A 60889-nucleotide genomic window follows, 5' to 3' on the forward strand; every position below is an offset into this window, starting at 1 on the left:
CTGTGTAGGGGTCACCAATTGTACAGGGAACGAACCAGTGGCCAACTCCTGACCCTTGGAGTTGACTCCACACCGCTTAAACCTCTGCGCTGGTTCCCCGGGGTCCTACAGCGAGGTCTGTAACTCAGGGAGAGACGCTGGAGCCGGGTGTGGGAGAACGGTGTGCAGGACGGGCCCCATGCACTCTTGAAATGATAAACTGCCTTATGAGACAGGGGTACGGTGTAGATGCATTTTCCTGGGAAAGTCCATAGCTTTTACTGCATTCTGTAAAGCAACGCTGTGCGGTAGAAATATTATGCCATACACAATATGTATGTACAGTTTTAGTTGTCACTTAAAGAAACTGAAAAAAGATCTTGATGAACATGGATGGCATAGATGTGAGAAAAGCACCATTATTAAAGAATATGCATTTATGTAATGCATTAAAAGGTAACAAAATGGATAAGCAGGTAGCAAAATATCAAAGACCTAGAGTGAACTGCAGTCATCCACTGTGGAACTGAGAAGTGAGGGTTTCTCTTTACAAAACTCCCTGATGGAAGACTATTATTTATCAACTATTTATTGTCTTCCCACTAAATAAAAAGTGATCGTCACCTTTTTAGATGAGCACCACAGGCTTTGCAAAAGATAATTGCCGATTAACCTTTGTGCCTGGATTTTCTCATTCCTAAAAATAGATAGTACTACACGACTCCAAAGTGTGTTGTGAAGTCAATTGGGGTCATGTACACTAAAGTAACAAAAATGTTGACCACATAGGAGGGGGTGGTTAGTGTAAGACTCCCTTTCTGTCAACATGTATATATTAAAAGTGTAGTTTAGGTTTACATAAAGACAAAGTATCATAAAAAGGGGTCTTGCAATTGGTAGTATGAACAAAATTTTTAAACTCCAAGATCTTCAATTTTAATGTAGAAACATAATAAAGCATACTGATAAATAACAAAAGCCCTATAGTCAGACAGCATAGGTTCAAGTTTGGCCTTGATCTCAACCAGCATTTCAATGTTGAAAACAATGCCATGTGGCCTTTCCAACACCATATCCTTATCTAACATTGAAGATAATAAATTCACCGTTATTAAGAGTTAAATGGAATAGTTCTTGGGAAGGTGTTAGAATGGTTCTAACATACATGGGTATTATAAGCTAATATCTGCAGTACCATTGTAGCATAAGGAAATACCATCCACTGAGAGAGGCACAATAATTATTATCTTCATGATAAAAGTTTAAGAGCTACCAGATAGAGAACGAAGGGGCCATAAAATGATAATGTTATGAATGATTTTGATGCTCACACCAGAATCCTTTCTAGGATAGCTCCTGCCTGAAAAGAACTGGGACTCATTTCTTTGGAATCACAGGACACTGAGTGTGGCAAAAAGAAAACAAAAGAGAAATATGGAAATCACATATGTGATTTTAAAAGTAGAAAGAAACAGGAGAGGCTGGGCCTGGTGGCTCATGCCTGTAATCCCAGCACTTTGGGAGGCAGAGGCAGGCGGATCATCTGAGGTCAGGAGTTTGAGACCAGCCTGGCCAACGTGGTGAAACCCTGTCTCTACTAAAAATACAATAATTAGCCGGGCGTGGTGGCAGGCGCCTGTAATCTCAGCTACATGGGAGGCTGAGGCAGGAGAATTACTCGAACCCCAGAGGCAGAGGTTGCAGTGAGCCAAGATCGTGCCACTGCACTCCAGCCTGGGTGACAGAGCAAGACTCAGTCAAAAAAAAAAAAAGAAAAAAGAGAGAGAGAGAAGAAATTAGTGATATATTTCATTTACTGCAATGTATCCAAAATATGGTCATTTTATCATGGAATCAATATAGATTTTAATGAGATAGTCTATGTTCTCTTTTCCTACTGAGTCTTTGGAATTCAGTGTGTATGTACACTGACAGCACATCTCCATTTAGACTAGCCACATTTCCAGTGCTGAGTGGCTGCATGTACCTGGTGGCTACCGTACTGCACAGCACAGGTCTAAGGATTTCATTCCTGGCTCAAGTCCAGACTCCCAGCCTTGGTTTTGGGTGTTTTTCACAAACTGGCCTGTCTTTATCATTCTTTTTCCTGGTTCTTCCTCAAGAATGACTGTGTCCCCACCACTTAAGACCACTTGCCGTTTCACTACATACCTCTGTTGGAGCTGTTCCTTTTACCTGGGATGCTCTCTCGGTTTGTGCTTTTTGAGACAGGGTCTCACTCTGTTGCCCAGGCTGGAGTACAGTGACATGATCATGGCTCATTGCAGCCTCCACTGACCTCCTGGGGCTCAGATGATCCTCCCCCCTCAGCTCTCCCTAGTAGCTGGGACTACAGACCTGCACCACCACGCCCAGCTAATTTAAAATATATATATATATTTTTTGGTGGCGACTGGAGTCTATGTTGACCAGGCTGGTCTTGATTCTCCCATCTTGTCCTCCCAAACTCCCCACTGCTCCCCACCTGGAATGCTGTCTCTGCACCTTCTCCCTGGGCTTGGTAGAGAGGCACACATTCTGCTAAGAGGCTTTTCCTGACTTCCCTAACCCCAGAAGGGATCTGTCCCTCCTCAGCATTGTACTCATGGCTGGATTAGAGTTTAACTGTTTTTGAGGCTGTTTCCCTGGCTGTTGCATAGTATCTTATTCATCTTTATTGTGATCATGGTCTGCACTGAATAGATGATCAGTAGATGTTTGCAGACAGAATGAATTAACCACCAATCAGTCTCTTACTGCCTGAATGGACTTGCTACTTCCTTGCTTAGATTCGTGTCTGTACAATCTTTTCACATGGGTAGTACAGTAAACACACACAGACACCCTCAGATGTGGTAACTAACAAGGAATTCATCTTAAAATATGTACAGAAAAAGTATGTTACATCTTTATCCTCCTCCTCATCTTACAGGAGGAGATCTTACAGGTGGGAGAGCTGGGGTGCAGGACTGAGTTAAGATGGCCAGCAAATTTGCATCAGTATAAATACAAAGAAGGGGAGGGGAGGAACATTCTTGAAAGGGGTAGGTGGTCTCACACGGTTGGGTTCCGCGGATGGTGAAGGATCAGTTGGCCGTGCCTTGGTTATCTGAGAGGAGGGAAGAGAAGTGGGAGGTGAGGAGTAGCTCCTGGGCCCTCATGAGTATTTGAGGCAGGTTCAGGTCTGAGAAGCAGAGAATATCCTTCCTGGAAGCCTGAGTTAGGAGGAGGAACTCACTGCTGGAGAAAAAGTTGAAGAGGAAGGAGGACAAGACATCTCATATCATGGAAAGTGCTGGCCTGATGAGGCTAGGAGAGAACCATCAGGGTAGAAAAAGGGGCTGAGGAAGTCGGCAGGGGGAGCAGAGGAGTAGGCGCCAGTGTGGTGAAGAGGTGCAGTGCATTATGCATGATACACACATTTTTCTTATTGTGAATAACCATGTGTCAGACTGCAGTTCTCACCCTGGAGAACAGAAAATGGAAAAGACCAGAAATTCAGAGAAGGCAACTTACCCAAGGTCTCCCAGCCCTTTAAGGCCAAGTAGAGCCTCCTAGGCATTTCCTGCCACACTCACCCAGGCCCACCCACACCTCTGTTGCAATGGAGGCCCCACTATAGTGCCCAGGAGAGCAGGTCTGGGGCACAGTGCCAGGCCTGATGAATGTCCTTCATACCCTTTTCAAACAACAGGCTATGATTAGGCCTAATTACAGGGCCTGGTGCCTTAATATTCTGCCGGGCATGTCTCTTGTCAATCAAATCAGTGCCATCTGCAGTGTGATTCCTGCTTTAGTGGCATTTAATTCAACCCAATGTAAAGAGATTCTGCCCTCACCTTGCAATTCGAGGATTTGTCCCTCCTGTCCTGCACCCCCACATGCACCTCCTTCCTTCTGGCTCCCTAAGCTCTAGCCTGGGTGAGCAGCACCTGGACACTCCTGTACCTAGAGTCACTAGCCCCTGCCCAGTCTGTCTTGAACACAGGCCTCAACTTCCTCAGGGTCAAAGTAGGAGGAACAAATGTGTGCACATTTGCTTTTCCAACCTGGGCACCTTTTGGCAGGTGATTCGGGTAATTCTCTCACCACCACCACCCTGCCCATGTATCCCTGTGTCCAGCCTGTTTTCCTCTGCAGCCAGGGCTCCTGTCTTGTGTTTCCAAGTTGGAGAGCTGAACTGAGATCACGTATGGACAGGGTGCCTGGCAGGTACCAAGCACCTTAGTACCAATTCCCCAATCCCTGGTCTGGCCATCTCCCTACCTCATTCATTTAGCAGGCATCAGTGGAATCCTATCTCCTATGAGCTCCTGGCCTCCCATCAAATGCTCTGTTGCCACCCACACCCAACTGATTAGAGGGCCACCCCTGTACCGGGCAGTCCTCTCTCCAGTCCCTGCAACACAACCTCTGGGAGCAGCCCCTTTGGGGATTCCTGGTCCTGGAGGACCCGGCCGGCTTCCCTGGGTGGAAGGGGACAAGGGGAGAGCCCAGCTTGGAAGCTTTGGCTCCTGACAGCCGGAGAGCTCACTCCCCTCCGCCCCACCTAGCCTCCTGATTTCCGGTCTCCCAACTCACGCTCCTCCTCCCACGAGGGTGGGGGGGTGTGAGGGTGCTGGTGGGGAGGGGCTAGTCCTTCACTCTTTCCTGCAGTCAGAAAATAGGTACCCAACAGTACCTGTGTGCAAGGCACTGTGCAATCACTATAGATGCAGTGATGAACAAGGCAGCATCCCTGTCCAACTGGTGTATACCCTCTAGCAGGAGAGACAGACCTAAATAACCAATTAATGATCAGTTATGTAATTAGAGTTGTGATAAGGCCTATTTATAGTATTCTGCAATCACTAATCTTCATTTATCACGGAACGTGCTCCACCATTGATCTGACTGCATTAACTCATTTAACCCTTGCCACATTTTATGAGCAGGCACTGCTGTTACCCATTTTATAGATGAGGAAACTGAGGTATAGAGAGAGATCTGGCCAAGTGGCAGAGCCAGGGTTCAAAGCCAGGGATCTTGGCCCTGGATTCTGTGGGTTATTACCGCCTCTGTGGAGGGGAGATGAGGTGCGGCGAGGCTTGTCACGGGGAGCCTGGCTTGGTCTCAGGGGTCAGGGAAGGCGGACGTAAGGAAATAGCATTTGTGGTAAAATCTGAGGGTGAGTGGGTAGGTCAGGAAGAACATTCCAGAAAGAAGGAAGCCCATGAGCTACAGCCCTGAGGTGGAGGACCTGAAAGGAGGCCAGTGTGGCTGGAGCGCAGAGAGGCCGTTGAGGGAGCCGAGCGGGAGGGCTGCAGCCTGTTGTATCAGCAGCACTGACCCCGCACAGTCCTTGGGCTCCAGTGACTTTTCAGTGTTTACCTAACTCAGATGAGTGAATGGTGTTTGCTGTTTCCTGCAAAGGTCCCAGGGGTTGTCAGGTACACAGGTCCCGTGTTTGGCCATAAGCAACCTAAAGCGAGGCTTGGTCTCTTTCCCTGGAGCCCAGGCTGTGCCTCACACGGGGTACCCCAGCGTGAAGTATGACTGCCTGACTCAGGTCCCTCTCCTGGTCCAAGTCACCCCCACCCAGCCCCATCCCTCACTGTTGGAAGACCTGGAGTCCCTGCTGCTTCACTGTGCAGGCTCCTCTTCTGTCACCAACTGTTGTCAGGAGGTGACAGGGATGAGGCTGCAGTCAGGGGACTTGCAGAGAGGGTTGGGTGAGACAAAATGACAGGACATGGTGACTGGGAACGAGAACGAAGGAAAGGGAGGAGTCAGTGATGACTGGAGTACGGTGGGAGCACTGACACCGCTCCTCCTCCACTTGCCTCCATCCTGCGGTCATGGACAAGCTTGTAGGCTTTTCATTTTCTGTGGGGATGTGACCGACTTAGAACCTCCCCCCTTAGACGTGCTCCTGTTTGGAAACCGCCTGCACCGAAAAGACAGGTGGACAGACCTTCCTCCTTGCCCCTTGTCCTCATTTCTTCCATCCTTCTCTCCCATCCTCTCTGATTGGCATCTGGTGGCCCCCAAGGTTACACAGCACTGGATGGGCTGCCTGCGTAATTAGCAAATCATTCTTAATTGCCCCAGAGTGGAGGGAATAAAGGTGAAGGCAAGAGCCCAGGTTCAGGATCTGCTTCTTTGGGTTTATGGCAGAGGCGAGGGAAGCAGCAGTGAATCTGGGTCAGGAGTGGGTTCTCCCTGCTCCCTCCTCCCCAGTAGCTTGTAGGCCAGCTGCTGGTCTGACTCCGAAATCCACCACCCCTCAGCCACCAGGCCCTCTCAGGAGAAGCTGAAGTCCTTTCCTGTGTGTGAGCACCAAGCTGGAGCCTGAGGATGACGTGGAGGAGGGGCTCGGGGGGTCTCCCCAGGTCTCCACGCTGCTTGTCAACACCACAGAGATCCTGTATGGCAGAAAACGGAGTCGCGGGGTGTGGGTGCAAGACCCAGCCTGACTTAATGGGGTCCCAGGGCATCACACTCAGGTGCAGTACAGAGGCGGGAGCCAGAAGGTGAGCGGGGTGGCTTGGCTTGGTGGCCCGGGACCCCTGACTGCACAGTGTCCCTGATGACGTGGGAGAGGTAGGTCAGGAACATGGTCTCGGGACAGCAGATGCCGGCTTGCCTGGCCTCCACGTCACCCCTGGAGACACAAGAAGTCTGGCTTCCTGGACCGACTGGCTGGTGCTGTAACAAAGACCCATGTGATGCTGGGGGCAGAGATGGAGGAGAAACCGTTCAGTGTCCCTTGTCCATCAGTAAGAGCAGCTGGAGCAGCAGGTGGAGAGGGAGGGGGCGGGGATGGAGGCAGGTGCAGGAGCTGGAAGGCCTGCCAGACTGTTCTCCAGGAGAGGCTCTACTGAACCCCTTATGCCACCACAGCTGTGCAGGGTACACCTGAGGCCTCTCTGGCTGCTCCTATAGGTCCTTGTCATCTCTCACATGTCCCCACCTAATCCTGCAGGTCCTGTCCCAGAGAACTACTACTGCATGCCAGACCTGGGCCAAGTGCCCAGGTCGATGTGCCATCCTACCTACCTGACCTGCCTGGCGGACAACCTCATGTATGGTGCCAGCCTGGGCCTTGGCATCACCCACTCTGCCCCTGGCAACAGGCTCAAGCCTCTCAAGCTAAGTGAGCTGGGTGCTAGGACGGGAGCCAGGCTCCCTGCTCAGTCACCTCCTTCCTTAGGCACCCCACACTTTCTCCCATTTCCATTTCCGACCTTTAAGATGGCACGCTAACAGCACCCCAACCTCCCCCACCTGCTGTGGTGCTGGTCCGTGCACCCTCATCCCTGCCCCAGGCCCTGGCCACCGCAGTCCAAGGTGCCGGGCAGAATGACAGCAGCAGCATCCTCTTCAGGCGGGAGCAGCTTTCGGAGGCAACCTGTCTCATTTCTGGACCCCTGGTGGATTTTCTGTGGCGCTGTTGTCAAAAATCCCTTATTTTTTTTTTTAATAGTTCTCATTTCGTGTTCTACTTGGCTCATAAAATAGCAGAGCCCTGGAATGCTCAGCTCTATGGTAGAGGGAGCCTGGACAAGTGTGGCCCCAGGGCCCCCATTCTTAAACCAAGGAGAAAAGAGGGTCTAATAACAAAAACACTACAGGGGCAGGAACACGGAGCTGGGGGTTGAATGTGACTGAACCCCACATCCCCCTCTGTGACTTTCCTGTTGCAGTGACAGCCATAAGCCAAGGCAGAGAGCTGATGTGGGATCTCAACAAGCTGGTTCTGATGCAAGGGTGGGAGGTAGGGCTGCTGCCTGCCGTGGGCTGGGGCATCGTTAATCCTCTCTTGCCTTTTTCTTCCTGTGTTTAAGTCTCCGGGGCATGGGGGAACCACTGCTCCCCACAGACCTCTCTCACTCAGCCTTTGCCCTCCAGCCTTTTCACCTCTGGGGCTGATGAGGGGCTGGGAGGAGAGAGACCCTATGTCAGACCACAAACCGTCTCTGCCAACCCCCAGCAGCCAGACAGAGGAAGAAGAGAACCGGAAATCCAAGGGGGCTGTGCCATGCCTTCCTCCCCTAAACCCAGACTCCGGCCGTGGCCTGGACGTGGACACAGTCAGAATGGGCTCCTCGGCCCTGCTGCCCTGGAAGGGGCGGAGAAGGAACTGTCCCAGGTCTGCGTGGGGACCACCTTCAAGGAGTGGGAGGCTGGCTTGAGGCCACGCGGCTGGGGCGGGGGCTTCTGTCTGCCTGTGCTTCATTGGGGGATGGCTCCACCCAGCCCCTGTACCAGTGCGCTCTTCGATTCCCTAAAGAGGCTTCCAGAGAAAAAGGCAGCACAAATCAATAAAAAACTCAAAGAAACCAACAGTATACTTTTAATGAAGGACCTGTAGCTGTGCAGGATGCAAACATCTGGGCAGCAGTGACTTTCCTCTTGCCCCCGTTGGTCCCTAATGGCGGCAGAAGATCCCAGCTGACCACAGCCCCTTTCTCTGGGGTCAGAGGGAGAAGACAGGTGCAGTCAGCAGGGGCAGCTGTTGCAGGTGGGAGGGATATTTTCCCACAGGAAAAAAGGTCTCTGTGATGACACGGGGTCTCTGTGGTCATGTTGAGAGCCTCATGGCCCTACCTTGATGGTGTGGGGTAGAAGGTGTCTTGGAGTTTGTTTAAGTGGTTGAGAGGGAAGGAGGTGCCACGGACTTGGAGGAACTGGTGCAAAGCCAGGGAGACACAAATCCAGGCAGGGCTGTGGGACGGGTCAGGGAGCAGGGCTGCAGAAGGTGTGACTCAGGAAGAAGGGGCAGGTGACAAGCCCCTGGGCAGGAGTCCCGTGGCCATGGGATCATTTTAAATTGAGACCAGAGGAGGGGAAGGTGACAAGCCCTGGGCAGGAGCCCTGTGGCCATAGGATCATTTTAATTTGAGACCACAGGGTGAGCAGTCCAGGGTAGCTAACCTTGGCTAGAAAGGGCAGAGGCAGACGGGCCTGCTCTATCTCACCTCTTACGAAGGTGGGCAGGATGGAGATGCCACAGTGGATGCCACAGTTATCACAGCCTCTTGCGGAGAACAGGCAGGAAGCCTGGCTCTCAGCCATGCAGGATGGAAAGAAAGATTCTATTCCAGGAGGGGAGCTGCCCCAGAATGCCCCAAGGACAGCCAGGACCCAGTGTTTCTTCAGGATTCCCCCATTTTCTCCTACGGGACCTAACGCCTGTGCCTGGGTCCTGGCAGCGCTCTGGACTCCACACTCTCCTCCGGGGTTTCACCTTTGTAATAGGATCCCTGTAGACCAGGCCCACGACAAATACTGTCTCCAGCGGGCAGGGCAAAGGAAGGGCACGGTGCCAGGCAGTGGTGTGGCTGCCCATCAGGAAGAGGCCGACTTCTCCCGGTGAAACTGGGCAGACAGAAGGCAGTGAGAAATGAGATCTCGGGGTGGGGAGACTCTCAGAAAGAAAATGGTGGAACTGACCTTCTGCACAGCAGCAATGGCAGGGCCAAAGGTAGCTTTAACCTCCACACGGGCTCGGATCCAGGCCGGCAGCTTGGCCAGGACAGGGGGCCGGGCGTATCGCTGGTCCAGGAGCACTATGCTGGCAAAATCCTTCTGGTGCCTGATGGCCCTGCCTGCATAGGAAAAGAGGCTGGAGCTCCGAGTAACACCTGCCTCCCCTACAGCACATTCCCATGGCGTCCCCCTCTTCCTCAGACTTATTTAGGAGACAGAGCAGGCAACCCCCCTTTCCTGTTCTCCCCTTCTCCAGCTCCCATCTGTCCACCCAGCCGGAGGCAGCCAGGCTCACCTATGGACTGGTTGACGGCCTTCATGCACAGGTTCTCCACCAGATTCTTCCCTGGGGGCGCCTGGCCGGGGGCTCTGGGCTGGGGGTGGAGGGGATGACGCATCAGGACTGTTTCCTGCCTGCAGCCCTCCCTGGGAAAAGACCCTGCCAGGCTTTGGAGCCAGACCAGGAGGCTTCATGGCCAACGCCAGCGGCACGGGCCCAGGTGACATCACAGGGAAGATGAAGAGGGTGTGGAGAGGCATCCAAGCCTCCGGAGGGAGCAGGGGACGCCAGCACAGTGGGGAAGGCCCCGCTGTACCAGCCCTAAGGGCGACACCACTCCCACCCACCGCCCACTCTCCTCTCACCCTCTGCGACACGGGGGTCACTCACGAGGGTTTGATCCAAGTAGGCCATCTTCTCCTGCAGCTCTGGAGACCTGATGTTGGGGAAGGGCATGCCCACCATCACCACACACCTGGGGGGAGGCAGGAGCCCAGGGCGGGTGGACGTCAGGACCTCCCGGGTCATCACCCACATCTCACCAGCTGCTCCGTTCTACCCCTTCCTCAGCCCTCTCCGACAGTGATCAAAGCTTCGACCCTCCCTGCTCTGTACCTACCACCTGGAGAGGGCTTGTTCAGCTGAGAGATCCCATCTAGGCCAACGGATTGGGTACTGATACCGCAATGGCCAGCCTGATTTTCCACCTGCTCTCCCAGGGCCAAACCCAGAGCTGCTGAGCCCCTCCCTCCAGCTGGCTGGTCTGAGCAGTCACAGCCCAGTTGTGGGCTCTAATGGCAGCAGACGCAGGCAGGGGCCCAGCTGTTGGGAGTGAGGGCCAGCCACGTATCATAGCCCAGGACAGGAGCAGAACCACTACTTACCGGCCTAGGTTGTCAGAGAAGTTGATCCCTTCACTCATCTTTCCTCCAACAACAGAGAGGAGAAGGGCCCCCGTCACCCCGCCTCTCTCCTGGCCACAGGCCTGCGGGAGACACCCAGATGCTGACTTGCCGAGCCAAAGCTTGGATGTCACCCACATTTCCAGCTGCCACCCCCGCACAGTCTCAGACCCCAGCTCAGCATTAACGCCCGCACCTGAATGCACCTGGAATACGCCAGCAGCACCTGCTCCACCTGGTGTGTGCTCTTAGGTTCCTGGAATATCTGAGAAAGACAGAGGACATCTCCCAGAGACAGGTTCAGGGTGCCAGGTCTCAGGCCTGTTCGTGACCTTGTGTTTTCTGGCCAGGGGACTGAGAACCTCACAGCCAGGGGCTTTGGGGAAATCCTCTGCAATCAGGGACTGGGAGCAGTGGGGATGAGGAGCCAGAAGCCTGTCCTGACTCGACAAGCACAAGAGCTCCCAGGAGGACTCAGCGGCACCGTCCTCAGGAGTGGGAAGGCCGGCTGACAGGCCACTCACCTTCTTCCTGGCAGCCAGGCGGCCCAGCAGGCCACCCTTCTCCCAGTGGCCATGGACCTGGCGCAGGTACTCGTAGGAGGGGAAGAAACAGACCACGCCTCCAGGAACCACACTGCACAGGTTACAGAGGATGCGACCCGCCTCGTCCATCTAACAAAGACAAGAAGCCCCCATGGGGCCACGTCTCAGTCACCCACAAACCATCTTAACCTGAGACTCAAAACTGAGCAGAGACCCACGGCAGGACTACAGCCAAGAAGGAGGACTTGGCTCCCCTGGGTGGGAACCACAGGGTGGTAGGTGCCGCCTCCCACCAAACACACCCAGCCGCTGCTGCTGACTGTGCCTTTCTGACACACGTCACAGCACTAGTGTCCATGGGGGCCTTCCTACTGCCCTGGCACTGAGTCCTCCCGTCTTCACTCCAGGGTCCTGATGGGCACCGCAATGACAATCAGGGCCTGCAGCCCCAGGCACGCCCCAGGAGATGCCCCCCAAGCCCGGCATCCCTGCCACCGGCAGGAGCAGATATAACCAAAGGGCAAGAGAGCCAAAGGGAACCAGCAGCTGTCCTCTGCGTGAGGCATCCTCAGGGCATGCCTGGAGGTTTTAAGAATATGTACTTCGCAGCCTAAGGGGTGAGGGGTGGGGAACTCAGACCTTCCTCCATAAGCATCTAGATCGATGCCGCTCATTCTGTGAGGCTCTATAGCGGGTGGCCCCTCCCCTGCCCCCCAAACCCATGCAATTTCCCCAACACCTGAAAACACTCAGGGTGGGCCAGAGTGCCCCTGCCCCGGAAAACCCTTTGCTGCCTGAGCCCAGGCTGTGGCACGGCGAGCTGGCTGGGACTGACCATCTGAGGCAGCTCTCTTTTCTGGAACGTGAATTCCAGCGGCTGGTTGGAGATCCCGCTGCAGATGACAAGGGGCAGGATATTGTCTGGAGGGATCACGTGACCTGGTAAGAGCCAGGGAGGGGCCGAAAACTGGAGATGCAGGGGTGCTGTGAGACACAGTGCAGAAAGGGCATTTCCCCGCCCCATCTTCCAGCACAGGAGCGGCGACTGACAGCGCTCACCCGCCCACCATCGCCAGTCACCCTGGGCAGCAGGCAGCAGGGAGCAGAGCAGGAGAGCCTGGGCGAGCCCACGAAGGGCGAGGCTCCCATCCCGGGGTCTCCCCCGCCCCTGTGCCTTGTTGCAGTAAGAGGTTACACGCAGAAAACAGGGGCCAGAACCTGACCTCTAGCCTGCCCCACCCTGGGCACAGCTCCTCACCACAGGAAAACTCCACCACGCGTTCAGCTTCCACCCCAGCACAGGCCAGCAGCTGCTGCCGAAAGTCAGACACCTGCAGACCAAGGCCACAGCGTCACGGCCCCATAGCCCCTCAGAGGCCTGGCAGAAAGGAAGCGAGAAGTCTGGGCTAAGAGACAGCAAGTACACACAAACTGAAAGAAGAGGTCAAAGAAAAGGCTGACGGCAAACTAACAAAAAGAAAAATGGTGACTGATACCCAGTGCTGACAGTCTCGTTTAAACTACGTGCAGGAACAGCAAAGGAAATCCAGCAAATCTGGCACAGTCACTCTCAACCCTGGCCATGCAGCAAAATTACAGTGAAAATTTTCAAAAATACACGTGGCCAGGTCCCAGCTCAGACTACTGAATAAGAATCTCCAGGCTTTTACCTGTTAAGATAGGCAAAAATCCAAAAGTAACCACTCTGTGGAGAAACAGGCATTGCTAGACATTACTGGTGGGATACAGAATGTCCAATTCTTATGAAGGGGAATTTCACAGTAGTTAACAAATTAAATATATTCATACTTTTTAACCCAGGATCCCATATTTAGGAGTTTACTGAAAATACACAGCCACAAATACCAAACAGCATGTGCCCCGGGCCTTTCCCTGTAACTGTGTGCACCTGCCTATCCAGGGAGTACTGGTTGAATGAGCTCCCTACATCTGCTGGACGGAGAACCACGCAGCCCACTAGAGGAGCAATGGCCGGGACAAATGACTAAGACGCCTTCTATGTAAATAAAACAGGAAAGGGAAAAATGAAGACATATTTTTGCTTATTTGGGGGAAAAAGAAAGACCGCAAGGACAGGCTAGTAAAACTGACTCCCTATGGGAGTGGGGAATGGGCTGGAGAAGGATGAGAGAGACGCTTTCCTGAATAGATCTTTTTATATTAGCTTTGACTTCTGAACCATACAAATATTTACATATTTAAAAACTACAAGTCAGAAAAGAAAAAAGCATATTCTAAAATGGAAAAGAAAATGAAACAAAAACAGCCTAGCTCTCTATCAAACGGACAATAGAAGCACACGGGGAGAAGCCTGGTTCCACACGACTTTAGAGCCTAGTGACCAGACATCCTTAGTGGGTCAGACGCTTAAGCGCAAAGAGGAAAGGTAATTTCAATCAGAGAAATAATATCGGTATTATGATTTCAAAACTTTTAAGTATATTTTAGGATAGAGCAGATAAGTATGTTAATGTACCACAAATGTTCAGGCTTAAGAGAAAAAGAGGTACAATATAAGCTCAAGTAAACAAATGCTTTGATTTTTACTTAGAAATACCAATATGAGCCAGGCATGGTGGCTCATGCCTGTAATCCCAGCTCTTTGGGATGCCCAAGGCTGGCGGGTCACCTTAGTTCGAGACCAGCCTGGCCAACGTGGTAACACCCCATCTCTACTAAAATACAAAAATTAGCCGGGTGTGGTGGCCCACGCCTGTAATCCCAGCTACTCAGGAGGTTGAGACACGAGAATCGCTTGAACCCAGGAGGAAGAGGTTGCAGACAGCTGTGATCAGGCCACTGCACTCCAGCCTGGGAGACAGAGCAAGACTCTTGTCTCAAAAAAAAAGAGAAATACCAGCATAGATTCATTCTGAAAACATTTCCTAGATCTGTCTACTGAAATGCCCCAGGAGCATGACAAACCCCTAGCACCCACAGCTTGATTTCTAAACATCATTCCCCATTACAAGAAACCAGGGTGGCTTGGAGAAATGAATCCAGTGTGGGGGCAAGGACACCCATGGTGAACCCAGGACATTCTGTTGTGCTGGAGGCAAGACTGACCGGGCCACGGTGAGGACCTGACCTGGCAGGAAGGGGCTGTCACATCAGCTGAGACAACGTGAATGTCAGAAACAATAATGACTATAAACTACTTTAGTATGCTGAATGAAGAGAACTATGAATCTATACATACAAAAATATAAAAATCAAAAGCTAAGGCAGCTGGGGCTGGGAAGCACTGCTTCAGGATTCCCAGCAGCTTTTCGTCCAGGAGGCCCTTTCCTAGGTGGGAGTCGCCACTGTGCAGAGATGCTGTTATATTCATCCCAGTCATGCTCAAAACAGAAAACTGCAAATAACCTGCACACCTAGTGAAACAGGAGCAGCTACATGAAATGCTATATATCTGTGTACCTGGAATCCCACATAGCTGGGAAACTGAAATACACGCATGCTTGCTGACAAGGAGACAGGTTTATGACCCTCTGCTGCTGAGTGAAAAGAGAGAGTTCCAGTGACAGCACGTGGAGGGAACCGCACTTTTGTTTTTAAAATAGGTAGACACATAAGTAAATACTATGCCTACAAAGACTATTATATTCATATACATCAAAATGAACCTTTTAAAAGTGGAATCCTAATTTTTTTCCTTGAGTTTCAAACCACAGAACAGCTTTCTCTGGGAGACATGTGATCCTGGGGCTACACAATGGAGCAGCAGAGGAGTCCCCGCTGCCCCTCCAGTCTAAAAGGCACAGCAGTGAGACAGAATAGCCGTGTCACCCAGTGGACAGCACTGGGTCTGCTCGAGCTGACCCTTTCTGGCTTGGGGCCCCAGGAGAGAATAGGACTGAAAATGCATCTCTCCAAAGCCCCCATCTCATCCCAACACATGGGGCACAAGGGGCTGGGAAAGGTGTCCTTACCGGCTGCATGGTCCCCCCTGCAATGACCACTGCCCGGCACTCCTTCACCACTTGGGCAAAGTGCACAGCTGGATTCAGGAGCAAAAACTTAAGGGTGCTCTGACTGAGGCTGCCTGGAAAAACAGATCGGTGGGGAGGTGAGTGCAAGCAGACAGACACTTCTATTGTCCCAGCAAAGGGCGTCCCCAGGTGAGGTCTGAGGCACAAGTATTAGTGCTTTCTCTTTAAATTAAACACCATTTAATCTCTAGGACAACCAGCCCACAGAGGTGGACCATACTATCCTCTCCATTTTCTTTTTTTTTCTTTTTTGAGATGGGGTCTCAATCTGTTGTCCAGGCTGAAGTGCAGTGGTGCAATCTCGGCTCCCTACAACCTCCGCCTCCTGGGTTCAAGTGATTTTCCTGCCTCTGCCTCCCAAGTAGCTGGGACTACAGGTGTCTGGCTAATTTTTTGTATTTTTAGTAGAGACGGGGTTTCGCTGTGTTAGCCAGGATGGTCTCAATCTCCTAACCTCGTGATCCACCCGCCTTGGCCCCCCAAAGTGCTGGGATTACAGGCGTGAGCCACCACGCCCGGCCTATCCTCTCCATTTTCATACAAGGGAACTGAAGTTGAGAAAGAAAACAGTCCAAATCACAAAGCTCATAGATGACAAAACCATGTCCCAAACTAAAGCCCATCTGCCCCACAATGCAAGCTTCCCTAGGACCTTTGCCCAAGAGGACTCCCATCCCAGCCCCTCGATCTCCTCCTGTCCACCTCCACTGCTTGCCCAGGTCACAGCAGGCCAGTGCCCACTGCACTGCTTCCTCCTAACCCGGAAGTTCCCAGGATGGAAGGAAAGAATCCTTTCACACTGCAGCTCCCTGGCTCAGCTTGGCTCCTTCCTGGGAACTGAACCTGGCCAAGAAGCACCTGATTACCTTGGCGGCTCAGGATGACCCTGCCGTCCTGGTTGGCTGTAGTGAGAGCTGCCAGGAAGCCTTCGATGTGCATCAGTGGGGAAGCTGGTCGCGGGGCGCTAGCCTGACTCTCATCTGCGGGGTCTGCAGGAGCTGCACAGAGCAGAACTGGGAGGAGGCCTCCTTGCGGTCAGGTCCACACGCAAGGAACGGATGTCCTTGCCCAGGCTTGCAGCTGGCTCTGCTTGCCCACCCCACTGCCTTACCTTCAGTCGTCCTGGGCTGCAGGCTCTGCAGGAATTGCTGAAACCCAGCCAGTTTGGGCTGCTCCCGGGATGAGAGCACTGCTCCATACCGTTCCGTGAATCCAAAGAGCTGGGTGGAATGAGAGAGAGCAGTGGAGAGGAACGAGGAACAGCTATGAAAGAGAGGCTGGGTGGATCGGAGGCTCTGCCAGGCCCAAGGCGCCTGCAGCACACATCCCACCACCCCAGCAAGGCCCACTGTACCAAGGAGGGTGGAGATGAAGGGGACTCCGGAGTTCCCTGAGGGCAGGGTAGGAAAGCATGGCAAGGGCAGGGGGTCGGGGCACAGTTGGGTCATGTTCAGGACCGTAAGACGTGAGCAGTTACCTTTCTGCTGATCATGCTCTTCTCACAGTATCGCTGCACCTGCAAAAACCAAGCCCAGCTGTAGGCATGTGTGCAAACTGAGCAAGCTATAATCTTCAAAACAAAACAAAACAAAAAACACACATCACTTTTACCACCCAGGCAGCACAACACAGTGCTACCTTCTGAGGCACCCAGAGCCTCCCTGCCAGCAACCCTGTCACCCCCTCTCCGAGGCCACCCCCTCCTCTACTGCTCCTGCCCACAATGCAGTGTCCTCCTCAGCGGGGAGACCCTCTTTCCAAAAGTGTTTCTCAAGTCTAAGAGTGCTCAGTACAATCTAGGTCCCCTTGGCTTTCCTTCCAGGTGACAGAGTTAAAAAAAGGAACTTCTATGAGCAAAGCCACAGAGGAGGTGATGGCTGGGGCAGTGCCACGAAGTCGGTGCATCCAGTGTGTGGTTTGGTGCCAGATCTCAGCTGGGGATGCAGAGATGGGGAATTTGGAGCCTTTAAACTGGTTTCTAAAAAGAGCAACATCCTTCGATGAGGATTCCCTTGATGGTGGGTGATGAGACCCATGGGAAGAAGAGGGGAGAAGGAAAGCAAGAGGGGCAGAGGGATGGCGAGGAAGGAGCGCCTGCATCCACGTCCCAGCTGTGGGAGAAGCGCGGGGATGGCAGGACTGTCTGAGGGCTGTCGGGCCTGGTGGCTATCGCAGGCATGTGGGAGACAAGGGAAGAAAGGCATCAAGGATGACCTGGATCCAGCCTGTCTGGCAGGGATGGTGGCAGTGACAGTGACCCAAATGTGTAATTCAGGGGAAAAGCTGGTTTTAAGAAAAAAAAGGCAGGCAGGATGGGATGAATGTGGGGCCCCGACTCAATGCAGCCAGGTTTGGACGCTGTCTCTGCCGTGTGCTATTGGCTCAGTTGGGGGAAGGCTGTGCTCGCCACCCTCTTGAAGTCACCTCCCTGGGCCTGTTTGCTTTCCTTGCTGGGGCAAAAGGATATCCTAGCTCAGAACCACAGCACACAGCATGCCGCCGAGAACACAGGCAGAACCCTGAACCCGGGGGCAGTCACTGTTGCTGATTTGCGTGACAAAGTTGGGGTTCAGGCGGCAGTGGCCATGTTCCATGTGGGGAGTGCCGGGTATGCAGACCTGGAGTGAGCAGAGGTCTGAGGCTGCAACCAGACCCAAGGCCCAAGTGGGAAGACTTGATGAGTTGCACAGAACAAATCAATGTCCTGCTCCCGTCCGTAAGCCTGAGAGACTGTGCCAGAAGACGGAGCGAGGTGGCAAGGACCTGGAGTCTCTATCTGTTCTATGAGGCACCAAGAAGTCTCTTTCTCACCCATCCCTGTCTCCTTCACCCTAAAGGAAGATGACTTTTGTCTCGCAAGCATGCTGCGGGTTAAGGGTTATTACATGTCTATGTTTTGCTTTTTCTTCCTTCTATAGTCTTAACATAGTACTCTACCCACAGTGGTGATAGGAAGGAAACTGGATGTGGAATGTGGAAAGGTGGAAACCTCTACCTTGAACAGGTTGATGTTGTCAATCTGGCTCTGGAAGAGAAAATCGTTGATGGTCTTCAGCTCTGTCCCTGAGAGCAAACACATGAAGGGCCTTGGGAGCTTCACCCTGAGCCTCAGGTTTCAGTCCCAGGGTTAAGCTCGGAAGTGGCTCAGATCAGCTCTGGGACATTCTGAGGGCAACTCTCTTACCTGTCTGTGAGAGGCTCTGTGTATTGGGATTTTGCTTAATGTTCCCTAAAAAAGAGAATGGAAATAGGTCACAATGGTGGTTCTCTGGCCCCTCGACCCTTCCCTATCTTCTCTTCCTCGGTACTGCACATCAAGTGAGAAGAGCATCCCAACTTGAAGGGCTTTGTTCTGTTTTTCGCTATTTATAGCATGCAAAGGACCCACCAAGAGGGCAGGTGGGTCCAGGAGCCTCCCACCTCTGACTCACGTGCTTCCACGTGCAACCCAAAGCCCTGTAAGTTCATGTTTTTCACCCCTTCTCCAGGAGGCCAGGACACAGTGGCCAGACCAATGCATGCAGGGCATGGGACCACACAGGAGCTGCCCAGGACACGTGAGGAGCCTGAGGCAAAGCAGAGCTGGCGGCTCAGAGCAGCAGCACGAGACCAGCTCCCGCTAGAAGCTCCCACAGGCTTTCTGCAGCTTCCACTTCCACAGACGCCTTCCAAGGGGGTGCCCCATCATGAAACAAGGGGACACGACAGGGTCATGCAAAGAGGCATGGGAGCCGGAGTCAGAAGATCCCAGGCTGGGCTTGGGAACCGTAAGCAGCCCTTGCTCTGAGGTCTAATTTATGCGTCATCAACAAGGATTCAAATGCCAGCAGTGCTTTCTCACAGGGCACACAAAACCGCATATGCAAGTGCTTCGAACACCCCACAGCACTATGCCTATCACGGAAACACTGTGTGTTCACATGATGCTGTATCCTTACTATCCCCTCAGAGCAGGGCCTGAAATAGAAAGTCCTCAGAACATGGGCAGAGAACCCAAGGGTCTAAAAAAAGCTCAAGTCAGACAACTCAACCAAGCTACAAAGAACAAGAATTTTCTAAATCAATGGCCAAGACCCTTCTTTTTTTTTTTTTGAGATGGATTCTCACTCTGTTGCCCAGACTGGAGTGCAATGACACGATCTCGGCTCACTGCAACCTCCGCCTCCCGGGTTTGAGCAAGCAATTCTCTTGTCTCAGCCTCTGGAACAGCTGGGACTACAGGCCACACCAACACTCTCAGCTAGTTTTTTTTGTATTTTTAGTAGAGATGGGGTTTCACCACGTTGGCCAGGTTGGTCTCAAACTCAGGTGAATCACCTGCCTCGGCCTCCCAAGTGCTAGGATTACAAGCGTGAGCCACCGTGCCTGGGGGACCCTTCTTAAAAACACAGAGAATTGAAGCGTCCTGATGGGCAACGAAGGAAAAAGCAGCCCGGCAGGCTGTGCAGACCGGGGGTCAGCAGGGGGATGGGGCTCTCACCCCCCAGCACGGCCACGAATTTCTCCAGCAAATACAGGATCTGCTTCAGGTACATCAGGTTCTTGGCCTTCAAACGCTTCCTGAGAAGAAGCCAATGGACATTAAGCAGTGGTGCCCTGACAGTGACTCGCCCCGCCCGCCCCAGTGGAAGCCTTGTGCCCGGTGCCTCTCAAATTGGGTCACAAGCTACAAATCCTTTCCCAGAGAGCAGGCTGGCCATGGCGCCAGGCCTCAGAGCCAGTGGTCAGTCCCCAGCCTTCCAGGTCTGTGTGCAGCACATACCATGACGTGCCCAGGACATGAATGGCACGCAGCTCCACCCCACCACAGCCCAGGCCAGAGGCGGGAACCAAAGTGCTGCCTCTCCGAGGCCGATGCAGGGGGCCGCCAAGGGACTGTCCCACTACCTCAGAGGGTCACATCTCACCCGTATCGCTCCATGTACTGCAGCAGCTGGGAATGGGCCTGGCAGAGCTGGGGACAGAACACAAACCAGGCTCTGGGCAAGCAGCCGAGGGCTGAGCTGCTGACATCTTAGATTCGCCTAGAAGATGCTGGCCCTGGACACATAGGAAGCCACCAAAGGGAGGAGAGGGGACTGGGTGCAGACAAAAGGTATAGGTTTCCACAGCCCTTAGGCTGGTGGGAGCTGAGAGAGAGGGGAAGGAAGGGAAGTTTTCCTCCAGCATCCACTGTGGGTTAGTGAAAAGCAAGAGGCTGAATCCCTCAAGTACGGAATCCCCTGCTAGTTTCCACTGGGTTGGGAAAAGACCTGGAGTCTACAAAGAGTGATGGTTCAAGGTCACCATCACATCCCGGCCTCAATTCAACCCAGGCACAGGTCAGCAGAGCTGGTGGGATGTCGTGGGGGGTTTCACAGTCAGAAACAAGTGGGCACACCCCAGCTCCACACTCATGAGCTGCATGAGCTTAGGACACAGCTTGACCATGTCTGAATCTCCAAGTTCTCAATGTAAAACAGGAACACAACCCCCACGGCAGAGTTAGCATGAAGACCAGAGACACCTGGTGCCATGCATGGCGCACGACAGGTCGGCAGGAGGAGCCTGCACTGAGCTTGAGCATTCCTCAATTCAGTTCCCTCCAGGCAACTGCAGTAACGACAAAATCCAACCCTGAGGGGACTTCTGCCTCACTCATGCCATCTCCTTGCCTTACAGAACTGGCTGCTGGCATCCAGGGTTGGAGGGACTCAGGAGCATGGGGGCAGGTAAGGTGCAGGGAAACGAGCCACTCTGCCATAGCGGGGTCCCCAGGATGCAGTGGCAAGTCATGGTCAGCCTCCGATGAGGTCACTGCCTTGACTTATGCACCCGCTAGCAAGCCCCACCTCCGAAGGAATTCTTGGCCCAGGTGTCTGGAGGAACCATGCAAGTCCCTTTAGCTGACGGCGGCCCTGGCCCGGGGAGGGGAGGCCCACACACCTGGGAGCCGCTGACCTCCACGCTGTGCATGCCCGTGATGGTGTCTATCAGGTTGTGCGCTTCGTCGATGATCACCACCTGTTCCTGCAGCCGGATGCCCGCAGCCTGCCGAGTGGCGGCATGCAGCAGCATCTGATAGGGCAGCACCACCAGCTGGGAGGGGAGATGAGGCCACCTGAGCAGGGCGGGGCTCCCCTGCAGGAGCCTTGCCTGCCTGACACTGAGCTTCTGATGTGAGTACTTCTATTTCCTGCCTGGACTGTGTAGCGACATTGGAAAAATAGAGTGTAGCAACGGGCAAGCTTGCCTTGAGCTTTAAATGAAAAGCCAATATATGAAACACAGGAAACTGGGGCTGGTCTGAATCCTGAGTAAACCAAGGGCAGGGCTGGGTGAGGGGAACCCCTGCTTAGCCTTGTCCATGTCCTCAAGGTCGCCCCGGAGGCCCCCGAGTTTCTGCGAAACACCGGAAAACCACTGGTGCACCAGGAAGTGGCCCCAGCTTCTGCTCCTGGAGCTGCTACTTCCCAGCTGTGTGACTCTGGAAGAGCTGTCTAACCTCTCTGACACTTGCAAAATAGGGTTGATATATCCTATCTCAAGTGAGGGTTGAGTGGAGCTGGGGTAACAAAAATAAAAGCAACTCTGCAGATCTTTAGGTGTTTGTTGTTAGGAAAGTTTCCAGTTAAAGGAATACTCATATAAAAAATGAAATACCAGAAAACTGAATAGCTCCATCACTCACAGTTGGTGAGAAAATAAGTCACTTAACTTTTCTGGGCTCCAGTGTCCCCATGCATAGAATTTCACTGGAATACTATTAATATAAAAGCAAAATATGGTCAAAGTGCTCTAAAAATTAAAAAATTGTAAAGATTTTAGGCCATACTATGATATTTGTGTATAAATGCCTACAGCACTAATCTTGCTCTAAAGGCAAACAGACCGGAGGGAAGGCCTGGGACATCATGGGGCCTGGCAGCTTCCCTCCGTTTCTCTGCCAGCGCCCATGCAGCTCAGCAGGTATGCTGGTGAGCATTTAGCTGCTGTGCAAAATGGTTACTTAGTTCCCCGAATCTTTTAAAATCTTAAATTTTTTCTGGATTATACAGCATTTTCCACCAGTGATATCCTGTTTCCAAAGTCACTCAAATTAAAGTAGCAAGAAAATAGTGGAATTGCACCCACCAAATAACCGTGAGATACTATTTTTGATCTGCTACATTAGCAGTTCTTCCTTCTGTTTAAAAATCAAGAGAAGTTGAGGCAGAGAAGACAGTATTCTCACGTGCTGCAGGTAGGTGTATGTTACGCAAGCTTTCCAGTTACAAAAAATGAAAAACAGGAAAACTGAATGGTTCCATTGCTGACATGTGTCATCACATGATAGGCATGAAAGTTGGGAGCATCACTTGGAAAGCCATTTGTAAACAGATTTAAGTACCACACTCAGCTCCTGGCATCCCCTCCCTGTGGTTTCACTAGGAATGCACATGCCTCCTGGCTCCTAAATACTATCCCCGGTAATGCCAATTGGCCCTGCTACCTGGAGCCCCCAAGGGATCCCACGCGCCACCTCCAACTCACGCATCAGGAAAGAATGGGTTAGGTACCGTCAGTCTGAACACGGTAGGTGGCATCCCCCAAAATACAGTGTGATGAAGACTCCCCTCATGTCCTAGACCACAGTGAGAGCAAGCGCGGCTTTCCGGCCCTGCAGGGCCCTCACCTGGGCTGCAGGGATGGCAAGGCGGCTCCCGTAATAGGGACAGGCCCGGGCCTCCTTCCCAAGGGCCAGCAGCTGCTCAATGTCCTTCACCTCTGCCAGGGCCTCATCCCGGAGGAGGCCCATCTGCTCGTGGTTGTAGAAGGGGCAGGCCGCCTGCTTCTCCTGCCTCCTTCTCTTTGGCCTCTCCTCCTCAGCTCCTTTCTTCTTCTCTGAGGGTGGCACAGGCACAAGGAGAGAAAAGAGAGAGGACAGCAACTGTCCATGGGCCCAACAGAGGGTTCTGTAATGCTGAGACCCACTTCCATGGGGTGGGGTCTACAAGACCCTCCCAAGCACTGCCTACAGTCGTCTCACTGGAACACTATTAAGGTTTTACTTTTGTTCTCCAGAAAGAGCCTATAAAATCATCTCCAAACCAGTGACTCCCCAACACTGACCCAGACAGTAGGAACACTGTTTCCCAAGGGAAGGGGCCTCAGGAAGAACTGGGGTCTCCTCTGCCATTCTTTCTATGAAAGATACTTAATGGTCTTCGGTCACTGCCACCCCCGCCTCACTCTCTCCAGACCGCCTGTGGCTACGCCATGGTCCCGATAGCTACCGTGCCTGCTTCTCTGCATGTCCACACAGCGATCGTTGATAAGCTGCACAGAACCTAGGCTTTTCACGTCTTCATTCACACAAAGGTTCTGCAACAAAGGAGAAAGAAAGAGGCAAAGAGATGGTGCCAGCTAAATGACATCTAACCAACACAGGTGGACCTGCCCCGCCTCTCCTTTGCCCTCCAGTGATGGGCCGGCCAGGCCAGGGAGGGGGCTGCTCCTCGCACTGGTCTCCCAGGCCTGGACGACCAGGACAAAGCTGTGGGGAAAGGAGGAGGATGGCCGCTGGTGGAAACACTGGCCACTGTTTACCTGCCGGGAGCCAAGGGAGACCAGCCGAACATCCTTGCCAAAGGGGCTCTTCTTCACCTCATGCACAAACTGGGCTAGCTGGGAGTGTGTCCGACTACAGTAATAAATCTAGCAGAGAGAAAGAAAGATGCTTCAAAGAGGAAACCAAAACATCCCACGGCATTCTGTAACATCAAGGCACGCCAGGGCCTGAGAGGCTGAGGAGGGAGTGGCTCCAAATGCACAAAGCTGAGGCAGGACAGCGATGTCCCACATCAGGCATCTATCGAGGGACCCAGGGGTTCCCAAGTCACCCACAGCTCCAGAAGTTCAAGGGAATGCCCCAAAGGCAGCTCCTTCCACGAGTCAAATCCAGCCTCTAATCAACCACTTTGGAGGGTTGGCCAATCTTAGGACACGGGTGACCATCTCCCGCTGCAAACAGTCCCCACTTGGGGAGGGTGGGTTGTCCATGGGGGTGGGTGGGGAGTGTGTCACACTCATCCCCTAAAGAGAAAAAGGAAGGCTGAGCAGAATACCCTCTCTCTACTCCTCTAAGGCAACAGTGAAGGGAGGAAAAAAGAAAAATACAGAGAAAATACCTACTTCCGACAGAAAACAAAAGCCATAAATCAATGAAACCAAATGAGAGATGTCAGACCACACATAACCCATAGCCCTCCATGCAAATCGGAATATGGACAAGGGGAGAAGCACACCATGAGACCCAAAGGGTAGGACACTCCTGTCTGTCCTACCCACACCACCCAGGGGAAAAGAAAACACCCAGACTTCAGCCCAGAACAGCTGCTCCTCCATGCCCTGGTGTGGCAAGCATGGCCCTGCCCCCAGGAGAGGTCTCCCCAGGCCCCGAACCCAGGAGACGTCTCCCCAGGCCCCGAACCCAGGAGACGTCACCCCAGGCCCCGAACCCAGGAGAGGTCTCCAGGGTCCACTGCAGCTGGCCAAGGGAGCAACTTGGGACCAGGGTTGCATCCGGGAAGCCACAGAGTCCAAGTGCTGGAATCTCCTCTTTTGTGGAGAGGAGGGTGAGAAGCAGCTGAGTGATTCCAGCCTCCTCCCCGGGGGTGCAGGGCCCAGCCCATAGGCCCCAACACAGCACCAGCTGAGGACACTCGTGTTACCTTAGTTACATGTTCTTCTTCCAGGTCATCCTCATCCTCATCCACTCTGTGTGGGAGAGAACAGAAAACAGTCTTCTCTCAGCAAACTCAGGAAAATGCACTGAGCATCTGCTGAGCGCTGGTGATGAGCCCTGGCCATTCCCAGCAATGGGTTCCACCAAGGCAGCAGGTGCTGCTCGCTCAGAAACTCCCCCAGGCAAATGCCAACCCCAGCCTCCCATGGCCACTTAGGTCTGTGGGTGGGGAAATATAAAAAGGAGAAAGGGGCTCAGCACCCCCAACCCAACTCTTGAGTTGGAAGCCTTGGGGGTCATGGCAGGCTGCTCTCCTCTCTGCCCTCCCTCCAGCAAGCTGGACCAGTCTGAGGTCCCGGGGGGGATATCTGCTCTTCATCACCTCGGGCCTTTGGATGTTCTGTGACTGGAATGCTGTCTCCCCTCACCAGCTCCCAGTCAACTCTGAGATAGCAGCAGCAATGTCACCTCCTCCGGGAAGCCTTCTTTGACCTTCCCTGGTAGGTCTGGCGGCTCTGACATAGATTCATGGCCCCTGCTCTTAACACTCATTCAAAATAGCTTTCTCTCAGTCTATCTCCCTACAGACTGTCATGTCCACAAGGGAGGACCCAGGTCAGCCTTGATTCTGCTGAGTCCCTGTGGCCTCACCTAGAGCCTGGCATGAGGCAAGAACCCCATGGCCATCTCCTGGATGAAGCCACAACTGACTGACCAAGTGAACAGAGGACGCTCTCACTTATGACCAGTTACACCTCTTCTTCTGTCAGCGTCTCAGTCTGCCCTTTCCAGCAATGCAGGAAGAGTCCATCAGCACTAGGTGTTGGCAGGGAGGCCAGCCCTGCATCCCATGGCCCGAAGCTGAGCCAGCTTTACTAGTCTACGCTCCTCAGAAACACAAAACCATCTGACAGGCACACATTACCTATGGGAACATCACATAGAAACAAAACATTTTTGTTCACCTCGAAATTCCTTTCTAGCAAAGCAGAACACAATTGCCTTGGGTTATCAGAAGAGTAATTATTACAAGTTTGGCTTCATGGTCACTAAAGGGCAGGCAGCTCTATCTTAAAGGCTTGGATTCAACCTTATGTCGCATGCTGGACAAAGCCAGCAGGAGCTCAGTGAGCGGCTGGGTGTGTGAAGAAATGAACAGCAAAAATTTTCTATTCAGAACTCAGGTCCTCTGAGGCTCACGTTATCTCCTGAAACGCGAGGGCATGGCAAGCCCCGGAAGCTGACCTACAGGATCCATGGCTCTTGCCCAGACCTGAAGGAGCACTTTGTTCCTGTAATATTCGCCACCTCCACCTCCACTCAAGTTCTCTGCCTTGTCCTCACGGGCTCTAAGGAAGAGGAGGGGTAGCAGAAACACGATCTTGGAGGCAGGCAGGAAGGGTTCATGGAGCACAAGCTGTTTATGACCCTCTCTCCAGTGAGGCATAAAGCAGCATGGTGGTCTCTGCCCTGGGCAGGGGCAGAAGTCGAGATCCGCATGGGCAGCCTGGAATTACACTACTGGACTGGAACGAGGCACATCTGCTCATTCATGTTAACTCCATTTTACTGCGCACAGCCCTACGCCAAACGCTGGGTCAGCTCTGGGAACACAAAACTATAAAGACGTGGTTCCTGCCTGAAGCAGCCTGAGCCCAGCCAGGGAGAGGAGGCAACAACAGAAGCACAAGCACGTGAGCACAACAGAGCAGCTGACACCCGAGGCCACCCAGATGACACCTGAGCCAGGCCTTAAAGGAGAGGAAGACATCTGCCAAGGGAGGAGGGCAGGGTGTTTGGCCACAGCACGTTGCATGAGCAAATCCTCAGACAGGACAGAGGACGGCCTGGCACGCTGGAGGAAGGTCAGGGCGGTGGGGAAGCTGGCATCTGGTGGAGGGAGGCTGGAGGTGGCGTCAGAAGGCGCCCTGCAGACAGACCGCGAGGGCCGGGGATGAACCTTCGGGAACATCCATGGAAGATCTCCAGTCTTGCAGTTACCCTCTGACAGATGCGGTGGCCAGGGTGCCATGGGACACACGGGACCCATCACCAGGTGCAGCCCCCCACCCCATCCACATCACCATTTGGTTTTCCTTGTAGGCAAACACGCTGATTTCACATAGGTGCTATTTGTTTTCATGTCTATTAACTGTCCCCTCCACGTCTTCTTCCCTTCTACGCCCACAGCATCTGGACAGCGCCACACCCAGAGCAGACACTCAAGAGATGGTGGTGAGGTTCCAGTGTGAATGGGAACAGGGCTGTCACCAGGGATCCTGTGGGCCCGAAATGGCCTGGGTGGCCTGCTCAGGGCTAAGTCACCCAGCAGCTCATGGCTCATCAAGTGGAAACCTCGAGTCTGGACCAACAGAGGCCTTATGGGAGAAGGAAAGCTCAGGCTAAGGACGCCTTGACGGTTGACACCTCACAGGTTACCCAGCGCAGTCAGCTGCCTCAGAGCCTGAGATCTAGAGCCAGGCCGGCCGAGTTCCAGCCCAGCTCGCCACTGTCGAGGCTTGTGGCCTCAGCCAAGGTGTCTCCCCTTGTGGGGCCGGAGACTCCTTGTGTATAAGGCACAGACCCAAATGTTCCTGCCCTGCCTGAGCTGCCATGAGGACAGCTGAGAGGACACAGGCCAGGCCAGTGACTGTCCTCACTGCCATTGGCACTCATGGATCTTAGGAAGGACTCGGCTTAGAGCAGAGGGCAGAGGCCACCGTGCCTCTCACCAGGTGCTTCATGGCATCTGTGGCATGAGGGAAAGAGCTGTCTTCAAGAGTGTGCCCTGGCCTGGGGCAGGGTAGCGCTGCCGCCTCTGTCTCACCCGCTCGCCGCCTTTTTCTCCTCATCGCTCTCGTATTCGGCAAGGACCAGCTCCTCCTCCCCAGACTCCAGCTGCTCCGGCCGCTCAGCCCCCGGGCCTGTCTCTAGCATCTCTCTGCTGAGGCGGAGGAGATGCTCCGTTTCTTCTTCTTCCTGCCTCTGGACAGGAGTAGTGGAGGTGGGGAGGGAGGAAGAAGTCTCAGCACCAGTACCCACCTCCCGCATGCCAGAGACAAAGCACACCACACCCGTTCACATGGGCCTGGCTGCCTGGCTGGAGAGAGGTCTACTCCCAGGATCCATGCCTCAACCACTCACAGCCCAGCTCCTGTACGGGAGCACATGGCCAGTGAGGATTATGGAGGCGAGACTGAGGCCCTGGCCACGCATCCATGAGCCTCCAAGCAGAGACACCCTGCCTGGACATAAAATCCTGCCCCCCAAGAAATGAGGCTCACCAGGCGCCTGGCTGCATATTTGAACCGCGCCCTGTGCTGCAGCTGCTGGAGGCGTTCTTCTCGCTGCTTCCTCCTGGCCTGCTCCGCCTAAAGGAGGCAGACATGAAGGAAAATCACCAGGAAGCCCCAAACCAGGCCTCTCCTAAGGAGTCTGGGCCGCTCAGCCCGGCGCCTCCTCACCTGGGGCAGCTCTCCTTCCCCAGCCAGCACTCAAGAGCTGCCGCATCCCCTCCCGGGACCTCAACCCCGCAGGTCCCAGCCTCACTGCTCACTGCGGAAGGCTGCACACTCCTCCCAAAGCCACACGCTCTCCATCAGATCCATTTGCAGCCATTGAACCATGTTGCCAATGGCAATGAACAGGTCCTTTCCCAGGTGAGTAATAAATGGGAACCAACAGCTCCTTGTGTGGAGGTCTGCTGACCTCCAGCTCAAAAAAGATAGCAGCAGGGCAGCACCATCGACACAAGGAGCTGATGGAAGAGCTGAGAGGCACGGCAATGGCAGAGGAACACGCACTACCTGAGTCTCGGAATCGCCCCAGAACAATTGCTGAAGCCATGTTTCCTCCACCACTCCCACTTCTGGATACCCATGGTCTCACCTTTAGTCGATCCACCAGGTCCCTCTCTTCTTTCTTCTGCACAAACTGAGTAACCCAGGCCGGCTCTCCAGCAGGCCTCGGGGTGGCTGCAGCCCCTTCGCAGGAAGACGACAGACACAGGGATTCGTCTTTCTCATCATGTAAGGGGCCAGTTCCCGTTTCAAGGAGTCGTGCCTCTTCTTCACGCTTCTTCTGTTCAAAGTCACGGAGCCAGGAGAGGGCTCCACAAATAAGACTTAAGGACTTTCCCTGCAGAAAGAAAAATGATCTTCAGAAACAGGAAAACAACAAAGCTTCCCACATGACCTTTCCCCATTTTAATAAAAACTTGAAAGAAGGTCTGGCTGTACATATGAAAGGTGCTGTAAGAGCCGCCTAGGAAAGGAAAGGAACGGAAGGAAATTAGCATTAGAATAGCCAGGAAAAACAGAAAAGAAGGAAGAAATGAAAACTGGGCCCAAGCAGCAGGAAAGAGCTTCTTTAATTATCCAGCTCACTGTTCTGAAAACAAATTTAAAGCAGTTTATCAGATTATATGTAAATATCGCACATAATTAGAAGGTGAGACATTAGACAAAAAGCCCCCCAAAAGAATTAAGGCCCCCAAATGCTAAGCAAGAAATCCCATGCACTTGCCAACGCGGAGCCTAGCAGCCACTCAGCCTTCATGCAGCTCCTGTGCGGATACAGGATGATTAGTCACGAGGGCCAGGATTTACATGTTTTTTTATTATTTTATTTTTTAAAGCAAACTAATCACTCTAGAGGACACCACTCTCTCTGTCTGTTTTTGAGAGGAGGTCTTGCTATGTTGCCCAGGCTGGTATGGAACTCCTGGGCTCACACAATTCTCTGGCCTCAGCCTCCCAAGTGGCTGGGACTACAGGTGTGCGCCTCCGCACACAGACTGGAAAACACTACTCTGAGTTAAGACCAGAATTTTCCGTGAGCCTGATTGAACTGTATTCCTCCAAATTCCTATGTTGAAGTCCTAACCCCCAGTATCTCAGAATGTGGCCTTATCTGGAAATAGGACCATCGCAAATGTAATCAGTTAAGATGAGACTACTAGGACGGGCCCCAGCCTGAAGGGTGAATATCCTTATTAGAAAGGGGACACGTGGATGCAGACATGCACAGAAGGCAGGCGATGTGACGACACCCAAGAAGACGCCACCTATAAGCCAAGGAAAGGGGCCTGAAGAGATCTTTCCCTCGTGACCCTCAGAAGGGACCAGGCATGCGGACACCTTGATCTCAGTCTCCAGCCTCCAGCACCGTGGGACGTCAGTTCCTGTTGTTTAAGCCCAAATGTGTGAAGCTTTCCTCTGGCAGCTCCAGGGAACCAATACAGTTCTTCCGGAGAGGACCCTTCAGGGAGCACCACAAGGAGGTGGCCCTGGTGTCCACAGGGGGATTCAGCTCAGGGGAGTCTCTGGAGGAGCCCACGCCTTCTGCTCCAGGCAGTCAGCTCTTCCAGCCTGCTGAACCCAGAGGGGATCTCAGAGTATCCGGGGTGGGGTGAAATACCTGGTTTGACCAGGGTTGGGGCAGCAGCGCAGCACAGGAGTCAGAGCCTCAAACTCCACAGCCAGGCACCAGGGTTCCAGCTGCCTCCCCAACCTGCAGCTCTGTGGCTCAGGCTGGCCTCACTACCCTTGTTTCCATGAGTGCAGAAATGGGAATGGCAACAGTAGCACCCTCCTCATAGAAATGGTGCAAGCAGGACATTAACACACATAAAAGGCCAAATCCTCTCGATTAGAGGATCACCTGCCAAATAACAAGTGAGCAGTTGGAGTTAGCTAACTCTTTGCTATCATTAAGTAATAATAATACAATTATTAATAGCATTATTCTGGGATATGGGATCTATTAGTTTTCATCAGAATCTTGAAAGGCCCTGGGATAGGATAGAATGACACTGCTGACAATTGGATGGATCCCATATTTTTACAAAAGCCCCATATGTACCATTTCCCTCAGCTTTTGATAGAAAGTAAACGGCAGAGAGTTCCAGGCAGCACTTCCCAGCAGCACTTGGTGGGCGTTTCTTCTGTGCTGCCTGTGACATTGGAAGCAGTCAGCTTCAGCTGTCACTGGGCTGGGAGACACAATGGTTAAAAAGCCAGTGCCCTCCATTTGAAAGTGAGCTGAGGAAGTTCCTGAGGGCATGGTCAAAGTTATCTTTCAAAAACAACCGTGGGTACACTCCGGCACAACAAAAGAATAACTGAGGCCCATGGTTTTCTACATCCAGTAATGAGACCACCAAACTTTGAGATTGGAAAATGTTAAAAGGATGCATAACCAAAGGCTCACCTTCCTGGGGTATCATCCCAGATAACACAGTTAAATGATTTATGCCAAGATAAGCAAATTCACTCACTCTGAACACCTGCTGGTTGTAGCAAGCATGGGGCTCAGAGCTGAAGACACAAAGGTGCAAAGCCCCCAGTAAGAGGTCATGGGCCCACATGTAAATACAATTCGAGGGCATCATAGATCCCTCGATCGCAAAGCATGCGCTCCAGGTTCGAGGACTCCCAGAACTGCAGTGTTACACAAGGCACAGCACACACCAAGGTGTAATGGTGACTCAACTTCATAGACCGATACACGGCTTAAAAGGTGACTATCAAGGATAAACAGCATCTCAGGCAGCTAAGGTGGGGGCACCTGTGCATCCAAGGCGGGGAAGGGCATGGTAGGTGTTTGGACGAACGGAGGCAAGATGGTGCACTTCCGGGTTCTTCATCACCAACTTTTCCCACGCGCGCGAAAATGCAGCCAGCGCCCAGGGAAGGTGCAGACCAACCGGGCATGCACCAGGTGACGTCAATCCGAAGAGACCAAGATTTACCTGGTCGCACCTGCGGAACGCCCCCCGACACGCCCGTGCCCCTCCCACTCCTAGAAAAGCCGCTCCCGGCCAGCGTCCCGCGCGGACTTCCCAGCCCCCCACTCCTGTCGGGACTGCATTAGGAACTCCACCCGAGAGCTCCACCGGGGGACTCTGTCGGTCTCCTTTGCTGGAGGCCGACAGACCTCTCCCTACCCACCTTCTTCCCTGAAGCTAGGGGACCAAAAATAAATTTGCAGTTTTGCTCCTACCCTTGCCTACTCGCGGGTTCTTTTGTGCCCGCTCTGGTGGTCTTAGAAAAACAAATCAGTATACCCACCAAAATGCATGTTAAAAAAAATGTTTTCAAAGAACAAAAACAAAACAAAAGAAGCTGTGTATGGTGGTGTGCACCCGTAATCTTGGATCTTGCCAGCCACTAGCTACTTGAGAGGCTGAGAGGCCAGGATCGCTTGAGTTCGAGACCAGCCTGGGCCACAACAGTGAGACTCCCCATCTTAACAAACATATGTTGAAATCCCAGTGGCGCCATGGGACTTCACTACAGATCCGGCCTTTAAGGGTAAAGGAGGTCATAAGGGAGCAGCAGTAAGGGAAGAGCCCTTGTCCACATAAAAGAGAAAGACACCAAAGATCTGTTTTTCTCCTCCTCTTTTGTGCTTGTTCCACGGCAAGAAGGCAGCCATCTGCAAGCCAGGAAGAGAGCCCCTCCCCAGAACCAGAACCCTGCCAGAACCTTGATCTTCAACTTTCCAGCCTCCAGAATGGTGAAAAATAAGTTCCTGTTAAGTCACCCAGTCTATGGTATTTTACTATGGCAGTCCTGGCCAACTAAGACAGGAATTTTCTGTATGGAAAATTGTACTGAGAGGCCACTGGATGATGTGGGAGGAACTGGCATAGGTATATTAAACACTGAACTAACTTTAAAAAGGCACTTATTAACTCTGAAAAAACAGAGTATTAAGACATATTGTTCAAGACAAAATTATGCTCAAAATGTAATCATAACACACTGGTTCACTCAGCAGAGACTAAAACTTAGAATTATATTTGAAGGATGGGGAAAGAGAGGGAAAAGAGTTTGTAAGAAAGCCGTATCATCTACCATAATAGGAAGGCACCAATGACTTCAGCCTAATTTTTCTCGGACCATGGAACTACGTTTAAGACTTTAGGCCAGGCACGGTGGCTCATGCCTGTAATCCCAGCACTTTGGGAGGCCGAGGCGGGCGGATCACAAGGTCAGGAGATAGAGATCATCCTGGCTAACACAGTGAAACCCCGTCTCTATTAAAAACACAAAAAAAAAATTAGCCGGGCTTGGTGGCGGGCGCCTGTAGTCCCAGCTACTCGGGGGGCTGAGGCAGGAGAATGGTGTGAACCCGGGAGGCGGAGCTTGCAGTGAGCTGAGATCGCGCCACTGCTCTCCAGCCCGGGCGACAGAGTGAGACTCCATCTCACAAAAAAAAAAAAAAAAAAAGACTTTAATAGAGGAAGTGACTATTACCCAGAAAGATAAACTGAGACTACTCTGCCCAACTTCAAACTATGAAAATCTCCAGACAGGCAAACAGGAAAAGCTGGCACGGCTGCTGTTATGTTTTCTTTATCAGTATCTCTCACTATTCATACTCACAGTGCCAGTTGGACTCTCAAATATCCCAATCTTGCCAGCCTCCAAAACCCGGTAAAGCTCTGCCATGAAGTCTTCCTGGATGGAATAGGGCGTGAAGGGAAAAGGAAAATGGATGGTACCAACTTTCTGTGTTTCATTAGCCATGGACCTAGGAAAAATAAATACAACATGTTAGCTCTCTCATGGTCCAGGAAGAAGTGGCTTGAAATCTGCAGCAGTATCTAAGAGCAGTTTCCACACTTGTTACCACATTTCTCCTTGGGTTGTACATTTTTCTGGGAAGCAGAGACCATGTTCTTTCCATCCTTCACAGGTCCACATGAGGCCATACCAGAATCACACAATCCACCTAGCGACATGTAATGAACGACTCTAGCAGAATGCAGACCAGGAAAGCCCCTAAACCGAATCTCCCCTGCCATTTCACCGTGGCTCCAACACCTTTCCAATGCCTCTACAAAAGGCTTAGAGCTCTCTTCTCAAAGACGAGCACCCCTAGGATCTAGGGTGTTGCTTATAACTACTTTCTTCTCCCACTTCTCTGCAGTGCACATTCACAAGCCCAAGTTACTTCACTTTATCCCACTGTGAAGTCCTGGAAAATCATGACTCACAGGCAGAGGACCATGAGCACAGCTTGTTTGGATGGCGCACGTTAACATACACGTCCTTATCTTACAAGTATCTTTAGTTTGCTTCTTAGTTCATCCTAGCCTCTATTTCCAGCACCAGCCAGAGCCGCCTCCTACTAATTTTTCTGGCCTCAAGACGTATGAACTTTCTGTCTGGCTCCAGACAGAAGAGCTCTCTTCACAGTCACGGAGCTCTGGCTGGAACAGCTTCCCAGTAATGAGACCAGGCATTTCTCTTTCCTTGCTAGGCTAAGGTCTAAGAAAAACTCTGTTCCACCATGACGTCATCTTTTTTTTCTCCTCTTCTGAATCTAATTATCTCTGAGATAGTGTTTACCTCTCCTTTCTTCCTTGAATCACCATCTGGAGGCCTGACTCTTCCATCCTGGTTCCCACACCTCTCTCTTTAGAATTCACTTCTCCAAGCTATTTGCCAGGTCTGTCTCTTCTAAGCACAAATGTTAGTAAGTCCCAAACCTATTTTATGAATATTAATAGATCGAGAGTCCATCTTTATAACTTTGGCCTTAATAAGAGTAGTGATAGTGTCACTACGTTTACGAGGGGAAAGGTAGTTGCCACGATGCTCTTCGGTTTAGGGGCAATTAACATCACTACAGATTGGTGGCAGTTTATGGCTTTGCACAAGAAGAGAGAACTCACAGAACTAGCACTATTTAACACTCTGTCTTTACAGAGGTGTATCTGGCTGTTTTGTCAGACATTCTGGGGACAAGAAAAAATGAAAAAAGAAAAACATGACTACAGAGGTAGAGGAATAATTACAAGAAGGGTAATTAAAAAACACTATGACAATTCAATCCCGAGAGGGGGTACGGCCTAAAAAAGCTTTAACACATGAAGGAAGGGGCAGAATGGTACCTAACACATTTTGAGTAACTACTATGTGTTAAACACTCTACAAGGTCTTTTGCTTTTCTTATCTCATTTAGTCTGTACAACACTATAAGGATACAGCTATCGGACACTGATTCTTATAGAAATTAACTGCGCAAAGTCACAGCTAAAAAGTGGAAAACCAGGGATTCAAATCCAGGTCCAAATGACTGTGCTTTAGTGAAGCTCATCCGGTTGCAAGAGATATCCAGCATAAGTAAAGGGAGGTTCACTGAAGGGACGTTCACAAACTGAGAGTAAGAATTGAAACTATCTGGGAAAGCCAAAAACAGAAGCAGACTAAAGCGGTAAGGTAGCTCAGACTTCAAGACAGCTCCAGGAACGTCACCAGCAACACACACCCACGGGGTTCACTTTCCTGCTCAGCCAGGTGCCGGACACGCCACAGTCTCACTCCCTCGGCGCACTTGGTTTCTGCTTACCCCACACTTGAGCTTGCACGTGGCCTCGTCAGCCCTTGGACCTTTCAGCTTCAGCTCCCACTGCCAAATAAAAAGTCTTGGTGTCTCCCTGTTCTGAATCCCAAGAGAAAAAGCTGACCAGCAGCTCCTCTCCAGACAGAACACTGGTCAGCCTGATACCGGTCAGGCTCCCAGCCTCATCTACTCAGCTCGGGTCTTGCACTTGCTGCTCCCCTTGGCCTGGAGAAGGAGGAGTCCTCAACATCCAGGCCTTGGCTCAGGCTCACCTCCTCAGAGAAGGCTCTCTGGCTGCCTGGCCACTGGACAGTGGTCAAACACCACCCCCACTCCTCAATCCCTAGCTTGCTCTAAGTCACTTTTTAAAAATCACATTACTCTATTTAACTTATTCATAGCTCTTAGCACCATCTGAACCTATTTCTTCTTCCTCACTGGAATATAAGTTCCGTAAATAGAGGAACCTTGTCTGTCTTGTTCTTCTCGGGCTCCAGGACTCAGAATAAGGTGCTTCAACACCTCACAGGCATCAACAAAAATGTGATGAACGAATGAGTGGCCAGCCAGACACGCGGGCTGTATAAGTAAAGGTTTCTGTTCCAAGGCTGGGTAACGGAGGTCCTGTGACTTCAATACCTATCTAGTTAAATGGCCAGTTCTTTAATGGTTTTCAACCGTTTTCACATAACCCCACAACAACCCTGTAGTGGTCAGTATTTTTTTTTTTTTTTTGAGATGGAGTCTCGCTCTGTCGCCCAGGTTGGAGTGCAGTGGCCGGATCTCAGCTCACTGCAAGCTCCGCATTCTCCTGCCTCAGCCTCCCGAGTAGCTGGGTCTACAGGCGCCCGCCACCTCGCCCGGCTAGTTTTTTGTATTTTTTAGTAGAGATGGGGTATCACCGGGTTGGCCAGGATGGTCTCGATCTCCTGACCTCGTGATCCGCCCTTCTCGGCCTCCCAAAGTGCTGGGATTACAGGCTTGAGCCACCGCGCCCGGCATGGTCAGTATTTTTTGTAAGTTCTATTTTATAAAGAAAGAAACTGAGACGCAGTAAACTTAAGTGACTTGTCCAAGGTCACTCAGCAAGTGCTTAGACTCAGGATTTGAACCACATCTGCCAGACGGCCACGGCACCTGAAGCTTTGTATCTCCTCACTTTTCCTCCCACCAGGGTAAGTGGGATAAGACAGACAGACTTGGTTACCAAACTCTTAGAATGACAATACTAAACAATACAGAAGAAACATTAAGTATTATTTCATTTCCCCGTCAGTGGTAATTATGGATCTCATTATTCCAGAAGCAGCACAGGCTAAATCATAGAGGTTTAGATAAATCTGAGTAAAACGGATTCACTAAGCCAGATTAAAAACATTTGCAGTAACTTGTTCAGCCCTGTTCAGGTTGGCTGTGTGGACATCAGACAACCATCACCTCCCAGTGCCAAGGCACACACCAGGACAGCAAATCTCATGCTCATTAAACGAGGTAAGAGTTGTGAAAGCACTTCAGGAACATATTGGTTCTTTTATTTTTTTTTTTTTCAGATGGAGTCTCGCTCTGTCACCCAGGCTGGAGTGCAGTGGCGCGACCTCGGCTCACTGCAAGCTCCGCCTCCCAGGTTCACGCCATTCTCCTGCCTCAGCCTCCCGAGTAGCTGGGACTACTGGCACCCGCTACCACTCCAGCTAATTTTTTTGTATTTTTAGTAGGGACGGGGTTTCACCGGGTTAGCCAGGATGGTCTCGATCTCCTGACCTCATGATCCACCCACCTCAGCCTCCCAAAGTGCTGGGATTACAGGCGTGAGCCACCGCGCTCGGCCCATGTTATTTCTTAAAGGGTTCATTTTCTTCGGTCCCCAATTATCACCATTACTGAGTACAGACTATTGCTATGGGCTCAATTGTGTCCTCCCCACATTGATCTTGGACGTCCCAAGCCTCTGGGGCTGTGAGAAAACACATTTCTGTGTCGAAGCCACCCAGTTTATGGTCTTTTGTTATGGCAGCCGGGGCTGACCAAGACAACTATGTGGCAGGTACTACCTACCATATGGCCCTAAAATGTTTTAACTTCACATACCTGGAAAGCACCACAGCCCAAGAGAAAAGCTTTTCCGCACTGCTGTTAAGCCAGGGCCACACACTGCAGTGCTGTGGTGCTCCACCAGCTGGAGGATGGCCTGGCCCATAAAACTCACATTCCCACCTTGCTCTGGCCCTGTCTCCCCTCCCACCTGCATCCTGAGCTTGCATCCTGTGTGAAACCAACCAGCTGCTTATGAGCATTTAAGTCCACGTTTATGACACTTTCGTCAACAATCTGGTCAACTGCACTCATCCCTGGCCTCTGTACTGCACCCTCCTCCGCCTCGATTCCGGCCCTAAGGGAAGCTAGAGCCATGGAGCCCTTCACTTTATTGGCTCTGGGCTCAGATTGCCAAGTTTAGGATCCCAGCTGTATCCTTGCTAAAGTTAGTATCTCTGGGACTCAGTTTCTGCATCTGTAAGCGACAGGTGGATCACAGTGCTCACTCACTGCTGCAGTGTCTTATCTACGTAAGATAATCCATGAAAGCTCAACATAGCTGGGCCAAAAGTAAGAACCAAACGCTTGGCTGCTGTTAATACCGACTCCTGCGCACCGCCCAGTTCCACCGCAGGCACAACCTTCGTAGGTCTGCCCCGTCCCCGCACAGGGGCCCCGCCCCCACTTCCGGAATGATTTCCCGCTCCGAACTGGCCACCCACCTTTGCATACAGGGGTCCCGCGCCGGAACAGACGCCTAGTTTGCGATTTCACCAGAGTCGCCCTCCCTTGTCCCGCTGCTCCTCGTCCTCAGCTCTGTCGCCACGCAGCACTGCGCTCACCTTCTTCGCCGGCAGAATTGCTGCGCTGAAAGCCAGGCCCAGGGAGTCGGGGCAAACGCCGCTGCATTTGAAATTGGCGGCTCCCCTCAATGAAAGGCTGCCGGAACAACCCCCGCCGCTGCGCATGCGCACTCCAGGACGCGCGCGAACACGCAGCCGCAGTAATCTGGCGGGGGCGTGCTTTGCGCTCTCGGGAACCTGGATCTCAACTTCCGGGCTCGGTGCCTCCTCCCGCTGCTTTCCGCCAGCTGCCGGGTGTGTGATTAATCCCCGCCGATTAGCGCCAGGTGTACGAAGCGCTGGACAGTTGCCTGACCAGATGAAACATCAGCCGATGTTCCAGCGCCCAGGGACGGGCGCTGTCCCCGAAACGGGAAACCTGTCTTCTGGTCCCGGCTCTAGTCGGCCTCTGGAGATCCGCAGCTCGGTTATTTTACCTCTGAAACGGACGACACCTGCACTGCGCATCCCAGCGGCTCCTCCACGCGGAGAGACAGTGTCAGTGAAAGGCCGTCTAGATGACGAGTTGATGAAATCGTTTCTGCCCCCTGCGGGGCACGACCTTGCAGAGAGCCCGGAAGACCCAGCCCTGTCTGGAGCTTACCTGCTAATTAGGAGGACAACGCATCACCTCACCTCCCTGGACTTTGCTTCTCCTTTATTCAGTGAGGGATTGGACTAGCTGGTCCTTAAGAACTTTTCAAAAAGTCTGGTTCTGGCAGATGATCAATGGGAGCATCTTATGCTACGAGCTTTCCTGGAGTGACAGGTAATTGGTGCGCCTTCCCAGCAGGGTCAGGGGGAGTTGCTGGGACTTGAAGGAAAGGCCTCTGGGGAGAGGAGCCAGTGTTAAGCTGTCGAAAAGCTTGGAGGTGGGAATTTACAAAAGGTGATTCCAGGGTCAGTTTTTTTTGTCACCTGCTTCCTTATTGGGCAGTTTGGAGAGCGCGAGGAAGTAATACCCTTCAGGGTCTTGGGATGTGGCCAGCAGGATCCTTAGAGGGTCTTTGAAGTCTTAGTTTTAAGTTTAGAATTCATGGGCAGAGTACTTAAATACACTTTTCTCCAAAGAAGATGTACAGGTGGCTCATAGGCCCATAAAAATGTTGCATTCTACCCTATAACGTCTGTGTTTGTTTTTGCATAAAAACAGAGTTTTAAAATAACTGTTGTCTGGTAAATTGACATCTCTAGAATAGAAGGTACACTAGGTTTTTTACCCTATTGCTTCAAACACCATCCCACACAGCCACACTCCTAGGATATGAATCGTCCAGTTTAAGAAGCACCATTGGAGAATAGAAAGTGATAGGACGTGAAGGTCGCTCGGGGTCTGGTTGTGGAAGGCTTTAAACAAGCTAATAAATTTAGACTTCACACTTTAGACAAGTTGCAAGTCACTGAAACATTTTTAAACAGAGGAGTGGATTTGCAAATGCAATGTCTTGGAAATATTAAGCTGGAAGCAGTGTGAAGGATGGTTTGGTGGGGAGACCAGAAGCAAGCAGCCAAGTTGGGTTGCGCAGTACCTCAAGAGTGGCAGTAGACATGGAGAGGACAAAGGCCGTTCCCACCAGGCTGTAAATCTGGATTGTGTCCCTCCATCCTCCCTGGAGGCTTATATTTAGAGAGCTGTACTCCTAACATGAGGCCCTGGGTTTTGTCTCAAAGGTAAAGGCAAAAGTTCCTTATGTGGACTACCTCGGCATTTATTATTAAACAGCCTTAGATGATGCCATTGATTGAATGAACTCAGAGACCTTCATAAACTCCTCTCAAAACTCAGGGCTAAGAAGAAAAGTTCTTGTACTAATGTAGAAATATTTTCTATAACCGGACAGTGAGAGCTATAGAAACCCATTACGCATTCTTCTTTGCCTTCACTGCTAGTGATCTCACAGCTAAATATTGTACATTGTGTTAGTTTTCTTCGGCCAGCATTTTTTAATGTTTTTGTTGTTGTTGTTGTTGTTGTTGTTGTTGCTGCTGTTCTCATTCCTTCTCGCTAATTTTAAGTACATGTTCTAATAAAGTCTGACTGCCTGGATCCAGATTCCCCACTCCACCATTTAACTAGCTGGATGACCTTGGCATATGACTTAAGCCTTCTGAGTCTCTGCTTTTCTCACGAATGAAATAAAGATAATAATAGAACTTATGTTCTAGAATTCTTAGGAGATAAATGAGATAGTTCTGGTAACATAAAAGGCTTAACATCTAACATGTCATTGTGGAAGCTTAACAAATGGTAGCTATTACCGATATGAATTGGGTTTGGTTTCAGCATTCCTCTGCTTTTATTATAAATTTCCTTAGATCCTCTTCTAGAAAGAGAGCGTCTAGAACGTGCAAGTTTGTTTTCAACAAGCAATTCTCTCGGGAGCTGAGAGTGAGAACTCAGTCACTCCTGCCATAATGGCAGCAAGCCTTTCATGAGGGATGTACCCCCATGGTCCACACATCGCCCACCAGACGCCACCTCCAACACTGGAAATCAGATTTCAACATGAGACTTAGTGGAGCCAAACAAACCGTATCCAAACTGTAACACCTAGTAGTGGGAAAGACTCATGAAATGTGCCTGTGCTGTAAGAGAAAACATCATTAGAGACCATATTGTTCTGTCCCCAAGGCCCTACATGCCTCACTCTGGAACAGTGCAAGACGTACCCTAATAATATTTGCTTCTCTGAACCCTAGTTTCTTGGATTATTATGTCTATCTTGATATATTACTTTAGCTCATTAAGCCACACCATAGTGGGGTGGGACATATTATTTCTTCACATAATAGCTTGATGTACTTGGTCAAACTAAATTTTCAGTAGTGTTTAAAATGGGGGAGTAGAACTCAGGAAGGTGGTAAAATCTGGATATATGGATTTGATCACCCCTGGGAAACAACAAAAACATCTAAACTAAAGCTATGGAGGTAGTAAGATTGCTGAAAGGAAGTTTCCAAAAGGAAAGAGGTATCCACATATAAAAGAATGAAGTAGGATCCTTGTCTTATACAATATATCCAAATTAACTTAAAATGGATTTTCTAAAGTTAAAATGAAGTTAAACATTAAAGTTAAAAGCAAGCTGTAAAACTATAAAACTGGTGGGATAAAACAGAGGGGAAAAACTTTATGACGTTGCATTTGGCAATGATTCCTTGATTATGACACCAAAAGCACAGGCAGCAAAAATAAAAATATTGATGATGAGTTGAGGGATTTGTAAAATAACATACAAGTAGGTGAACTGGACAACAACAAAAGCTAGAACTTCTGTGCATTGAAGGACAAGATCAACAGAGCGAAAAGGCAACCTACAGAATGGGAGCAAGTATTTGTAAATCATCTATCTGGCAAGGGGTTAATAACCAGAATATATAAAGAACTTCTGTATCTCAGCAACATGAAAACAATCTGATTAAAAAATGGGCAAAATACTTAAATAGATATTTCTCCAAAAATGATGTGCAAATGGCCCACAGGCACGTGAAAAGATACTCGACATCCCAGTCATTGGGAAAATGCAACTCAAAGCCACAACGAGGTACCACTGCAACCCATTAGGATAGCTGCTATTACACATACACACACACACACACACACACACACACGCACACAGACACACAGAGCCAGGCACAGTGGCTTATACTTGCAATTCCAGCACTTTGGGAAGCTGAAGCGAGAGGATCACTTGAGGGCAGGTGTTCAAGACCATCCTGGGTAACATAGTGAGACCAGACCTCTACAAAAAATTTTTAAAAATATTATGGGGGAATGGTGACACGCACCTGTAGTCCCAGCTACCCAGGAGGCTGAGGTAGAAGGATTGTGTGAGCCCAGGAGTTCAAGGCTGTAGTGAGTCATAACTGCACCGTTGCACTACAGTCTGAGTGACACAGCAAGACCCAGTCTCAAAAAAAAAAAAATCAAAAAGAAAGAAGGAAAGAACCTCAAAAACCCCAAAAGGAACAAAACAAAAAATAAATGATGGCAAGGATATAGAGAAATTAGAACTTTTGTACATGGCCGGTGGGAATGTAAAATGGTATAGCCACGATGGAAAAAAATTAAAAATAGAATTGCCATATGATCCAGCAATTTCACATCTGGGTATATAACCAACAGAAGTAAAAGCAGTGTCTTGAAGAGACTTTTGTACACTCGTGTTTATAACAGCATTATTCGCAACAGCCAAAAGGTAGAAGCAACCCACGTGTCTACTGATAGATGGATGGATAAAGTGTGGTGTATACATACAACAGAATATGACTCAGTCTCAGAAGGAAGTTCAAACAGACCAGCAGGGTGTGTGTGGGGTGTGTGTGTGTGTGTGTGTCTGTGTCTACCCAGAGATAAAAAGAGGTTTGAGGAATTAGCTCTTGCAGTTGTGGAGGATTGGTGAATGAAAATCTGATTGTATTGGCGGGCAGGCTGGAGACCTAGGGAAGAGTTACAGTTCAAGTCCAAAGGCAGTCTGCTGGCACAACTCCTTGTTCAGGAGAGGTCAGTCTTTGCTCCAGTAAGGTCTTCACCTAATTGGATGAGGTCCACCCACATTACAGAGGCTAATCTAGTTTACTTAGAGTTCATTGATTTAAATGTTAATCTCATCAAAAAAAAACACCTTCACAGAAACACCCAGAATACTGTTGGCCAAATGTATGGGTATGATGGCTCAGCCAAGTTGACACATAAAATTAACCATCACATTATACTCAATGAAAAAGCCAGTCAAAAGACAAATACTGTATGATTCCACTGACATGAGATTGCTAGAGTAGTCAAATTCACAGAGACAGAAAGTAGAAGAGTGATTGTCAGGAGCTGGAAGAGGGGCAAATAAGGAGTTGTGTTATGGGTATAAGAACTTCAGTTTTGTAAGAGGAAAAGTTCTCGAGATTGGTTACACAACAATGTGAATGTGCTTAACATGAATGAAGTGTACATTTGAACAGGGTTAAGATGGTACATTTTATTGTGTATATTTTATTACAAGTTTTTGAAAAACAAATGAGGAACAGGGAATGACCTTTAAGAAATGTCCACATTTGGGCCAGGCACGGTGGCTCATGCCTGTAATCCCAGCACTTTGGGAGGCCGAGGCAGGTGGATCACCTAAGATCAGGAGTTTGAGACCAGCCTGACCAACATGGAGAAACCCCGTCTCTACTAAAAATACAAAAAAATTAGCAGGGTGTGGTGGCAGATGCCTGTAACCCCAGCTACTCAGGAGGCTGAGGCAGGAGAATGGCGTGAACCCGGAAGGCGGAGCTTGCAGTGAGCTGAGATCCGGCCACTGCACTCCAGCCCGGGCAACAGAGCGAGACTCCACCTCAAAAAAAAAAAAAAAAAGTTGCACGAAGCCAGGGACATCAGCTTAATTCAGTGCAGCATCCCCAGGGCTTAGAGAATCACCTGGCACACAGGAGGTTTGTTCAGAAACAAATTTGTGTAAACAGCAAGAGTGGGAGTCGACAGAAGTGCATTCTGTATAAAACACAGGTATTGGTGTTTGGCTATTGGTGCTAAGGAAGGCTGTGAATGGTGAGTTCAAGTTTTGCTTCTGATATACGTTGGAAATATCGACTCCTCTTTCTCTGTAGCCACAATGCCCACTCCCTACCTCTTTTCTTTCTTAGGACTTTGGGAGCATTCAAGAACAGTGTAGGGAACACAGGCTGTGGGAAGAGCCCTGAATTGGAGATTCTCCTACTTTCCCAGTCATTCTCTATGTGACCTGGGACAAATGGCTCAGCCTCTGAAACGGGTAGGGCTGGAAGTTAGGATGAGTAAATGAGAGTGAACTGGCAATCTCTGGTATCTGGATGAGTTGCTCAGGCCCTTTCTATTCTATACAATCTTGGAATCTCCTTTATCTTAGAAATTTGTGCCTAGTTTGCATTTTACTCTATAATTTGTCCACTACAATTTTTGAAAATATTCCAATTTTAAAAGAATTTTAGAAATATGCACCAAAATATTTATAGATGAAACAATAAGAAGTCTGGGATCTGATTCACAATAATCCTGGCAGGGAGACAATGTAGGTAAGGAGACAGAAAAACACGGGTGGTGTGAGTTGCTGTGGTGGGGAATGGGCACATGGGAGTTTGTGACACCATTCTCTATACTTCTGTAGAGCACTGAAAACACAGCTGAAAATCTTTGCAGCCATCAGAAAAAACAAGATTGTGTATTTTTCAGGGACATGGATGGAACTAGTGTCGATTATACTTAGCAAACTAACACAGGAACAGAAAACCAAATACTGCTTGATCTCACTTATAAGTGGGAGCTAAATGATGAGAACAAATGGACACATGGAGGGGAACAACACACACTGGGGCCTATCAAATGGTGGAGGGTGGGAGGAGGAGAAAGAGGACCAGGAAGAATAACTATTGGGTACTAGGCTTAGTACCTGGGTGATGAAATAATCTGTACAACAAACCCCCATGACACATGTTTCCCTACGTAACAAGCTTGCACATATACCAATAAACTTGAAATAAAAATAAATCAATTAAAAGAAAAAAATCTTAAACCACCTAGAGAAAAAAGATCACCTACAAAGGAACAAAAATTAGAATGACTCCAGGCTTCTTCACACCAACAAAGAAAGCCAGAAAACCACATTGTATGATATCTTCAAAGTGCCAAGGGAAAACAATTGTCACTCTAGAATTGAGTCACCAGTACAGTGATCTTTCAAGAATGACGTTAAGATAACATTTCAAACAAAAACTAAGGGAGCACACCATCAAGATAAGAGCACTAAAGAAACTTTTAAAAGATGACTCTGTGATGAAGAGAAGTGGGCCCCATGGGATGGTCAGACATGCAACAAGAAATGTAAGAATGTATGTAAATCTAAACAGTTTGTATGAAATGATAGCAGTCATAGCTTCTAATAATGGTTTAGCTGTGTCCCCACCCAAAATCTCATCTTGAATTGTAATCCCCCTAATCCCAGGTGTCAAGGGAGCGATCAGGTGGAGGTAATTGGATCATGGGGGCGGTTTCCTCCATGCTGTTCTCATGATAGTGAGTTCTCACCAGGTCTGATGGTTTTATAAGGGGGATTTCCCTGCTCTTGCTAGCAATTCTTCCACCTGCTGCCTTGCGAAGAAGGTGCCTTTCTTCCTCTTCACCTTCCATCGTGATTGTAAGTTTCCTGCCTCCCCAGCCATGCAGAAACCATGCAGGACTGAGTCAATTAGACCTCTTTCCTTTATAAATTACCCAGTCTCTTCATAGCAGTGTGAGAACGAACTAATACAGCCTCTAATTTCTGGGCTAGATAGAACTAAAATATTGGCCATCAAAAGCCTGTAATTGGGGACAGTGATTGGAATGAATGTCAAGACAGGACAGAAGGTTATAATGTGATTTTACTTTACACTCTGTTAAGTTTAGAATGCATGATAAAAGTCTACTTTTTGGTACCCAGCCACAATTGTGGAGAAACCTCCACAATTGTGTATAAGGAGGCATATTTCAAATGTTCTGGGGGACAGGGGGAGGGACAGCATCAGGAAAAATAACTAATGCGTGCTGGACTTAATACCTAGGTGATGTGTTGATAGGTGTAGCAAACGACCATGGCACACATTTACCTATTTAACAAACCTGCACATCCTGCACATGTACCCCAGAACTTAATATAAAAATAGAAAAAGTTCATGCTGTGTTACTTGAATAGTAACATACTTTGAACAACTTCAGTGTTCATCTACATGGGAAATGATTTATAAACTCTAGAATATCAATACCATGGAACACTACTGGGAATGCAGTAGATCCGTCAGAACCAGCATATCAGTGGGAAACAAACAAGTTCCAGAAACTTTTCATACACATATTTCTAACTACCCCTTATGAACATCAGTGCAAAAATCCTCAACAAAATACTAGCTAACCAAATTCAACAGCGTATCAAAAAGATAATACACCATGATCAAGTGGGCTCCATACCAGGGATTCAGAGTTGATTTAACATACACAAGTCAGGCCAGGCACAGTGGCTCACGCCTGTAATCCTAGCACATTGGGAAGACGGGGCGGGTGGATCACTTGAGGCCAGGAGTTCGAGACCAGCCTGGCCAACATGGCAAAACCCTGACTCTACTAAAAATATGAATAAATTAGTTGGGCATGGTGGCACACACCTGCAATCCCTGCTACTTGTGGGTCTGAGGTATGAATATCCTTTTAACCCAGGAGGTGGAGGTTGCAATGAGCCAAGATCACACCTTTGTACTCCAGTCTGGGTGACAGAGCAAGAATCTGTCCCCCACCCCCGAAAAATATATGAGTTAATAAATGTGATACACCACATAAACAGATGTAAAAGCAAAAATCTATGTCAACAGACACAGAAAAAGCATTTGATAAAAATCCAACATTTCTTTATTATTAAGACCCTCAGCAAAATTAGTATGGAAGGGACAAACTTAAGGTAATAGAAGCCATCCATGACAGACCCATAGCCAACATACTAAACAGAGAAAAGTGGAAAGCATTTCCTTTGAGAACTGGAGCAACATAAGGATACTCACTTTCACCATTTCTATTCAGCATAGTACTGGAAGTCCTAGCTAGCACAATTAGCCAAGAGAATGAAATCAAGGGGATCCCAATTGGAAGTAAAGAGGAAGTCAAACTGTTGCTGTTTGTTGATGATATGATCGTATACCTAGAAAACCCTAAAGACTCATCCAAAAAGCTCCTATATCTGATAAATGAATTCAGTAAAGTTTCAGGATACAAGATCAATGTACACAAATCAGTAGCACTGCTATACACCAACAGTGACTAAGCTGAGGATCAAATCAAGAACTCCACACCTTTTACAACAGCTTAAAAAAAAAAAAACTTAGGAATATACCTAATCAAAGTGGTGAAAGATCTCTGCAAGACAAACTATAAAACACCCCTGAAAAAAATCGTAGATGACACAAACAAATGGAAATGCATCCCATACTCATGCATAGGTAGAATAAATATTGTGAAAATGACCATACTTCCAAAAGCAATCTATAAATTCCGTGCTCCATCCAGATTATTTTCTTCATCCAAATGCCAACATCATTCTTCACAGAACTAGAAAAAAAAAATCCTAAAGTTCATAGGGAACAAAAAAAGAGCCTGCGTAGTCAAAGCAAGACTAAACAAAAAGAACAAATCTGGAAATATCACATTACTCAACATCAAGCTATACTATAAGGCTATAGTTACCAAAACAGCATGATACTGGTATAAAAACAGGTGCATAGACCAATGGAACAGAATAAAACCCAGAAATAAAGCCAAATACAGCTAACTGATCTTTGACAAAGCAAACAACAACATAAAGTGGGGAAAGGACACCCTAACCAACAAATGGTGCTGAGATAATTGGCAAGCCACATGTAGAAGAATGAAACTGGATCGTCACCTCTCACCTTATACAAAATCAACTCAAGATGTATCAAAGACTTATATCTAAGACCTGAAACCATAAAAATTCTGGAAGGTAACAGAAAAATTCTTCCAGACTTTGACCTCGGCGAAGGGTTCATGACCAAGAACCTAAATCCAAATACAACAAAAACAAAGATAAATAGACGAGACTAATTAAACTAAAAAAGCTTCTACACAGAAAAAGAAATAATCAGCAGAGTAAACAGACAACCCACAGAGTGGAAGAAAATATTTGCAAACTATACATCCAACAAAGGACTAATATCTAGAATCTACCAGGAACTCAAACCAGCAAGAAAAAAGCAATCCCATCAAAAAGGGAGTTAAGGACATGAATAGACAATTCTGAAAAGAAGATATACAAATGGCCATCAAACGTATGAGAAAATGCTCAGTATCATTAATTATCAGGGAAATGCAAATCAGAATCACAGATACCACCTTACTTCTGCAAGAAAGGCCAAAATTTAAAAATCAAAAAACAATAGATGTTGGTGTGGATGTGGTGAAAAGGAAACACTTTTACACTGCTGGTGGAAATGTAAACTAGTACAACCATGATGGAGAACCTTATGGAGATTCCTTAAAGAACTAAAAGTAGAGTTACCACTTGACCCAGCAATCCCACTACTGGGTATCTACCCTCCTCAAAAGAAGTCATTATATGAAAAAGACACTTGCACACATGTGTTTACAGCAGCATAATTTATAGTTGCAAAAATATGGATCCAGCCTAAATGCCCATCAACCAATGAATGAGTAAAGGAATTGTGGTGTGTGTATGTGTGTGTGTATGTGTATATGTATATATGTACGTATATGTATATATGTGTGTATATATATGCACCGTATGTATATATATGTGTGTGTGTATATACACATGTATATATATACATTCTATGGGGTGTGTGTGTGTGTATATATACACACACACACATATATATATACACACACACCATAGAATACTGCTCAGCCATAAAGATGTAGAAAAAAACGGCATTCGCAGCAACCTGGATGCAGTTGGAGACCATTATTCTAAGTCAAGTAACTCAGAAATGGAAAACCAAACATCATATGTTCTCACTTATAAGTGGGAGTTAAGCTATGAGGATGCAAAGACATAAGAAAGATACACTGAACTCTGGAGACTTGGGGGAAAGGGCGGGAGGGTGGTGAGGGATAAAAGACTATACATTCGATGCAGTGTACACTGCTTGGGTGATGAGTGCACCAAAATCTCAGAAATCACCACTGAAGAATGTATCTATCTAACCAAACACAGCCTGTTCCCCCCAAATTATTGAAATACTACTAATAAATAAAAATTATATGTATATACGTGTATTTAGAGAATATATACAAAGGCAAAGAACACAGGACTCTACAGCAAACAGGCAGGGGAGGAGGGCAGAGGAGCGAGGTGGAGTAGGGTAAGTGCAACTTTACCCTTGTTGATCACATTTCTACTTTTTGCAAAGACACTGTATTTGTGTATTTTTTTCTGTAAATATAAATTAATGTTAGAAGAGTTCAATGCAATAAAAAAGTAAAAACTGCAAGTTTATTAAGAGCAGGGGTGTGTCTGTCTTGAACGCCATCGCACTGTAAGCACCTATAGCACATTATAAATGTCCGTGGACTGGAAGGTGAGATCCCCAAAATATTAGCAGTCTTTTTTTTTTTTTTTTTTTTTTGAGACGGAGTCTCGCTCTGTCGCCCGGGCTGGAGTGCCGTGGCCGGATCTCAGCTCACTGCAAGCTCCGCCTCCCGGGTTTACGCCATTCTCCTGCCTCAGCCTCCCGAGTAGCTGGGACTACAGACACCCGCCACCTTGCCCAGGTAGCTTTTTGTATTTTTTAGTAGAGACGGGGTTTCACCATGTTAGCCAGGATGGTCTCAATCTCCTGACCTCGTGATCCACCCGTCTCAGCCTCCCAAAGTGCTGGGATTACAGGCTTGAGCCACCGCGCCCGGCCTAATATTAGCAGTCTTTTTATCTCACTAGTGGGACAATGTTTAATTTATTTGTTCCAACTACTTTTCTCCATTTTCGACTTGTCTGTATGACATTGATAATGGTAAAAATAAAATGATGAACCATGTTCTTAAGAAATGTCTTCATCCTCCGTTCTCTGTCGCCCCACCCCCTAGTGTCATCCAGAACCCAGGTGCAAGGCCTAGACTCACCATCCCATATCAGCTGCATATCCTCATCGTGGATCTGGTGGATGTTCAGCTGTTTGACTGTGAATCCTAAAGACAGGACAGATGGAAAGTCCCTCCAGACTTCCTGGACTTTGAGCCCATCCATTTCCCCAGGCTCAGTAGTGAACAAGGAAATTTGTAAACACATTCTAGCAAGGGATATATCCAAAAGAAACTTTGCAGCCTAGAAGTCAGTGTCTTAGTAAAATAACAATCCTCGGCGTGGCTGTGACCCAAAAATTATTGTCAGCAGGTGGCAAGCAGAGCATGAGCCCAGCATGGTAAGCTACGTAGGTTCCTATACCAGTAGAAAGATGGACAAAGGGCAATAGGCAGTTAATTAGCACAAATAAAATACACATTGCCAATAAACAGAAGAAATATTTAACCTTGCTGCTGATGAAACAATATGAATCAAAGTAACAACAGGATACTATGTTTCACCTATTAGACTGGTAACGATTTTTTTTTTTTTTTTTTTTTACAAGGTCTCCCTCTGTCGCACAGGCATGAGTGCAATGGCTTGATTATGGCCCACTACAGCCTCAGACACCTGGATCAAGCAATCCTCCTGCCTCAGTCTCTCAAGTGACTGGGACTACCAGCACGTGACATGGTGCCCAGCTAATTATTAATTTATTACAATTTTTAACTTTTTGTAGAGATGAGGTCTCACTATGTAGCCCAGGCTGGTCTCAACTCCTCACTTCAAGTGACCCTACAACTTCAGCTTCCCAAAATGCTGGGATTACCAGCATGAGCCGCCACATCTGGCTTCAAACAGGCATCGAGCCACCACACCTGATAGTGATTAAAAAATATTACCCAGGGTTGGCAAATGTCTGTAGAACTCAATACTCGCATACAGTACTGGTGGGAGTAGAAAATAATTCAACCATTTTACAGAGCAGTTTGGCAATAAGCATGAAAATCTTTAAAACTGTGCATATCCTTTGGGTATAACAATTTGACCTGAAATGTATCATAATGAAATAATCATGATGGTGTGCAGAGATTTAACCACTGCATCCCTGCTTGCAGAAACAAACAATGACACAGTCTCAATATTCAAAATTATGGTCTGATTAAAGTGTTTCATAAATCCATCCATATTTTGTAGTCATTAAAAATCATGTTGAAGAATATACGATGGTATGTGTTTGTGATACAGCAAGGTTATGCACGTGTGCACATGTGTATTATTTTCTTAGGAAAAAGACTCCAGAATGTTCGAACTGGTTACATCCAAATGGTGGAATTTGAGGCTTTATTTATTTTCTTTTGCCAATCTGAACTTTTTTAGTTTTCTTAACATTAACACACTGCTATTGTAACTTAAAACAAAAATATTTTGGAAAATGTATGGGGTCCCAGTGGATCGATAATTTCTCCCATTTCAGACGTGCACTGTTCTCATCCTCACAGAGCCCAGCCCCATGTGGGTCGGCACCGGGAAACCCCACAGAGCTGGGGTAAAGGAGCATTGCTCGCTCTCCCTCCCCTGAGCCTTTTTAAAGCAGAATTTGAGGCCTGTTCACAGGTCAGCCTCTCCCATCAAGGCGAGCCTGGAATGGGAGGGGACCTGCTCCGTCACTCCATGGTCAGGCTTGGCCCTTTAGCAGAAGACCAAAGCTAAGAAGAGCTCCCTGCTGAAGAGGGGAGGGAGGAGTCCCCAGGCAAAGCTGCCTTAACTACAAAATTCACTTCAGGAAGATCTGCAGTCTCTTTAGGAAGACAAAGCTCTGTGGGCCGCTGAGGAAGCCAAAGCTCTGTGAAGTAACTGCCTCACAAGCAGAGTTTGGCCTGTGTGGACCTGTGGAGCCAAAGCAGGGCGGTGCTGACCAGGAGAGGAGCCACTGGAGCCCTGCTGAAGATCTCCTGGCAGCCACGGCCTCTCCGCTGTCCCCAGCAGCAGCAATGCACCTTCAGGCAGCTCCGACTGCTGGACCCTGCAGACTCAGACCCTGCCCCTCTGCAGCAGGAACTTTATTGCTCCTGGGAACCCACAGGATGTGAGAGAAAACAACTCCGTGGGACTGGCAGCCTTGGGTTTGAAAGTTGGACATGGCACCCACTGGCTACACTTTCTGGTGTGTAGAGTGGAAGGCAAACCGGCCCGACCTCCCACACATGAGGGCATGACACCCATGGGTAATGGATGGAAAGCTACATTGTAATGTGCTCCATCTGTGTGAGGGATTCATGGTATTAGAATGACTCAGGTGAGCTCTTAAGCTACCTGCTAAGCTCTTAAATGTTTGCTTTTCAACCAGGATTCCTGAGCCTTGGCCCATTCTTAAATTTGCAGGAGCCACAGACCTTTCACCCCATGTCTACTGACCAGAGGCCTGATGCTCCTACCCACATCTCTCCCTGCCCCTCCAACCAGAAGACCTCTGGCCAGGCGCCATCCAGTGACCTGGCATGACCTCCCCAGCCTTTGAGGCAGTGATCTGGATGCCCAGAGAGTCAAATACTGAGAACAAGGGACTGGCACCCCAGCTGTGGGTTCTCAAAGTGGGCACATATGAAGGAGTGAGGAACAAGGAGCCCAGGAACCTGTCTCTGCCAGCCCACCGCTCTGTGTCCATGGAGCCTGCTGCTGAGGCCCCAGCATGATCCCAGCCCACCCCTCTGTGTCCACGGAGCCCGCTGCTGAGGGCCCAGCATGAGGACTGTGCCCAGCCTCCCCCAAGACCCTCACTCACCAGGTGCTTGCAGATTTCCTCCAGGACCTACCTGCATGTGGTCGCTGAGCGTGGCATGCTGCAATGGCTGGATGAGTGAGGACCAGATGATCACATCAGCCCACGCTGCTACGACCTTTCCACAGGCCTGTGGGATGAAGAGAGGGAGGCCCCAACCCCACTCCTGTGGCTCTCCAGCCAGGGGACTGAGTAGAAGCCCCTCCATCATGAAGAGAGTACAAATGTGCTCAGGGACACCCAGAGGACAATGCCAAAGAGATGGATGCAGAGCATATGGCCAAGTCTGGGCTCATGGAAAGAGGGTCACGGGGAAGGGGCTCTGCTACCACAAACACGGGACATGAATAGGCCCTAGGGGTGGCTAGAAAGACAGCCAGCATACCTGGAACACTTCGGTGTTGTTGTCCTGCAAGCTCAGCAGCACTGGGACCAGAAATGTAAAAATTTGTTTCTGGGTAGTGGCTCCAGGCTTTTAATTTTGGAGCTGCTGTAGCATGTGACCCAGGGTAGAGTTGGCTGAGATCCTCACCAGCTCCTGCCAGGAAGCACAAGTGGAGATGAGAGCCAGCGACTTCCCTGGCCCCACCTGACCTGGCTTCCCTCCTTCCACATCTTGGTCTCTATGTACAAGGGGCGCCGGCTGCACTGTGCTTAACTGATGCGTAGATGACACAGGGTGTGTATGTGGGGGTTCCCTCTAGAGCCCTAGAGCTAAGAAGACTGTTGATGAAGGCACAGTGCTAGGGATGAAGGTTATCATTTCAGTTCTACCGTGGACCACATCTGCAGCTCTTGACTTTGTTCTCTACTGTAGATGAGCTCAAAAATGCGAGATTAAAAAAAAAAAAAAAAAAACACGTGGTTATTCTTGTTATACTGTTGACAAAATGGCTTAAATCTGTATTACCTTGTGTGAATTCGTACTGACCATAAACAGCTAAGCCTTGTACACTTTCGTTGAACAAAAATTTATTGAGCACCTACCGTGAACCAGGCACAGTCCAAATAACAGGGACATGGTGGGAAATGACAGAGAGCCCCTGAACACAGGAGCAGACGCTTTCAGAAGTGGGAGGCCCACATCGTCACACAATGGCTAGACAGGGGGACAAGTCGGGGTCAGCACTTTAATTTAAAGACCAGGAGAAAACAAAAACCCATGCATAGGAGCTCAAGATGGGTGAGTGAACATTCATTCAGTCACCCCCTCCTACCCCACATCCCTGCCCCACACCCCTAGAAAATAGAGATGACAGTTTTGTTTTGTTTTGTTTTTTGTTTTTGAGACGGAGTTTCACTCTTGTTGCCCAGGCTGGGGTGCAATGATGTGATCTTAGCTCATCGCAACCTCTACCTCCCGGGTTCAAGCAATTCTCCAGCCTCAGCCTCCCGAGTAGTTGAAATTACAGGCATGCGCCACCACACCCAGCTAATTTTGTATTTTTAGTAGAGACATGTATTTCTCCATGTTGGTCAGGTTGGTCTGGAACTCCCAATCTCAGGTGATCCGCCCGCCTCAGCCTCCCAAAGTGCTGGGATTACAGGCCTGAGACACTGCGCCCGGCTGACAGATATTTTTAAAATTTGTAATGAACCTGAAAGATTAATTGTCCCCCATGCCCTGCCTGCTGAGGACTCGAGTATCCCTGAAAGACGAACAGCAGGCGGATTTGGAACTGAAGCAGAAAGCATAGCACACAGTGAGGGAAAGAAGAAACTGCTACAGGATGTAGAAGGGGCTCAGGGGTTGTGAACACAGGCAGCAGAAGATGACTCTGGGCAACCCTGGATGGTTGTGCGGGGCGGCAGTTCAGCCGCACAGTTCCGTTTGCCTCCATCCCGTCCTCCCAATGTCCCCCTTAGCAAGTGGCAAGCAGCAGGGGCAGGTAGCACCCCAGTGAAGCAGGGAGCATGGCGTCGAGACCAAAGACACGGGGCGGTTCCCTGGGTATCTGACAACACCCTGGAGGAGCAGGAGCCCCAGGGTGAGAACACTGGATAGTGTCACATTCAGCTGTCCACAGGTCTCTGGATGCTCCCCAGCCATTACTGAAACAGGCTGCAATCATGGGTGTTGCTTTCACACAGGGCCAGCCAAGAAACTCGAGCATAGAAATGCCGAAATCACTACCAAGGATCGGTATACATTCAGGAAAACCAGCACTACAGATGAAACATTCGAGAAACAAAACATCCAGCATCCAGCCAGGCACAGTGACTCACGCCTATTATCCCAGCACTTTTGGAGGCAGAGGCACAAGATTGCTTGAGCCCAGGAGTTGAAGACCAGACTGGGCAACATGGTGAGTCCCCATCTCTACAAAAATATGCAAAATTAGCCAGGCACAGCGATGTGTGCCTGTAGTACCACAACTTGGGAGGCTGAGGTGGGAGGATCACGAGCCTGGGAGGTCAAGGTTACCATGAGTCATAATCCTGCCACTGCAGTCCAGCCTGGGTGACAGATCCAGACCCTGTTTCAAAACAAGCAAAACCAAAAGAAAACCCACCATCCAAGAATGGAGTTAATAGTAAAATCTGAACAAACTTTAGAGAAAGTATTATTGAATCCCCAGAAACTTTTTTTTAAAAGATACTGAGTTCAGTTCCTAAAGTGCTTAGAAATTTAAATTTTGAAGTTACATATAAATCAATAAGTAAATCAATACAGGCACTGGTCAGGAAATATCTCCACAGAATAATGAAATAACTGTCAAGATACCACAGTGTCATCCAGAAGAGAAAAATGTAGAGTATCTTCTTCATTAGAAAAACAAAAAGTTAAATGAAAATTCAGTAGGTGGGTTGAACAGCAGAATAACCACAACTAAAGGGTGAATTCGTTAAAAGTGAATCAGCCCAGAAATGCTTCCAAGTAGACAAAGAAATGGGAAATATGAAAGAGAAATTAAGAAACATAGAGAATAAATACAAATAGGTTCCAAAAATGGAACAGACAGAAGAGAAAAGAGGACATGTGAACCAAAATAGTAGAAGAACGTTTCACAGATGATGAGACCAGTAAGCTTTGCCTGGTGCCCTGCCTCCCTCCACATGACTGGGTGAATGGCAAAGCAGCACCCAGCACCCGGATCTGAGGGCCCCTGTGGGGCAGCTCTTTCCATTTCCCCAGGTGACCTCTGTGTGGGTGATGCCCACTTAGTACTTCTCACTCGGACTATAGCTCCTGGCTTCCAAATCCAGCAGTATGGAAGATAACAACCTTCCTGCTCTAAACACCTTCGCATACTAGATAAAATATTATATATATGCATAGTTGAGCTTGCAGGAGGGTAACAGAAATCTCTAGAGACCAAAACCAAAAAGTTTGGCTGACACTCCACCTGCCCTAGGGGTTGGAGGATTTTACTGGTCCCAATAACCCCTAGGGGCACGGGTTGTAATATCTCCTGGGATCCACAGCCTGCAGTCACACAACCGGAAACTGAGGTGTATGCACCAGGACACAGAGAGAGCTCTGAGAGAAGCCCTCCAGGTAACACCCAAGGGGCCAGGAAACACTTCACAATGTTCAAAGGAAGTGAAGAAATCCCTCATTTCTTTTTCTCTCGGTCTCTCAAGCCTCAGCCCCCAGGCAGGCCCCATGGGAGCCTGTAGAAGCCCAAACTCTGTGGGAGGGAAGCCTTCCTCTCCATTTGCAGGCACTGCAGCCCCAAGAGGGCGAGGAAAACTTCCATTGCTTTATGTCTTCTCTGCCGCCTGCCACTTAGCACCGGATGTGGGGACAGTCACAGAAGTGCCTGGCACTGTGGGGTAACAAAAGCCCCAGCTTTCTGGCCACTGAAGAAGGGGAGCCCCAGGAAACTGCAAAGCACCAGGGAGGCTGCAGGGAGGAGGCAGCTGAGGAAAGTGATCCTATAAAGGTGTTTATGAACTCCCGAGCTCACTATATGCCCAGGTCTGACCCTGACGAGCACGTCATAGACAATGAGAACTGAACTACACGATGGACTACCATCCAGGTCCCAGGCTGGCCACGGGTGGCCCAGATACACAATAGCAGAGGCTTTGAACCAAGAACTGGCGTTGGAATCACAACCCACGGACGGCTGACCGGATTGGCAGCCTGAAGGTAAATAGGTCAATTGCCTGCTAAAATTACCAGACACTCTTGGAAGACTCAGAGTCACATAATATCATCTTCATAATGTCTATGACTCAATCCAGAATCACTCAGCATGCAAAGGACCAGGAACATTTCAACTCTCATGGGAAGACGATGAATATGCTGTCCAAAAAGCCATGGTGAACACTCTTGAAATAACAGAAATCATCTCAGCAAAGAAATAGAAGACATACAGAAAAACTGTGGAAAGCTTTAGAACTGAACAATATAAGCTTGGGTAGGCTCCGTAGTAAAATGGAGATGGCAGAGGAAAGAATCAGTGAACTTGAAGACAGATCAATAAAAATGATCCAATCTGAACAGAGAGAAAAACGATTCGAAACCAAAAGTATCTTGTGACCTGAGACCATAACAAAAGGTGTAACATTTGTGTCAGGAGAGTCCTAAAAGAAGAGAAAGAGCATGGTGGGGCTGAACAAAACGATTCTAGAAATAATAGTAAGAACTTTCCAAGTTTGGTGAAAGGTATCAATTTAGAGATTCAAGTTGCTCAGTAAACCTCAAACAGACGAAAACCAAGGAAATGTATACCTAGAAGCATCATAAACTACTGACAACAGAGACAAATATAAGGCCAAATAAAGACACTTTCAAAGACTAAAAATGTTTACTACTAAAAGACCCTCACTGAAGGAACCACGAAGGAAGGAAAAACAAAATAAATCTAAAAGGGAGGAAAGAGCTGGAAGAAAGAAAAATAAGCCAAGAAATTTGTAAGCATGTGGGTAAATCTAAACCAGTATTAACTGTATAAAATCATGACAACCATGAAGACAATGACATAAAGAGCAAATTTACAGATTAAATACAAAGATGGAGCTAAAATACTGGGCAACATTAGTATATAATGTGGGAAGCTGTGATCAGAATTCAAGCATTCCAAGGTCCATGGATTATATCATTTGGAGGGAGGAAAAAGATATTATCTTCAGACTTAGTGAAGTCAAGTACAGTATACATGGTCAATTTTAAACGTAACAGAAGATATAGTTGAGTCTGACATTGGCCTTGCCACCAGCTGGTGTCCAGAGTCATAGAGGAGGTAAGACCAATACAAAAACAATTGAAATCCAAGGCTCACAAGTTGAGACAGTTATAGACACCAGAGCTGGAGTCCCATAAACCTGTGTCTCAGGGATGTCAAGTCCTTCCCAGCTCTAGACTTGTGTCACCTGCAAGGAAGATGAGATGTGAGGAGGAGTGGGACAGGTCTGGTCCGTTCAACTTTCTGAGTCTTACCTTTCTCTTGCCGTGAGGACCCTGGGATCCTAAGGCTTCTGTGCGGTTTGGGAGGCGGGTAGAGCCACTTGTTCTCTCCCTGCTTTTTACTCCATGAGTGGCATCTGCAGAATAAGCTCCTTCGAGTCAGAACCCTCTTATCAGTCAGTTGGCTTCTTATTTGGGTACCAGTGGCTCCTCCAGAAAATTCTGCTGAGTCAGTGGAGGAGTGTGTGCCCCATTGTGTAGAGTAAGAAATGCATTTGGGACGTGTCCTGTGCTCAGCTTCGAGTAGCCAAGTCTCCTTTCTTCTGTCCCTTGGTGACCTAAGCCTTGCACCACAGTGCCTTGCTCTAACCTGGGATCCTCAGCTCAGCCCATATTGTGTCCAACTGATCCTAGGGACCTTGGCACATACATCATTAATCAGCGGACGCAGCTGCCTGGCAATGTCACAGAAGAGCAGTTTGATGTCCCTGCCCTGCATATGGCAGAGGATGTTGCACAGGTTCTTCACTGCCTGCGGTGCCTCTCACACTCAGTCTCCAAATTCCCCCTCATTCTTCAAAATGCAGCACAGACATCCCTTTCTCAAGAAGCCTCTCTTGTCCCTTGCCTCATCTCTAACCCAAGCCCCTCCCCACTGACCTCCTGTACCCGTGCATACATCCCCCTTCTCCCTACCACATGTCAATCTCAGCTGTATCTCTCCTTCTAGACAGTAGCTTTCTGGGAACAGTGAGGAATGTCAGTAGTGGTTGCATCTCTCGCAGCCATCACAAACTCCAACACGTCATTGCTTAAATTGTGTTGTTCACCCTTGCACTGACCTCTTTACAGTGACTTGCTTAAGATGTTCTTTTCGTGAGGAGAAAACTACACGTGCTTGGGCACACCTGCCATGACATCTTCTGATTTTTATAGGGACTTGTGTACAGGGTGGCTTAGCACATTCAGTCTTCCAACTGCTATGCTCTATTATCTACATCTAGAGCTAAACTTTTTAGTTTCAGACTCTCTGCATAATCTCCTTTTTATTTTTGAGACAGGGTCTCACTCTGTCCCCCAGGCTGCAGTGCAGTGGCACTATCATGGCTCACTGCAGCGTAGACCTCCCCAGCTCAAGTGATCCTCCCACCTCAGCCTCCCAAAGTGCTATGATTACAGGCATGAGCCACCACACCAGGCCCATAAGTGGTGCTGTCCAGTGAGAAGAATTAGGAGAATGAAGAATCCATAGAGCACTCCCACCCACTGCTGTCCCTGTTCTCTGATCAAACTAATGCTTCCATCTCAGGCATCCGAACCCTGGCGGGGGATGTGTTTCTCCCCTGCCACCAGGAAGCTCCTTGGAGACAGTTTGTGGAGATGTGATTTATCCCACAGCTTTCTGATGACCCTTTCTGGGTTGTTGTACCTCACAATCATTAGGACCAAAGTACACATCTCCTCCAGTTCTTCTTGTGGCTTTTGGAAAGGCAAGGTTCTGAGGCTCATACCCAAGAAAAGTCCCCCGGCATCTGAGAATCAGCTTTGGTCATTAAGTGATTCTCTCCTATCAGGAGGGCAGAGACTCACTTACCTCAATCTCCCACCCCATCCAACATACACCTTCCCAGTGATGGAGGGAAAGAGCTCTCTAGAGGGTGCAAGAGGACAAGAGGAAGGGACCTGTTCTTAGTCTGCGAAGTCTCTGGCTTATGTGTCGGGGTGAGGGTGGGAACCAGAGTTTCCGGAGCACAGAGTTTCTCCTGAAGCTGTGAGTAAACCATCAGGAAGAAGTTGTGGAAGCAACTTTGGAAATTCCCTGGGACCTCAGAGGTCTAGGTCAGAAGACATGTGTGCCAAGGGAAGGCAGGGAAACCTACTCATAGGTAGTAGGTAGCCAAGAAAATAAAACAGCAGATTAAGCCAGTGTCAGGAAGGTAAGTACACGTGTGTGGACGGACAGGCAGGTAGATGACATGAATACTTGGTCTAAAGGTGTGCAGGGCTGGGCGCTGTGGCTCACACCTGTAATCTGAACACTTTGGGAGGCAGATCACTTGAGGTCGTCAGGGGTTCGAGACCAGCCTGACCAATATGGTGAAACCCTGTCTCCACTAAAAATACAAAAATTAGCCAGGTGTGGTGGCAGTTGCCTATAATCCCAGCTACTCAGGAGGCTGAGCCAGGAGAATTGCTTGAACACTTTGGGAACAATGTCACAAGCTGTAGATATAGTCCATGGTAGAACTGAAACGATGACTTTATTTCCTAGCACTGTGCCTTCATCAACAGGCTTCTTAGCTCTAGGTCTCTAGAGAGAACCCCTCACATAAAGACATCATGCACAGTACAGCTGGGGCCCCTTGCACACGGAGACCAAGACGTGGAAGGAGGAAAGCCAGGCCAGGTCGGGGAAGCCTCTGCCTCTCATCTTCGCTTTATGCTTCCTGGCAGGAGCGGGAGCAGGTGAGGATCTCAGCCACCTCTGCTGTGGGCCACATGCTGCAGCAACTAAAAAAATATAAGCCTGGAGGCATCACCCCCCAAAATTTTGTCACACTTCTGATCCCATTGGTGCTCAGCATTCAGGAAGATAACATGGAAGTGCTCCAGATACTCTGGCTGTCACTTGTCTGGCCACTGCCAGGCCTGATATGTGTCCCCTTTCCTCGAGAGCAGGGCCCCTTCCCTGTGGCCATTTCCGTGAGCCCAGCCTTGCCTGTAGGCTCTACATTCACCTCTTTGACATTGTCCTATGGATGGCTCTGAACACATCTGCCCTCTCTTTATGGTGGAAGGGCTTCCACTCAGCCCCCTGGCTGGAGAGTCACAGGAGTGGGTTTGGGGCCTCCCTTCTCTCCATCCCATAGGCCTGTGAAAAGGCCCTGGTGGTGTGGGCTGACATGATTGGCTGGTCCTCACTCATCCAGTCACTGCAGCATGCCACACTCAGCGACCACATGCAGCTGTAGCATGCCACACTCAGCGACCACATGCAGCTGTAGCATGCCACACTCAGCGACCACATGCAG

At 49.4% G+C, this 60889-nt stretch overlaps 1 protein-coding gene across 2 annotated transcripts; it reads right to left on the reverse strand.

Moving 5' to 3' along the window:
* Window positions 1-8801: 8801 nt before the first annotated feature.
* DDX11 (DEAD/H (Asp-Glu-Ala-Asp/His) box helicase 11) lies at window positions 8802-38269 on the reverse strand. 2 transcript variants are annotated; one of them, XM_011953255.1, is made up of 27 exons: window positions 38009-38269; window positions 33287-33434; window positions 28785-29033; window positions 28181-28267; window positions 27724-27881; window positions 24883-24928; window positions 23759-23866; window positions 23446-23533; window positions 22845-23053; window positions 21116-21268; window positions 20098-20144; window positions 19671-19750; window positions 18375-18419; window positions 18186-18253; window positions 16668-16706; window positions 16302-16410; window positions 16057-16188; window positions 15131-15243; window positions 12436-12508; window positions 12013-12116; window positions 11157-11306; window positions 10829-10897; window positions 10615-10715; window positions 10121-10205; window positions 9746-9824; window positions 9415-9569; window positions 8802-9339 (listed from the first exon to the last, which is right to left on the reverse strand). In XM_011953255.1, exons 1-27 carry the CDS (start codon window positions 38014-38016, stop codon window positions 9310-9312), a joined length of 2733 nt encoding a protein of 910 aa, XP_011808645.1. In that variant the 5' UTR covers window positions 38017-38269; the 3' UTR covers window positions 8802-9309. The 2 variants fall into 2 exon arrangements, with proteins under 2 accessions (XP_011808645.1, XP_011808637.1); XM_011953247.1 differs by having other exon boundaries at window positions 8802-9569; window positions 33287-33361; window positions 38129-38254.
* Window positions 38270-60889: the final 22620 nt, after the last annotated feature.

This window comes from Colobus angolensis, unplaced genomic scaffold (assembly GCF_000951035.1).
Source record: "Colobus angolensis palliatus isolate OR3802 unplaced genomic scaffold, Cang.pa_1.0 Scaffold11, whole genome shotgun sequence".
NCBI lineage: Eukaryota > Metazoa > Chordata > Mammalia > Primates > Cercopithecidae > Colobus > Colobus angolensis.

What these genes read in the sequence shown, in the direction of transcription:
- DDX11 (XM_011953247.1), bottom strand. Translation starts at nt 38,254, where the DNA reads ATGCGCAGCGGCGGGGGTTGTTCCGGCAGCCTTTCATTGAGGGGAGCC. An exon ending in TTGAGAGTCCAACTGGCACT is followed by an intron (nt 29,034 to 33,286) that starts GTGAGTATGAAT and finishes TTCTTTCTGCAG; the next exon opens with GGAAAGTCCTTAAGTCTTAT. An exon ending in CATGCAGAGAAGCAGGCACG is followed by an intron (nt 23,054 to 23,445) that starts GTAGCTATCGGG and finishes TGCCACCCTCAG; the next exon opens with AGAAGAAGAAAGGAGCTGAG.